The following is a 72,089-nucleotide window of genomic DNA, read 5'->3' as shown; positions in this document are numbered from 1 at the left end:
GCATAGCTGATTGAATGTGTATACATAGGAATGTTTTTGCTTTTTTGTAATCGATTACGTGAAGTGGAAGCAATTACCTGATGATGTAAAAAGAGTCAATTAAGCAAGAGGTTGCAGCCATTCCTGGAATGCGGGAACTAATTGAATGACCTGTGTTACTCGAACTCGAGAGTTTGATAAGAGAGATTGAGAATGGGGACCGAGTACCCAACTATTTTCCAATAGTTAGTTTTTCTATAAAAAATAGCATTTTTATGGGTCTACCAATGATTTTTTGAGTATGTATCCAAGAGACTTGGAAGCTAAAGATCTGAAATGAGAGCTAATGATTGGACATTAGCTCTTGAGCATCAATATCAATCACCAATCATCAGCTGTTGTTTAGTTTCAGCAGCACAATGCAGTGGTCATTTGCTTGTAATAATTCTTGATTGATAAACGAACTATCACACATCAGCAGATGGATGCAGGACACAAATGCAGGACTAGAGTGGCTAAATTTTCACCTACAAAAACAGGATTTATCTACTATACGCACCAAGTTGATTAAAAAGATAAAGAAGTTAGCATACCTTTATAATATGCAAGTTGATATTACAAGAGAAACATACGCAAAATTACAGGGCCTCCATTGGTTGCTCAACCTCACAACTATCTATGACATAACATTGGATTTACCTTCCAATTCACCTACACCAGTCGAAACCACTTTGCTAGTCTACTACAGTCTACATGCCTTTCAAGCATGGATTTAATGACACCTTTGTGCAGATTGCATTTCCATATCTCTCATAATAGGATGCATATATATGGAGATACTTGCACTTTTACAGTTTTGTAATGAAAAGGCTATCTGAGAGACCTGTAAGTGCAGATGTTTTAGATACACTTTTATGTTTTTGCCGGCTCAATTCTGCATGTACATTGTATCCATGAAAGAAACAAGTTTGCAATTTGCACAACTTAATATGGACCTCTTTCTAGAATAGTACCTCATTTCAAAATACATTGATAGATAAGTGAGCCTAGGTGATTCTATATTCCTTTTTCTTTTATTTTGGCTAAGCAACCTTATGGACATGTAATAGACTAGTTTAGGAAGAGGGGCTCTTTTGGTATTCATAATTAGTTAGTTTTAATAGTAGCTTGAAAAATAAGTTAGGGAGTTAGTGAGGAAATATTTCTATAAATATAGGAGTAGGACATTAAAGAGAGGGAAGTCATGTTGAATATTGCGTAGTATTTTGGAATATCCGTATTACATTTACATTTTCCATCTTCTTTTATGAATTTGGTCCACCAATCTATACTAGTCATGTTTCAAACAGGATAATATTCTATTTGTGTTTAATTAGGATTCCGACTATAATATTGTAATCTGTATGATAATCTGAAATACAACTCATCCCAATTTAGGGCTTCAATCATACACTAGCAATTAGTACAATACAAAGACGACTTACGAAAAACCCAAAAGTACAGATTTACCTGCCTGAGATTGCTTTAATTAGCTCAGATGTTAACTTCGGATACAAGGGATGCCAATTGCCAAGTTTTCGTAAATCCAAAATGTGGTGGGGCGGGAAATCTCAATGCCTGAGGAAGAGAGAGAAAATAGGCAAGTGGCAGAATTAGCTTTCTGTTGGCCATTTTGTCGAACACTTGATGTACACTGTACACTCTCTTTGGCAATTTCGCAATCCCACCGAACAATCGAATATCACGATTCACGTGTGTTATTTAATCCCAAAGATTGGATACAAGGCTATGCAGCCCATGAGACTTAGGCCCAATCATAACATGAGAGTATTTCTCAACGTAACGTAATGTTGGGATGAGGATTGGAAATTGGACAAGGCCTTCAAATTCAAGACGGTGTTTTATTGAGCTATTCTTTTTTGGTTTTTTTGCTTTCGTCATGATTTTAATAGTTATTTACTTCCTCTGGTTAAAAATACTTGCTACATAAAGAAAGTGGAGAGATTTTTAAATAGGTTGAGTGAGAAATTGAGAGACCATCAATTTTTGATAAAAACATTTTTTTCAAGAAAAATATTGTATTGTAAAGGAGAATGAGGGACAACCAACTTTTAATAGTATTTTAAAAATATAAGTGGTAAAAAGTAATCCATTTATAATTTGTAAGACGTATTGTAATATATTCATTTTTAAAAACTGTATCTCAAAATTAATAAATGAAATCAGTTCCTGGAGTTTAGGACATTGAATATTGGCGAGCTTCGGCTATCTTTGGTTTAGTTATTGAACCTCCCATACGAGTTACGACCGTGCACTGAATGTTGTTCAATCGTAGGACATTTGGAATTGAAAGTGATATCAATACCACTAGGTTATCACCTGCTGCTTATTTTAAATATGTCCTTGTTCTATAATAATTTCTTTCTCATTTGTCAATCATGAAACTAAAAAACAAAAAAAATATACTTGTTTCTTGCTAGTTGCTACCTAGAATCGCATCATGCTGTCCTTTGAATCTGCTCTAGGAGCCTCAGATGGCTCTGCGTTGTGTTGAACATTTTGGGTCGTCTTCGCGAGTTCGCGATCATATGGGTTGATCATCGATCCATTGTTGTTCAAATTTTGTGTATTGTCAGAGAAAACTGTAGCATTCTTCATCATCCCATGCACCAAACTTGGGTACTTTAGACTGCAGATATTACAAAGTGCAAGAGGTGTTTCTTAAAGAATTTAGTTGAGCTTTTCTATCATCAGCCAAAGTACAAGATATCACATATGGAATTGGACTGCAGAGATAACAAAGTGCAAGATATTACAAACTACTTTGGTTACTTTGGAGTTTTGACTGCACCAGACTCTGCCCATAATAGCAAAACATCACCATAAACGCCATGAATGTACTAAAACTAAAACATGTCAACATTTCACCATACTATTCCATGGTTTATCATTAACACACACCATAAACTCAGAGTTTCAGTTTTACTCACTTAAAATTGAATAATTTAACTGTTGAACTTAATTATCCAAGGCTTATTCATAGGTATTACAGAAAAAACTCTTATTAATGATTCATCATACACAAGTTTTTCCTAGTTATAATATTACTAAAATTTCAAACCAACTTAAGCTTCAATTTTGTAGAAGACAAACGGTCATCACAGTCAAGGAACATATCTCTTCTTTCCTTCAATCTTTATTCACTCGTGAGTCAAACAACTTTCTGTTTCCTCTTCCCAGAGACAACTGTTCAGCAACAGGTGAATCTCTTTCAATGACATTGCAGTAGGCTCTGAAATTTGTTCCGTCTTCCCAGGCACCAGACTTTGTTACTTTAGACTGCAAATATAAAAAAAAAAAACCTAAAAGCTTCTGGTACAGTGAAAAGATGTCTAAACACAAAATAAGTAGTACGAAATTCATGCGTGACATTTTTTCCTCGTTTTTGCTAGAAAAATGAATCTTAAAACTAATGAGTGGAGATAATGTGCAGATGAAGGATGTGTTCTCTTCACCTTTTAAAAAAAGTTTTCAAGGCTGATCAGGTCAAATAAGCTCTGCTCAGATGGTTGCAGGTGAAGAACGCTCAACTAATCTCATCATTCTTCCAATTGTAATCTCAAGAAGATAGAATTACTTACAATCGGATATCCTCGACAAGCAGCAGTTCTATTCTGAAGCTTTTCTTCTCTTGGATAAAGAGATAATTGGCTCCCAAAAGTTTGATTTCCTGTTCCCTCGACTCGAGCCTTTGTTACACCATTAGGAGGCTGAGCTCTGTTGGTCTTGTCATTCAGCTGAGGCTCAAAGGTATATGGTCTGGACCCCACAATCTTATTTTTCCGAGCATTATCAAAATATACTGTATATTCAACACTTTCTCCCCCCTCCCAAGCACCAAACTGAGGCACCTTGGAACAAGCCTCTTTAGGTGCATCAGAACGCTCTAGTCTAGCTTTGCTCGCATTTTTTATATTATTCTTCCTGACATTGTTAAAGTAAGAAGTGTAAGAAACTTCACCTCCACCCTGCCAAGCCCCAAATTTTATCTCTTTCATATGCTGTCCTGCTGCTTGTGGCTTGGGTTTGGCTATGGTCGGATGAGCCTGAGTTGGAGGGTGCATGTCTTGGTTGAGCTTCGGATCATTTGAGCTTCCTGATAGTCTGATAGTCCGAGCATTTTCGAAGCGAATAGTGTAGCCGACATTGTCTCCCTTTTCCCAGGCACCAAATTGAGGGACTTTTGACATGTGTCTTCGTGAATCAACTCGGTTTTGTGTGGGAGGATCCTCAGTTAGATGGCCTCCAGATTGTGAATATTTACCAGAGTTTTGTGGATAATCATTTAATTTTAACATTGACCTCTTCTTGGTCTTTCCAGCACTTTGAAAGAAAACACATGGGGATTTTTCTGCACCATCGGATGCACTAAATTTTGATACTTTGAGCTGCAGCCATTGCAAATTATAAGAGACCTTGTTATATCGGAACAAAGCTTATTCTGTCTGATCAAAGCAATAATTAATTTCCTTGGTAGAGGAAAGCAAATTTTTGTTATCATTCATAAGAAGAACAAAGATTATTCAAGTGCAAGACTTCCTAGATGACCAAAACAAATATTCAGTACAAACAGATTGCATCAACTTACATTTTGATCAAGAAGTTTCTCGGCTAAATATGTACTGGTTTTATTATTCTGAGCCTTGTCAAGATCTTCTGAATAACCCATGTTTCCAGCCTCCTGAACCCCGTATTCTCTAATTTCGAATTGCTGTCCTTGTGGCTCTGATCTTCCGACAGCAGGTTGATGAAGAAGAGACTGAGCGGAGGCTTCACCATCAGGAAATGTATCTGTGAACTCATTAACATTATTGCTTGGATCCATCGTTTTCCTCACTCTTCGGGCATTCTCAAAGGAAGTTGTATATGTAACGTTCTCTCCATTCTGCCATTTGCCAAATTCTGGGACTTTGTACTGTTATTTGTAGCAATCAAAGAACAGCCTTCGGTGAAATCGAGTACTATTAGGATGACCAAATATTTCAAAATTCAAACATATATGAGAAACTCACATTTCGATCAAGAAGTGCTGTAACTGAATGTGCGCTCTTCTTTTTCTTCTGATTCTTGTCAAGACATACTGCATACCCCCTGTTAATTTGGCTCTCCGAAACCCCATTTTGTTGCCCTTGCAACTCTAATGTTTCTACCTGTGGAGGACTAGGACACTGAGCTGAGGCTTCATTTTCCAGAAAGCAATCTGTTTGCTTATGAAGATTGTTCGGGTCCATCATTGTTCGAGAATTCCTCACTTTTCGAGCATTCTCAAAGGAGCTTGTATATGTAATATCATGCTTCCATTTTCCAAACTCCGGGACTTTGTACTGTTGGTTATCACAATTATAATAGTTCTCACTTCTTAGTATTAGTTACTACAGGCGGTCAATTTTTGACAGATTAATGTATAATAAGAACTAAAAAAGACCTATACAACAAATAAAAAAGACTATCAAAACTAATACATCTTGGCAGACAAGAACAAAAGAATAAAAACAAGCCACTTAGGAAACCTTTATATAGAGTATCATTAAGGGAAAAAAAAGCAAGAATATATATCCAAGCTTCAACATGGATAATTTCACGCCAGAAGCTCAAATGTAAACGCAAGCAGAAGATTTTTATATATAAAGAAGAAATGACTAGATACTTACAGCCATGAATACCGAGCTCTGAGATAAACACAGACAAAAAAACTACTCCTGTATCTTTATATCCAAGAGATTTGACCTCTTTGAAATGGAAATATGCTGGTACTGTCAGGTGATTGAATTATCTACTTGCTTCATATGATTAAATTAGGAGTCAAAGACATTGGCATTTTGCGGTGTCTATATGAAAGATAGATATCAATATGGAAAAATGACCGTGATTGCTCATTATATTTTGATCATATTTTGTGTTGAAAGATTCATAGCTTAAAAGCCTTAGTGGACATGCTAAATCAACGACAACTCATTTTCTAATGAATTAGTAAATAGACACTAGACACTAGACAAAATGACATTGGCATGATTTGGTATTAGAGCAAAGTTTGAGTTTTGTAATGATAACGATTGAGAGAATTATAAAATGTAGAAAGAACATCAACTATCAGGCAGGAATATTCAAATATGAAGTTGAAAATTTCCATCAAGGTTTCACTCAAGCTGCATAGTAAGCATCAAACATCTTACATAAAAGAATAGTTCTGAGCTAGATGAGCTGAAAATTCCATTACTATAGACATTGTGGCTATGGCCTGAGATTAAAGATACTCAATTAAATTCTGAATAGAAATGACCCAAATTGATGAATATTCTGTTTGATTTTCGAACTGATTATAGAGCTAAACACCCAAAATATGAATGAGTTGGAGTTTGACTAGGATGATGAATGAAACAAGGGCGGTTATGAGTACGTGCAAATGTGCAATAAGGCGACCGTAATTATGGCGTCCAGAAAATCTTTTAAACCAGTTTTCACAAGGTAAAGCAACTAAGCAAGAATGTTTTTCAGCCCAGTGGTAAAAAGCTAGTGTGTCGTCAAAGAATATCGAGATTCAATGGTCTAATCTTAATGTAAGCAGAATAATGTTGAAGGTCACACCCTTTCAAATAATATAGATAGTTTGATATAAATGCAACTTCTCATTGTTTCCCCTTCGGTGAGTGTTTACTATATATAAGGTAAACCTGAGTCTCCTTGTGATATTTCAAAGCAATCCCAGCCATTTCATAGTGATACTCTGGAGCAACTTTCTGCATTTCAAGAACATCCTCATCAAGAAAACAAAAAGGGTGCCTAGTTAAAATAAAATACATTATGAAGAGGTTAGCAACATAATAAGATGCACTTCATGGAAGCTTAAAAAAATTTGAATCCACTTATATCAGCTAGAGCCATAGTAACAGAACTAAATCCACTTATATCATGAAGAGCGATAGTTAATAAATTTTCTAACAGTTAATGAAGAGACTTGTGATCAAGCGAAAACTCATTCACAATGTGGAACAGTAACACACTTCAGAAGCAAACCAAAATCTACTGAATACAGTAAACATACGAATTACCAGGAGTATATTTCAAGGAAATAGGGAGGACTTGTCCATGTGGCTCTGATCTTCCTACAGAAGAAGGAAGAAAAGAAGACTTAGCCGAGGCTACGTCAGGAGATTTATCTGTTAACTTATAAACATTGCTTGGACTTTTCATTGCCCAAGAATTCTGCATTCTCAAAGGAAGTCATGTTATTAACATTTTCTTCATCCTCCCATTTGCGATATTCTGGGACTTCGTACGGTTGTTTGCAGCAAATCAATGTACAACCATCAGTTAAATTTAAACTGTCACAATGACAAATGTTTCAAACATATATGAAAAATTCACAGTTCGATCAAGAAGCAGTAACTGAGTGTGTGCTATTCTTTTCCTTCTGAGCCTTGTCAAGATGTACTGCATACCCCACATTGTTTTGGCTATCCGGAATGTCATGTTGCTGCCATTGCAACTCTAATGTTTCTACCAGAGGAGGGGAAGGATGATGAGCTGAGACTCCAGTCATTTGCTTGCGAAGATTGTTTGGGTCCATTATTGCTTGAGAGTTCCTCCCTTTTCGAATATTCTCAAACGAACCTGTCTACGTAATGGTCTCTCCATTTTTACATTAGCCAAACTCAGGGATTTTGTACTGTTGATTGTGACACTCAAAAGAACTCTTGGTAACTTGGTATTAGTTACTAGTGGTTAGCCAATCTTTTGACAGATACACTTATGACGAGAGACCTATGTTCATTCATCTGCTTCATGTATTTGCAATTGCATATATATATATATGCTCGCAATTCTAATATTAGCATCATATGCCTGGAATCCTTCTTTGGGAAAAAAAACAAAAAAAAGTCAGAACAGGCTTCTTAGACAACCTAAAAAATATCAAAAGATTACAATTCGGTTTCACAAAGTGAAGCAAGAAATAATATCTAAGCTTTAACAAGGATAATTTCACCCCAAAAGATTAGATACAAAGTAAGTAAATGATTTACAAATAAAAAAAAGATAAGGGTAGAAATTAATAATTCTGTAAAACATACTTTTACAGTGTGTTTGGTTCATTTTTAGTAAAGGAAAGAAAGGGAAGAGAAAGGACGGGAAGAGAAAAGAAAAGAATGGAAGTGAAAGAAAAAAAAACTTTAATTTCCCATGTTTGGTATAAATTTTCTCTTTCCTTCCGAATTCCCCCGCTTTTGGGAGGAAAGGAAAGTGAAATTTTATTAAAGAGTCTTTCCTTCCAATTCCTCCCATTTCCTTCCACTTAATTGTTTTTAATGAACCAAACATTGAAAAGTAATAAATTTCCTTCCACTTCCTTTCTTTTCCTTCCAAATTCTTTCTACCAAACAAACTGTTAGGTGCCAAAAAGCTGTTAGTAACAGAACAACAGAATTTGTTATTCGGTTAACTCTCTTTGTTTGTTAATTACTGTATAAATAGTTTTAATCTCTTGTATGAGAATTCATTCATGAATATAAACACAATCTTCTTCTCTCCTGTTATTTTCTCTCTCTCTCTTCCTTTCTCTTTCATTCTGAATTCTGGATTCTTAATCTCTCTTCTCTCTCAAAGTCTATTCTACCTCTTCTATTTCTATTCTATCTTAGCAGGATCTGTTATCCTGCATCATTGGTATCAGAGCCAAAATCGATTCAACAATGCCATTGTTGTTTCTTAATTGCACATCACTGTTTGATGAAATGTGCAAGTGGAAATTAACAACTTCTAGCTGAAATTGGCTAATGGTTTATAATCAGTTGTGGGTCTTTTGAAGTATTGTTGGTGAAAACTTTTCATTCTGGCGCCTGCAACTAGAAAGTCTTCTATAGCCATGGAAGAACAAGTTTAAGTCTTTAGAAAAGAAGTTGGAAGATCAAGCCAAAACTATGCAAAATCTGTTGCAAATGATGCGAGAATTGAAGGATTCTGCTTCAAATTCTGTTTCTAATGAGGGATCAGATTTCAGTCCAAGATCCAGACATCATATACAAGGTATTAATCCCAAACTTGGGTTTCCTAAGTTGGATGGGGTTAACCCTAGAATCTGGATTAAGAAATGTATGAGGTATTGTAATTTGTGTAAAACACCTGATGAACAAAGGGTAGATTTGGCTTCTCTTTACATGGTAGATAAGGCTGAAACTTGGGTTTCTAGTCATTTGTCTGCAAGAAAACATGTTGATTGGGATGATTTCATTATAGATTTGTCTGCTAGATTTCAAGATACTAGAAGTTTGAATGTTGTGGAGCAGTTTAATAAGCTGCAACAGTTGGATGATTTGGAAACATATCTTGATGATTTTGAAAGTTTGAGGTCTATCATGATACAAACTAGTCATGTTATACCTGAATCTTACATTTTAGATAGCTTTGTAGGTCTAAAATTCTAAAACCATCACAATTAAACCTTTTGTGAGAGATTTCAGGCCTGAGACTATTGCTAAAGCTGTAGAATATGCTAGGTTGGCAGGAGAGCAAAATCTTTCTTACATTTCCCACAGAACCTATAAGTCTGCAAACCCACAAACAACTTATAATCCTAAACCTTTGCAAGCCATTTCTTATAATCCTAATGCCAACAACCTCCCTTGCTGCCTACCCCTCAAAATAAACCATCCCAAACACTGACCAGAACCCATGTTCCCCATGATGTTAGAGCTGAAAAAATAGCAAAAGGATTATGTTTTTATTGTGATCAAAAATTTGCGAGAGGTCATAAATGCCAGTTTAAGGAGCCACAGTTGTTTATAGTTGAGTTCTTGGGAGATTCTGAAGAAGGGGATAAGGATTATGAGGAGCTTAATGATAGTGAAATGCAAAGTACAGAACCTGTGATATCTGTAAATGCTTTAGCTGGGAACCAAGATTTTCAGACCATGAGAGTTGTAGGAGTGGTGAACAGCAAACCTTTGCATATCCTGATTGATTCAGGAAGTACCCACAACTTTGTTGACTTATCTTTGGCTCAGAAGATAGGTTGTACTATAGAATCTATTCCTGATCAAGCCATTACAGTATCTGATGGGAATCAGATTGTGTGTAATCACAGGTGTGTGGAGTTTGTTTGGACAATGAATAATAAGTCATTTGTAGCTGAGGTGATGTTGATACCTTTAGGAGGGTGTGATATGGTGTTAGGTGTGCAATGGTTGAGTACTTTGGGGAAGTTACTGGGATTTTCAGAAGTTAGTGATGAGTTTTGATATGAATGTGGAATCCTTTGTGTTAAAAGGTACTCCACCCGGTGGAGTGAAGATCTTGGAAGGTAAACCATTTGGCAAAGCCATTAATACAGCAGCCCAGCTTTGTTTTCTTCAGCTTATGGACTGTTCTGCTCAATCTTCTTTTGATAAATTTAATCACATACAGTGTGAAGATATTGAGTTAGAGCAACTCAAAAAGAAATATAGCACAGTATTTGAGGACCGTACAGACCTTCCACCTCATAGAGGGGTATTTGATCACAAAATTCCTCTACTCCCTAATGTCTCTCTTGTTAACATTAGCCTTATAGATATCCATTGAACAATTGGTGCAAGAAATGTATGACACAGGTATCATTCAAGCCAGCAACAGTCCTTTTGCTTCTCCTGTTGTTCTTGTTGGGAAGAAAGATGGAACATGGAGGCTTTGTGTGGATTATAGAGAACTGAACAACATGACAGTAAAAGACAAATTTCCTATTCCTGTTGTGGAGGAACTTATAGATGAATTAGCAGGAGCTACTATGTTCAGTAAGCAAGATTTGGGGGTAGGCTTCATCAACTTAGAGTTCATTCAGATGCTGTATACAAAACTGCCTTCAAAATTCATACAGGCCACTATGAGTTTTTAGTATTATATGCCTTTTGGCTTAACTAATGCAACAGCTTCACCACATGTGGATGATTACACCAGGATCACTTGGACACATTTAATGAAGCATAAAACTGATTCAGTGAGTTTGATTACTCAATTCTCTCATGTGGAAACTCAGTTCAAATGTAAAGTTCTTGCTATTCGAAGTGATAATGCTCCTGATCTTTGGTGAGGGAAATATGAAACAACTTTTCCTTCAAAAGGGCATCAATCATCAGAAAACTTGTAGTGACACTCCACAACAAAATGGAGTTCTAGAGCGCAAGCATAGGTATCTACTTGAAACAGCTAGAGCCTTATTGTTCCAATGTAGAGTTTCTATCCAATATTGGGGTGATTGCCTTCTTACAGCTACCTATCTTATTACTAGAACTCCTCTCTCTAGCATAAACAACATTTCTCCTTATGAAAAGCTCTTTCAATTTCCACCATCATTAAATCACCTTAGAATCTTTGGATGTTTATGCTATGTTTTCACATCCAAAGTCCCTAGGAGCGTGTTTGATCCTAGAGCAAGTCCTAGTATCTTTCTAGGATATCCAACAAATCACAAAGGCTACAAAATCCTAAACTTAGCTACTAAAAAAATCTCTATTTTTAGAGATGTAGTGATCTTTGAGGAACACTTTCCCTTTCACTATTCTTCTTCTTTTCTCTTGATTCCATTCATCTTACACAAATCTTTCTTCCTCGCACTACTGATTTCAGTAATCTGCCTACTGAAAGTTCTCTTTTCTCTTCACCTCTCAATACAACAGAAGCACACGACTCTTCTCTTAATACTTCTACCACATTTATACCTAATTCTATACCTATTTTAACATCTGTCCCTTCTGCTGCTACATCTCAACCACCTATTTCAGATACTTCTCCTCTTAGAAAGTCTACAAGACATTCTACACCTCCTTATTTACAAAATTATGTCTGTAATCTTCTGGATTTTGCTCCTAGCACTCACTGGTGCAATCTACTTTCTTATTCTTACCTTCCATCTACATCTCAGTGTCTTATTGCAACTCAAATGAGTCACACTAAACATACTACTTATGCAGAAGCTGCTACAAATCCTCTTTGGATTGCTGCAATGGACAAAGAACTTCAAGCTTTGAATGATAACAAGACTTGGGAGGTTGTTCCTTTATCTTTTGGCAAGAACCTATAGGTTGCAAATGGGTGTTTAAAGTCAAGATAAATGCTGATGGCTCTGTAGAAAGATACAAAGCAAGACTTGTTGCAAAAGGCTTTACTCAAAAGTATGGCATAGGCTTTGAAGAAACCTTTTCCCCAGTTGTTATAATGTCAACTGTGAGATGTATCCTGTCCATAGCAGCTAGCAAGAGTTGGAAAGTCTTTCAATTGGACATTAATAATGCTTTTCTTCATGGTGAACTTCATGAAGAAGTTTACATGAAAAAGACAAAGGGTATTCCTAACTCTTCTAATCATGTTTGTAGACTTATGGCCTGAAACAGGCATCAAGGCAATGGTTTGCCAAATTACATGAAGAACTACAGTCTCAAGGGTTCAAACAGTCAAAAAATGACTACTCTTTGTTTTTGAAGAAAGAAGGGGCTGACATAACCATTGCTGCTCTATATGTGGATGATATCATCCTAACTGGTACTAATGTTGACACCATCACAACTCTTAAAAGGCATCTTCACCAGACTTTTAGCATCAAAGATCTAGGTGAATTACACTATTTTTTGGGCATTGAATTTGAGCTTTTTTCCCATGGGCATGGTTCTTTCTCAAAAGAAGTTCACTCATGAATTACTTACAGCCTGTCCTTATAATCTTTCTAGAGTCACATCTACTCCTCTTCCTACTGGTGTCAAACTTCTCTCTGATTCAGAAGACCTCTATGATGATCCTGCCTTATATAGATGCCTAGTAGGGAAGCTTAATTTCCTTACACACACTAGGCTTGACTTGGCTTTTGCTGTTCAAACCCTTAGCCAGTTCATGCATGCTCCTAGGGTCCCTCATGTCCATGCCCTTGCTCACACTCTCAAGTATGTTAAATGTACTATTGCCAAGGCATCCTTCTCAAGGCTACTGCTCAACTTACTTTGCAAGCATATAGTGACTCAGATAGGGATTCATGTCCCAGAAAGTCTGCTTCTGGTTATGTTCTGCTCCTTGGTCAGCCTCCTATCAGCTGGAAATCTAGAAAGCAATCTACTCTTTCAAAATCATTCTCTGAAGCTGAATACAGAGCCCTGGCTCATGCTGCTTCAGAGGTGACTTGGTTGGTAAGACTCTTGGAAGAGTTAGGCATTAACAACTTGAAGCCAGTCACATTACATTGTGACAATCCGTCAGCTTTACATATAGCCAAAAACCTTGTGTTTCATGAAAGAACTAAACCTATAGAGCTAGATTGTCACTTTACAAGGGATAAGGTCCTAGAAGGTTTCAGCATCAATTAGCTAATGTATTCACCAAAATTCTCCCTACTGCACAACATAATCTTCTTTTAACCAAACTAGGAATGGTTCCTTCCTCACCATCTCCTAGTTTGAGGGGGGGTGTTGGTGATAAATATCCTACAGCTACAACTCAGCAGCCACATCATCACAAGTCTACAGCAAGCATTTATTCTTCCTCTCCTCAACTGCCAGCTAGACAACTCTAACAAACTTCTGTTATGTATAGCTAAAGGTAGTTAGTTAAATTAGTTAATAGACCCTTTTATCTTGTAACTAACTCATTAGCTTATAAGCTACACTTCTGTTTTCCTAGCTTGTACATATAGATACAATGATGTATTCTTTCATTCTCAATGAAAACAATAAACTGATATAAGATCAGTTTTCTCTCTGTAAGAAAATCTCAGTTTAATAAGAACAAGCTCAATATTATGAGCTGATTTCTTTCTTCTGATTCAATACTTTTCTGTCAATAGAATTTCATTAGCTTATGAAATTCAACAAAATTAGAAGCATTTTTACCTTTAATATACCTTGGCTGACTGATGCAACTTGAGGTTTTCCTTCTACTTCCAGATGTAGAGGTGACTGGCCACTGGAATTTTCGGGACGAGCCGTAGAGATAACAGACTCCCAGCTTCAACCTACTTGAGCCGACTGTTGCAAGATTGTCTTTTTTTTTTTTTTTTTGCAGGGCTTTAATATACTAACTTCTAAGTGTTGCTCTTGCTTTCATTTGTGAGGTTGATTTTATAGAATATTTTTACTTTTCAGAAGCGACAATGACAGTAGCCCATTGCGCATTATCCAGCACAAACGTATCATTGTAAAGAAAATCACAATTTATCTCATTTGTGAAGTTGATTTCATAGAAGTCTATGTTTATATATTATTTGATATTGTGAATTGAAATTAGTTGAATTGAAATTTGAAATTAGAAATAGTGAAACATAAATTAAATGTTGTCCCTCGATGTGAGTTGAATTGAAATTAGATGCTGTTGAAACCGAGAAGCATACTACCTATAAACTAGTCTACTTGCTTTATTTCTAATATTGACTTTATGTGGCAACCACAAGTGTGAAATGAGTATTTTTCTCAATGATTATTATTAAAAACAAATTGCAAACTTGTATGGACAATCAACTTTTGAATGATTGTTTAGTCACTTTTGTTGAGAGAGAATTTTTGCAATGTAGTGATGATGATGTAATAGACCGGTTCCAATCTATGAAAAGTTGTAGGATGCACTTATTTAATTGAAACTTGTGTATTCATGTCCCTTTGAAGTATTTGTATTTGAGTTGTTGATTGAATATTAGCATTTTGAGTCATAAACTGAAGCTAGCATCGTACTTTGTTTTATTCGATTTTATCTTATTTGTAGTTTCATACCCCCATTCTATAATTCTTGGATCCGCCACTACAGAGCTATACACAAAATACTCTCAAATTTCTATGTAATATCTAGCATACACCCTCCCATGTTATTATCAAGACTTCATAAAGGTGAGATATATCTCATACCTATATCTGTATATAGGAAGAGGTTCACTTGAGCATACCAGGTCTTACACCAATCTACATGGTTTTCTTCTCCCTAGTCTTAGAGTAGAACCTTTATATCTGTGTGGGCCTGCGACACACTGAAATCAACAAAGTTGTGCTTATTTAACAAAGAAGTTTTAGATGATAACACAAAAAGGCAAAAATGAATTTATTCATTCAAATATGTCCACAAACTCAATAATTCAAGCCATAAAATAATAGAATCAATAATGCAAAGAGCAACTTGCACACACATACAGAAATATGAAAAGAAAGTTCAGACAGCTAATGTAATTCATGTCTCCAAGGGTGAGATAAAATTTACCATATCTGATTCTGTAATATTTTCCCATACACCCTTCACTAACACTTGACAGGAAGCAACCACCCCAACAGCAGAAAGATGGATGCAGTACCACAAATTGGTCCAAGACCAAATAAATAATCAGATCAATTACCTCAAGAACCATCAGAGTGGGTGATATCCATAAGAGAAAAACTCAAGGAAGCCCAACAATATGCTGCAAGAATTCCATGGGAGAACTGGTGCATATATCGAGTGCCTCGACGCCTGAGAGATGTCCAAGAGAACAGAAACGCCTATGTGCCGCAGAGGCGCAGACTGTATCTATAGGGCTGTACCATCTCGGTAGTGAACAAGTTCAGGATATAGACCGTCACAAGTGGGTAGCCCTGAACCAGATCCTAGAACGTACAGGTCAGGACCTCAACCTTTATCTTGATTCCATCAAAGAAGTTGAAGAAGAAGCGAACGCTTGTTATAAGCAAGAAGTTGTGCATCTCAGCAGCAATAAGTTTGTAGAGATGATGGTCCTTGATGCTTGCTTCATTCTTGAGCTTTTCAGAAGTTATCCAAGGGCAGGGTAACGGGTAGCCCCATTTTCTCTAACCAGAAAATCATTGATGACATTCTGTTAGAGATGGTGATGCTGGAAAATCAAATTCCATTTTTCATAATTGACAGACTCCTTAGGTTAATGTGCATGACTGATAGTCCTGATGAGCCCAAAATCGGCAGGCTATGGCTTTAGCTCTCAACTTCTTCAATCCTGAATGGCTGGCAGGTAACTCCTGGAATTCCGCATTGATCAGAACATTGAAAATGTAGTGTTTATACAGAAAACCAAAAGAATGTTTATACATGAAATAGACAAGCTAAATGCATCTTTACAAGATAGATATACTCCATATATTAGACGTGTATTATCAATGAACTGGTGTCCTAAACATTCACAAAATACGTTTGATTTATTTTACAGAACGATTTTCGTAGAAACTTTGGAAATGTCCTAGCGAAAAATCTCAGTACATTCTATTATAATCATAGTGATTATGCATCTCAGCCTACAGTCCCTGACATCTTTTACTTCATATCCACCTTGATGCAAGTTTTGAACAGGTAAACCAGTGTCCAGAGCAGAGTTCAATGGATTGATATTTTCACTCCAGCAAGGAGAGTGCCTTCATCCCCTTGATGTTTTCAGGCAAAGTCTACTCCATGCAGGGCCCCAACTGGATACCAATTACAGACATGGGTTTCCAAGGAGGGTATGTAATAAGCTAATCCCTGGGTTTTTGAAAGGGTGGTTGCGTGATACGCTTTTCCCTGGGTATCTGAAGCGACGTTTACATGTCAATTATTGAAGTTTTGATGATTCATTCAGAGAGAAATGTAGAGAGAAATAGGAAGGAAAGAAGATTTTATTTCAGAATGAATGAATGAGCTGCTTAGTACAAGATAACACTTTATATAGTGTCTTAACCAATACAAGAGGGTTTAATAACCGCTTTCTAACTAACTAATAGCTAACATTCTTTAAACAAACTTTGTTGACTCCTGGGGCTGCTGGACATATCAGCATGGTGATGATTGATAGAATGGTGATCATGATGATCATGATCACCAACACCGATAGAGCTCCAAACAGAATTTCAAGCCATGGACAAATCATAAACAGGGTCACGCAGCTCAGAGAGGGAGGAGTAAAATTCATAAAGCGAAACACCAACTGTTTCTGGGACATCAGGTTCAAAAATGGCATACTTGAAATTCCTACAATTTGGATTCAAGATAGTACAATGACCATCCTCCTGAACTGTATCTGCCTATGAGCACTGCCATCTAAAGATAAATGATGCTAGAATTGCATCATATGAAGTCTTTATGGAATGCTTGATAAAATCCCCAGAAGATGTGGACCACCTTCATCAATGTGGAATCATTCAGCATCTCCTTGGACATGATGGCGAAGTTGTTGACATGTTCAAGAGCATATCTAAAGAGATAGTAGTGGATGCACAAAGTGGTTACTATTCAAACCTATCTGAGCAAGTGAATGCATACTGCAACCAGAGAAGAAATAGATGGCGTGCAAGCCTGCTTCACAACTATTTTAATAATCCTAGGGCTATCATCTCACTGATAGCTGCTTTCATACTATTAATACTTTCCCATACAGAGTTTTTATACAGTTCTTCTTACTACAGGCCAAATTCTTAATCTAATAAACCAAAATCCTGATTTTTATGTGATCATAGTATGCTTGTAACATCACTTCCACATAAGCTGATTAATAGTGTATATACAGGAATGCTTTTTCATAATCGATTACAAGAAGTGGAAGGATGAGGGTAAAAAGAGTCCATTAAGCAAGAGGTTGGAGACGTTCCTGGAAGGTTGGAAATCTGAATGACCTATGTTACTCTAACTCAAAAATTCGACACAAGAGATTGAGAATGGGGACTGAGTGCCCAAGTATTTTCAGATGGTTCAATTTACAAAAGAAAGCATTTTTGATGGGTCTACGAATGTTGTTTAGAGTAGGTATTCGAGAGACTTGGAACCTAAAGATCAAAAATGAGGGCTAATTATTGGACTTGATGCTCTTGAGCATTATGACCAATCGCCAATCATCAGCTATTGTTTAGTTTCAGCAGTACAGCGGTAGGCATTTGCTAGTAAACATGTAGGAGTGACCCGAATTCTTGATTGACAAATGAACTATCGTACGTCAATAGATGGATGCAGGGTGCAAAATACAGGACTTCAGTGGCTAAATTTCACCTTCAAAATCAGGATTTACCTACTATGCACCAAGTTGATTAATAAGATAAAAAAGCTACCGCACCTTTATACTATGCAAGTTGATCATACAAGAGAAACAGAGGCAAAAGTCCAGGGCCTCCATTGCTTGCTCAACCTCACACTATTTTTGACATAACATTGGATTTACCTTCCACATCACCTGCACCAGTCGAAACCACTCTGCTAGTTTGCTAAATGCCTTTCGAGCATATACTGGATTTTTGGACACCTTCGTGCAGATTGCATTTCATATCTCTCACGATACTTGCAATTCTACAGTTTTGTAGTGATAAGGCTGTCTCAGAGACCTGTAAGTGCAGATGTTTAAGATACATTTCTATGTTTTTGCCGGTTCCATTCTGCATGTACGTTGTATCCATGAAAGAAACAAATTTGCAATTTGCACATCTTAATACGGACCCCTTTCTAGAATAGCACCTCATTTCAAAATGCATTGATAGATAAGTAAGCTTAGGTGATTTTACATTCCTTTTTCTTTTATTTTGGCTAAGCAACCTAAAGAACGCTTAGCTACTACTTCGTATTGAGAAATAAAATAGGGTTTTGCTTCAATATTTCCTTTAAGTTATTCATCTATCAGCCGCATGTATATCCTACTGAGTTGTCAGTTTTCACAATGAAAACAAATGTTTAACATTCTCAAGGTGTAGAGCTCAGCAATCTTGCCTTTCATTCATGCATCCAAATCAGTCTTTACAAGACCTACATTCACCTATTTAAACCACTGAAGCACCTAATAAAAGGCTACATGGACAGGTGGACACAACCAACTTTTTACATAAAAAGACAAACAATATTACACCTAATCATTTGCACAAAAACATAGGTTGATCTACCTAGTATACCCTTGCTGCTGAGCACACCAGCATTCTACCTGGACCACATGGACCTTGGTCCTTAACACACAATGATAACTAAATCTACTATGCCTACCATAAGTGTCAGTTGCCATATTTGAACAAAAATGACATACGATCACAATGTAGAATGATACTTTCTTCATGAAAGTAAACATTGAATACTTCTTATAAATTATACTAGTAGATAACTTTGGTCACTATCCAACACCTTAGACCGCAAAAAAGTAAAATGTGGTTATTCAGGCCTCATGGACAGAAATAGTACTAATACAGTAATACTGATACAATAATACTACAGATATTGATAAGGGAAAGAATTAAGGTCATAGCCTCATAGGTGATATGTATTACATATATGATAATATTTCATTTATGCATTACTCCCTTAGTTGTGTTCAATTACAATTCATCTCAATTCAAGGACATCCACCTTTATACACAGTCCGCCCTCGAAAGCCTTTCCCATTTTACCATCTTTGCTTGTCCCTATTACATTGTCCTCCTCCTTTGTATAAATTGGGTCCACCAATATATGCTAGTACTCCCTTCATCCCATAATATAGTGATTATTTCTCTCTTTAAGTCAAACTTTATAATCTTTAACCAAATATTTTCATTAATATATATAAAAAAATACTCATGTGGGATCTTGTTAGATTCGCCTTAATATGTAGTTTTACAATCAACTTTTTATATTTTTTATTAATAAAGAATTGAAAATAACAAAGGTCAAAGGTCTATCTTGGAGACTGTGTAAAAAAAGAAATTATGGGACCGGTGGCCCCTCATCCCTTCTTTAGAATTCAATTTCCAAATTTTTCAACATTTTATCTCCAAGATTTGATCCCCATACATACTTCACAAAAGATTAATAATTTAATTAAGGATTTTTTGTTTCAAACTATCTTTAACTTTCATGTTTTTGCGAGAAACTAGCTTATAAAAAAATTGTTGTCCCAAACTACGTTACTTTTACCATTTTGTTGTTGGCAGTTACCTTATGCTGGTTTCCAACGTTGACTTTTGTTTTTTTCGGTTTTTTAGTATCACGTTATATCACTTGACCTCTCCAAACCTTTTTTTTTAATTTTCCCTACCCTAATTTCCCCATCTCCTTATGCAGACACTCTCTTGCTCATATCTATGTTTCACTTTGTACCACCAATCTACCATTAAATTCCTCTTCTATATTAACTAAAATTGAAACAATCACCCTCTTCAATTTCCATAAGGGTAATTTTGTTTTTCCCACAATTTTTAATTGAAAAAACAAAAGTCAACGTCGAAAACCGGCATGTCAACAACAAAATAGTAAAAGTAACGTAGCTTGGGACAATAATTTTTTTATAACGCAAAAACATAAAAGTTAAAGGTAATTTGGGACAAAAATCCTTTAATCAATAAAACAACTTTTCTTAATATATGTGCCTTGAGGAAAATGGGAAATGCTTTATCCAAAACATTGTACTTCGCGTAATAATTTAATTGTGAATAGTTCCCTTAGTTGTGTTTAAGTAAGATTCCGTCTATAAATGTTGTAATCTGTACAGTAATCTGAGTACAACTCAACCCAATTTAGGGCTTCAATCAAACTCTAACAATATATGCAATATACTTACAGTACAAAGAAGACTTACGAGAAACCCAAAGTAAAGAATAATTATCGATTTACCTGCCAGAGAATTGAGATTGCTTAAATTAAGCTGAGATGTTAGCTTCGGATAAAAGGGTTGCCAAACTTTCGTAAATCATGTGGTGGGGCGGGAAATCTCAATGCCTGAGAAGAGAGAGAAAGCGGGTAATAAGTTACTGTTATAGAATTAGCTTTTCAATGGGCCATTTTGTCCAACACTTTGGTGGTAATCGAAATAATATATATAAATCGGCTTTTAATAATCAAATAAGTCGATATGTCCGAGTGGTTAAGGAGACAGACTTGAAATCTGTTGGGCTTCGCCCGCGCAGGTTCGAACCCTGCTGTCGACGTCAGTCTTTTTGTCAGTTTTTTTTTTTTGAGATGTGCAGTTTTTTTGAAGTGGATATATTTTTAGATTTTGAGCTAATATATTTTTTAAAAAATGCATATTCCATTTCAAAAAATGAACGTACTTATTAAAATAGTTATTAGGGATTATTTAATTACTTATAGGAAATCAAAATTTTCATAAGTTTGTACTTCTTAGGATTGTAAAAAATATGAAAAATGGTTATTTTTATTTAGTTGAACAAGGAAGTATAAGTTCTCATGGATATTCTCAATTACCTAAGGTCTTAGGCCTTAGGGAAGCAACTTACTCCCTTTTTTGTAACAAATACTTAGAAATTGCTTGGAAGTTCTACTTTTTTTTTTAAAGAAAAAGATAGCCTTATACCATTGAAGAAGTGGTATGTAAGTCAAGCCGGAGATCACCAAGTCAAACCTCATCACTAAAGCTAGTCACAGGCACTATGACAACTAAACAACTTGACAATTTCAAACTTTCAACTTTCGCTTCTTAGGAATTTAAGAGGGTACTAAACATTATCTTAAAATATGCACATCATTTCAAAAATCATGCTCGTTCTAAGAAACTTCTCATTAAAGATGAGGTTCGAACCCTACCGTCGACGATATTATTTTTGTCAGTTTTGTTTTTATTGACCTCAGGACTAGAGGGGTTTAGGATCGTCTCGGCTGTGTTTCAGGGAGGGACCATCTAGTAGGTAATTAATCTCGTCAAAGAATTTATTAGAATTTTGAAAAATAGATTATTGAAATTTATATTTGAATTTGAAAAGATAGTTTATTATTAATGGATTAATAAGTATATGAAATCAGTTTTGCAAATTTGAACAGATATTGAAAACAATAATATTGAAACGCATATATGAATAATCACTGACTTTGATTGAACTTGAATGAACTTTTACAATGATTGAGTAATAACTATTTTTGAGCGTGAGGCTTTTGTATAGGATTCTAAATTTTTTGTTCTCTGATATTTTCTTCTGAATAAAACTTGCTTTGGTACGGTGTTATATGTTTCTATTCATTATACATGAGTTTTAGAGTTATTTGAGACAATTCTGGTATGCATTGCTGCTTGGAATAGGAAAGTGCATTCTTTTGAGCTTGCATCATCACTTGAACTTTGTAATTTTCTTTGAATTAAAGCTTTGTTTTCATGTGGAAGGATGTGTGCTTTGTTGATCATTCTATGAAGATGAAGTTGATGGTACTTTGGTCTTTTCTTCTTTTGTCTTTATGGTAATTGATATTTTTGTTGTTTTGTACCTTTGGGTGATGTACTTAGGATTCATCATATATTCAGGTGGTACACCTGGTATCTGATGAGTCATCATTTGAATACCTGCATTGAAAATGTTAGTAAAATATGTCCCTTAATTTTGCCTATAGTGATAATCATTTAGCGGGATCTTTTAATTTTAAATGCCCTAACTTTTGCCTGGAAGATCCTGCGGGCAATTTTCTAATAGCTTGAATAAGAGTATTTTTCCTTCTTGAGATAGGAATTTTTTCAGCTCTGAGTTGAGATACATATGGATCCAGTGGTTGACACTTAACACCAGTAATAAAATACTCTTGCAGCCATGTAGGGAAAACAACTGTTGTATTTCCACAATGAATAAAAGTAACTGGATCTTTGTTAGTTTTTCTGATTAATTCTTCAATTTTTCGGATGATGTAGAAAAAATTATATGCTCTTGCTTTAGTAGGATGTAAGACAATTTGATCCTTGCTACAACACATTTTATTATATTAATGAGTATAAGTAGTGAGCTGGTTTGATCTTGTTGTTCACCATTCCTATGTTGGCGCAAATGGTTTCTTCATATATTCATTCTTTCCTTTGAAGAATATATTGTTGGAAATATATGTTGCTGGAATTTTGTGAACTCTTTAAAAAATCATGAGTCTGGTTCCGATACTTCGTAAAATTTCCTTGTCATATTTCCATGTTTGAAAATATGGATCAGTATTCTGAAGATATCTCGTGGATAGGAAGAACCCTCCAGTTTGGTAATATGCAAATCTCTATTATATAAGGGAAGGGGGGAGCAATGGTGTCCTCTTTTGAAACGCCTATTTTGCCCCCCTTCACTTGCTAAATTACAAAAGGATTGTTAAAATCAAAATCGACACTCAAAGAAACTACCTAAAATAAATTTACAACACTCACTCACAAATCACTTAAAAGAAGAAACTTTACAATTCACCCATACAATTGAGAAAATCATCACTTATAAAAATCACGCAAATCACTCAAATAATCAGAAACTTTATTAAAACTTAAAATTAACATACAAACTAAAACTAGCTAATAATAACCTAGAACGTCAATACATACAAAAATATTACAAAAATTTACTTACAAATCACTATTCTCAAGAACCATTCACAATTAATGGTGGTCATGATAAAAATAAAATAGAGGTGTATTTGTATGAAATCAGAATTTAGAAGTTAGACAAGGAAAAAAATTATTTACTTTTTTATAGTGTTTCCTATATATAATGAAACTTTTACATATATTTGGACCTATTTTTTTCTATTACATAATAGCGATTAATTATCAAAAAAAAAAAGGTTTATGTAAAATATCATTCAAGAATTAAAGTACAACATATCTCTATTATATAAGGGGAGGGGGGGAGCTATGGTGTCCCCGAATGAAGAGACTATGTTACCTCCTTCCCATTCTAAATTACAAATTCACTTACAAATCAAAGGGCGCTTCAAACAAAAATATCAAAAAATATAATTATAACTCACTCACAAGTCAATTAAAATCATAAAATTGCATAATTTACGTTATGCAAATCACTAAAATGGAAACTTTACAAAAACTTAAAAATTCACTTACAAACTACAAACTATGAAAAAATTGACTTGAAATCAAAGTGTCTACTTTCTTTACACTTTATAAGTATTGTACTTAATTCAAAAATCAACTAAAAAATTATAATATTAGAAATCATAAATAAATTCAATAAAATTTCTATTTTGTTCATAGAATTTAACTTTGAAAAGTAAAAAAAAAAAAAAAAAATGGTGAGAGATTTAAGTGACAGAAACTAAACCAATCAAATTTTGCAACTAAAAACAATTATACTTCGCATTTTAATGTTCAAATTTTGACTCTTATGCCGAAGAAAATCGAGTTTCTGTTTTGAAAAAAAATTTAAGCACGCATCGCATGCAAAAAATTCTAGTAGTAATATAGACCATCCCCATGTTCGCCAAATGTTGTATAGGGGGATATTTTTTCTGATGTTAGAAAATACCATGTGTTGAAATTTTCTTGCTTTACTTTGTTGATGATGATTTCTTGTATATCAGTTGGAAGCTAATATATTTGAATGATTATTTCAAGTATGAAGAGCTTGGAAATTGTTTTATGTATTGTAGGTAGGGCCTGTTCTCCCCAGCTTATATTCAGTTCAGTTCAGCTCAGTTCAGTTCAGTTCAATTCAGTTCAGTTCAATTCAATTCAGCTCCGTTCTTTTATAATTATTTTGTGAACTATTATTATTATGTTGGTCTAATTTATTTTACTAATTATTCTTATTATTATTATTATTATTATTATTATTATTATTATTATTACTATTATTATTATCATTATTATTGTTATTGTTATTATTATTTCTATATATTATTTTGTTTATTATAGCTTTGATCATTATTATTACTATTATTATTAGAAGGAACATGGTTTAGGTCAAAAGCACAAATAAACCCACGTTTTTTAGCCCATAAACCAATCAAATCGCGTCAAAATGATTTATGATGGAATTTTACGCGGTCATACCCAATCATTAATTTTATTGCTAAATATTATTATATTATTAAATCTAATTATTAAAATAGTAATATTAATTTACTTCTTATATATTATTGTTATTATATAATCATCATCAAGTATTAATATATTAATACAAATAATATAAAATAATAATTATTAATTATCATTATTATCATTAATTATTATTATTATTATTATTATTGTTATTGTTATTATTATTATTATTATTATTAATTTATATGATTATTAATATTATTTATTCATAACTATCATTTAAAAATATCCAAAATACTATTATTATTCATTATTATTACTATCATTATAATTATTTTAATATTCATATCATTATTGTTTAAATATTATTTATATATTTATTACTCCCTCCGTTTCCTAAAGATCTTCCCTCTTTCCGTTTAAGGGTGTTTCCAAAAAATCTTCCCTCTTTTGCTTTATTCCTTATTTGGCAAAACAAATTTCCCTATTTACCCTCTCATGTCACTATCATATGGTCCACCATTACATTATTAATTCAATTTTACTTCCTTTCTCTCTCCTACTTTAACCCATTTTTATTTGTTTATTTATCTTAACCCCTTTCTCTCTCCTACTTTACTCACACCATGCCCCACACAACTTGATTTTCCTTGGTATCTGTAGGAACAGTAAGTGGGAAGATCTTTAAGAAACGGAGGGAGTACATTCAATTTAATTCAGTTCAGTTTAGTTCAGATCAGCTCAGTTCAGTTCAGCTGTTTTATGCCGAAGAGAACAGACATGTAAAGTATGGGGTTTGGCTGTTTGAGTGAGGTTGTTTGAAAAGTCTTTTGTGGTGGAGGAAAGTTTTTTGAGTAAATCTTGAATTTCTTGGATATGAATTTTTCTTTTTTGCGTGAAGTATAAGTTTTTGGTTTTTTCTTTGGAACTAGAAAATGGTAGAGTTTTCTGCATCTGAAATGATTAAATGAGTAAATAATCTTAGAAAATAATAGTAAAAGTAATTTTTAGGAAAATAAATCTTTTGAAATTGAACAAATAAATATTATTACAGCATCCTTTTTGATAAAATGGGGCTGACTCTTTTGAACAATAAGAAGTTGACTCATTATCTGATTTTATTTGAATTATATTGTTTTACGGTTAGTAAGGTTATAATCTGGCGAATTTTCTAGTGAACATAAGGCTAATTTTTTTTTTAAGGTCTGAATCATGACCGCATAATTCATTGACGTTTTGTTTTATGTCACATTCGTTAGCCTTATGACCTACTCGTCCGCACTTACAACAATAAATTGATTTTTTAGGATCTATAATTTTCTTTGGTGGTCTAGTGGGGTTTTTAAAAGTCTTTATATAGTATATATGGATCGTCGTTAATTATTTTCTCTATATATATCTCTTTTTATTGATGGTAGAGGGAGGTTTTATTTTAGGTAATCCAAATGCAGCACAAAAGCTTCCTTCATTAATGTTAAGAGAGGGAATACTTGGCGTATTAATATGTGAGGTAGCTATATCAAAGGAAAATTTTGTTTCCTTTTTATTTATAGATAATGTTCCTAATTTGATGTAATGTCTTCAATATCAGAAGAGCATTTGGACTCTAGTTGTGTAGATAACATTTTTTTCTGTTTTGAAATAGTAGTAAGAAGCTGATTTGAATAATTATTTTGGTGATATATTTTTTAATATCACCTAAATTAGCAAAGGAAGTATTATCATCTTCTCTACCTTTTTTTAAAGGAGCCATAACAAAAGATCCTTCATTATTATTAGCTTGAATTTCAGTTAAGGAGGATGAATAGATTTAACTATACTTTCATCCTTCAACGTCCAATTTTGAATTAAACTACTTGTCATGTTTATTTGATTTTTGTTGAAAGGATAGAATATATTATTTTTAATAGTATATGTGGAGAACGGAGAACCATGTTAAAAAAAGAATGTTAATTTCTAATTTTTTCATATCAAAAATCCATTCTAGTCTGACATGATTTCTAGCAATTTGATCAAAACATCCAAAGAACCAATCCTTTTTTATCATTATTTTCTTTTGAATAAAAATCATCATGAATATATTCTAAATCCGTTTGAAATTCTTTTTCAATAACATTAATAGAGGAAAATGTAGATGGTTTCATGGCTGAAGAATTAGGTGAATTTGAATTAGTAGAGAATTCTCCTACTGGTTCAGGTATTGGATTTTTATAGCAGAATTTTGAAGATTCCTTAAAATGAAATTTTTTAGAAGTAGATGTTCGAGGATTATCAGAAGAGTTTTCTTCATATGAAGGTCGAGCATTTTCATACGAAGTTGATGGTCTAGGTCTTTCAAAATTAGTACCTAACTTTATTATTACTTGACCATCAGGTTCTTCTATAATTTGATCAATTTTCTTTTGGGCAATATTTCTAGGAGGAGGATTATAATGAACTAAAAATTATTTAGGAATAGTGATTTCATTCCATTTCAAATTTTTAGGAGTAAAAGTAGCTACACTTTCAGTTTTAACTTTTAATAATATAGTTTCATCTATAGTAGTAGGATGAAGTAAACATTTTGGATATAGTTGAGAAGATAATAGTCTAAAATATACATGGTAAATTAATGCGAAATTTTTGACATATTCCCTAAATTGTACTGTTGAATTATTTGAAAGGTGGACATCTAGAACTAAAGTGTCTAGTATCCATGGATCAGTTAAGTCTACTGTTGTTTGGACAATGATTAAAGCAAATTGGACCATTACATAGTTTGAATCATAGCTAAAAGAGAATCTTTATAGCCAACTAAGCGATTATCTCTTAAAGTTATTGGACAATCAAGACATTCTCTAGACGTAGGCTTTAGAGCTATTTGAATCATACCAAAATGAATATATCTATACGTTTTTAAATATTGATCTATAAATGTCTTATTAAGTAATTTAATACTCTGAAATTCCTTATTTAAACTTGTAATTTCCTCGTAGTGCTTAATAGAAAAAGCGGTTTTAAAGTCAATTTTTCCTATTTGATAAATTGTATTTATATGTTTTTTAGGTATAGTCCAGTTTTGAAAATTAATTGGAAATATATTTCCTTACTGTGTACTACGTTTGAGTTATCACTATCATGTGAAAATAACTTTCTACAAAAAGTAGCCATGATCATATAATAATAAAAGTTAGTGCATAGAGCAGTTAAGTAGATGCATATAAATGAGACCGAGGGGACCACCCTTACCGGGAGCACCTTTTCTCCTCTTAACGGTTGACCAATGGATTTAATAAGGACCGACCAACGTCTGACCAACACTTAGTGCAACTTCTTAATTACTAAACCCACGAAATTATATACTATATGGTGTAGGTAACTTTTAGTGAAAAGTAGTAGTACTAGATAGTTAAACTGAACTAAATACATGTACAAATAATAGATTTCCTTTTGAATAAACAAAACATAAACTATCCTGATAAAGTATAGTAGCATGAACCATGAATTGCAATTACTAATAAGTTATACGTATCAAATGAGTGCATAAGTACATCAAATTAGCTAAAAAACGTAAACACTAGAAGACGAAATAAGAACCCATTTGTATTTTTAACACTATTAGTAGTACTATATGAGTATTTAGACTTAGTACGGGCAGATTCTACCCCCGACGTTTTTTGGCTCGGATGAAAAAAGTAGGCTTATACTATTAATAAAGTACTCCTTGTATTTTTTTCAATCTTTCTCACTTGTAACATAGACATTATCCATATTTAGAAAGAATCTTCTCAATTTTTTCCAATTTATAAGAAAATATAAGTCATGAGGGGTATTGTTTGATTCGTCTCAATTAGTACTTTATTAATAGTTAGTCGCTATAATTTAGACTAATACATGATATAAGATATTTAAGTTTAAAGATGTGCTTTAGGAGACGCGCACAAGAAAGTGAGAAGGATAAAAAACAGAGGGAGTATTATTTAAGAATGGGTTTTTTGTCCAAAACCCCCTTAACTTTTGGGTACTTTGCGAGAAACTACCTTAAATACACAGAATTGTCCAAAACTACCTGAATTGTACAAAACCGTGGTTTTTAGCCCCGAAAAACCATGTGACGAGCACGTGCGGCGGTTTCCCACCAAAAAAAAAAGCCCATCTCAGCTCTGACCGCCACAACCACTCTACCCCCACCCCTTTTCCAGCCTAACCAACCACCCCCACCCCTGTTCGACCCTCCCCCAGCCACCCCGACCCCATTTCGACCACCCCCGCCCCCTTTCAACCATCACCACCGCCGCCCAACGAACCTAGCCCCTCCTCACCACCACCGCTTGACGAACTCAGCCCGTCCTCACCAAAATTAAGCCACGACATCTAACCCAACCTAACTTTAACCCCTAAACCACCCTATAGGGTTTGAATTGGGTGGGGTATGGTCGAAATAGGGTTAGAATTAGGGCGAGAAGGGGTGGGGGGTGGCTGAATTGGGGCGAAAAGAGGCGGGGGTGGCTGAATTAGGGGTGAAAAGGGACGGGGGTGGTCGAAATGGCGTCGGGGTGGCTGGGGGAGGGTCGAACAGTGGTGGGGTGGTTGGTTAGGCTGGAAAAGTCGTGGGGGTAGGGTGGTTGTGGCGGCCAGGGCTGGGATGAACTTTTTTTGGGTGGAAAACTGCCGCACGTGCTCGGCACGTGGTTTTTCGGGGCTGAAAACCACGGTCAACGGGGGTAAAGTAGTGGTCAACAACAATTTTGTACAATTCAGGTAGTTTTGGACAATTCTGTGTATTTAAGGTAGTTTCTCGCAAAGTGCCCAAAAGTTAAGGGGGTTTTGGACAAAAAACCCTTTAAGTTCTATGTAAGTCTGATAGAACCAAGCCAGAGATCATCAAGTCAAACCTCATCACTAAAGCTAGTCACGACCCATTTAACAACTAAACAACTTGACAATTTCATACTTCCTAGGAACTTTCGCTCTTAGGAATTAAAGTGGAAACTAAATAATATTAAAATATGCACATTCATTTTAAACATTATGCTCATTCTAAGAAACTTTTCATTTGACCCTAAATTATTTATATACATACCCACATTTAAAGTCGACTCGAAAATTCTTTTATATGAAGGATGAGTCTTAAGTTGAGTTGAAGTGATTTCTATACTCTAATGTCTAGTCTAGTCGAGCTCAGATGAATTCGGTCGAATATGACCCCTACGGCCCGTTTGGTAGTCGTTAATAAATTGCGGTAATGGGAATGAATTTTAAGTGTAATTTTATTAGGTAAGTACCCATAAAATTTCCACGGGGAGGCTTTTTCTCTCCATGGGCAAGCAATCTCACCCCTAAACTTGTGTTTTTGTCTCTAAGGGAAGCAATTTTCATTACCACTCATTACCACCTACAAGGTGCTATTGGATGGGAATGAAAATTTAAGAAGGAAAGTGGACACTTTAGTATAAATTAGCATTACCATGAGAATGGACAATGATATTCTTCAAAAATTTACACACAAATTCATTCCTATTACCACCATTTATAACCAACTACCAGACGGGCCGCTAGTGTCTAGTCAAACAGCAAATGGAGGAGTGCGCACATCATGTGCTACAGAAGTTCTCTTAAAAGCTGGTGATCTTGATCAGATAATGCGAGCAATCCTAGTCATGAAACTGAAATATCATATGGTGATCATGTTACAAATAGAAATAGGGTGACAAAGATGATTACAAGATGAACAATGAATCTTCTAGGCGTGTTGGGACACTTTCCCAAAAGCAATATTCCTACCCTACACTGAGCACGGGTTACAAGGAATTCACTTCCGAGATACAAAGAAGAACAACGAAGATCATGCTCGTTATGAAATTCATCAAATGAGAATAAGAAAGAAATAATTTGTAGCAATGAATGAGACTTTGTGCTATGGAACTTTGAGAGAGTTTAGTCTGGTTTCTTTTCATTCAAATATGAAGTATATAAACAATTAGAGCCTTTGCATTGTTTAAAAGAACGCAAACCACAACAATAACCGTCACTCGAAAAGACGCAAAACTGAAACCGGACCACATGGAGCTAGCACTCCTCAAAGGAGCGAGCGCTCCTCCAAGGAGCAAGCGCTCCTTCGCCCATTTCATCTCTTTGCGCGTTTCCTCGTTTCACTGCCGTTTTCATGCGAGCACTCGAGCCCGAGAACGCTCTTTCACTAATGTATTACATACATTAGTAACTCTAATCCACATGTTACTTCAAGTCACAACACCTTGTCCTATGTGACTTAACGTAACGAAACATGAAAATCAATACTCCGATACTCTAAATATCCAACAATCCTCCCCCATTTAGAGTATCTAATTGTATAATTAGCACATACATCATTACATATAAATACATCTCATGCATAAATGAAAGTGTATAAAACTTGAACTTCCATATAGTACAGTACACATTCCAAGTATCCGTATCCAATTAGTGTCAATAACGATTGAACCAATTTCAATACATAATGGAAACCCGAAGATACTATACACACAAGATAAATTACTTAAACTCATTATAAACCGACACATAAAGCCTTGTGTCCATATCTATTCACAAGTGTATCAAAGCTATGCCCCAATAGCTCCTTGAAGCGGCTAAACTTCACACTTACATAGGTTGATCTCTAAAATACATGCTACTGTGAAAAGCATAAACAAGAGACCTATTAAGCTATACAACCTTCTTATACAACACAGTGATAGAACTACAATTTAGGATGAATAAAAGTTCTACAATCATCTAAATGAAGAAATTAATCTTATTGAACTTAAGACCTAACGTCATATTGGGCGTTAAGTTAAGATTCCCTCATTCGTGATTCTCGAGGGGCTCCAATCCTAAAACGATTGCCATCCTCTTTACATTATCTCTAGCCAAGGCCTTTGTAAAACAATCCGCTAGATTATACGTTGTACGTACATAGTCCATAGTGATAACATTATCCTTGATAAGTCCTTGGATGTAACTATGCCGCACACCAATGTGTCTCGACTTACCATTATATACTTGACTATATGCTCTTGCCAAGGCAGCATCGTTATCACAATGAATCGCTATCGGCGATATCGGTTTTGGCAATAAAGGAATCTCAATCATGAGATTCTTCAACCACTCCGCCTCTTTGCTTGCGGAATACAAAGCGATAAACTCCGAAGTCATGGAGGAATCCGCTATGCAAGTTTGTTTCTTCGAAGCCCAAGATATAGCACCTCCCCCAAGTAAAAATACCCATCCACTTGTAGAAGAGTGATCCTCTTTATTAGAGATCCAACTTGCATCCGAATACCCTTCTAAAACCGAAGGATATCCACTGTAGGATAAACCATAGTCCTTAGTTTTCCCCAAATATCTTAAGACACGGCGAATAGCTTGCCAAGGTTGCATACTAATAATTTCCAGTATACCTACTAAGTATACCTACCGCAAATGCGATATCCGGCCTAATACTCGTCGTGGCATACATTAAACATCCAATCACCCTTGAGTACTCAAGTTGAGATACAACACTACCTTCATTAGGTAATAATTTCTCACTAGGATCCATTGGTGTTGATACAAAAGAGAAACCACTAACATCAAATTTCTTAAGAACTTTTTCGATGTAGTGAGATTGAGACAAACTCAATTTACCTTTGCTTCTTTTAATTCTAATTCCTAGAATGACATCCGCCTCCCCCAAATCTTTCATTGAGAACTTAGACGATAGAAAAGATTTAGTCCACTCAACTTGGGATAAATCAGTTCCAAAAATTAACATGTCATCTACATATAAGCAAATCATAACACCATGACCATTGTCATCAAATTTGCTATATACACACTTGTCTGAATTGTTCAATTTCAAACCGTTAGACAACACTACCTCATCAAACTTTTGATGCCATTGCTTAGGTGCTTGTTTTAGCCCATACAAAGATCTAATTAGCTTGCAAACCTTTTGTTCTTGACCTTTGACAACAAAACCAACCGGTTGTCTCATGTAAACCTCCTGATCTAACTCTCCATTCAAGAAGGCCGTCTTGACATCCATCTGATGGATCACAAGATTATGGATTGCCGCAAGTGCAATCAATAATCTTATAGTGGAGATTCGAGCTAAGGGTGCATATGTATCGAAATAATCGATACCCGACTTTTGAGAAAAGCCTCGAGCCACTAACCGGGCTTTGAACTTGTCAATAGTTCCATCAATTTTCATTTTCTTCTTGAAAATCCATTTGCACCCTATTGGTTTACATTTAGGAGGTAGGTCTGCTAGAACCCATGTGTTATTCCCCATGATTGAGTTCATTTCATCATCAATAGCTTCCTTCCAAAATGGAGCATCTTGAGATTTCATGGCCTCATCATATGTTAAAGGATCCCCTTCCACATTATAGACATATGGAAATTTAGTCAAAACACTATCTCTTGATCCTTCAACCAAATATACATGAAAATCTGGGCCAAATGATTTTTCTTTCCTAGCCCGTTTACTTCTCCTAGGTTGCGATGATGTAGATGCAACATTTTCATCTAGAATTTGTTCATCTAACTCTTGATCATTAGTTTGATCAATTTCTCAAATTTCGGTACTTGGAGTTATGTCCTTTGGTCTTGGAACCGATGAATATCTATTTTCATCAAAAATAGCATCTCTTTTTGACTCCACAATAGTGTGAACCGACCAAAAGTCATTTTGTTCTATAACATAGAACCTATAGGATTTGCTATGAACAACATATCCTATAAAGATGCATTCAACTCCTCTTTCACCTAACTTTTTACGTTTAGGTTCTGGCACTTTCACTATTGCCCTACATCCCTAAACTCTAATGTAACTTAAATTTGGTTTTCTTTTGTACCACAATTCATAAGGGGTTACTTTGTTCTTTTTCATTGGAACACGATTCAAAATGTAACAAGCGGTTAAAACCGCTTCACCCCAAAAACCATCACTCAAACCCGAATAAGATAACATAGAATTTACCATTTCTTGTAAAGTTCTGGTATTTCACTAGGAACACTACAAGAGGGGGGGTGAATTGTAGTGTGGAACTTATTGCCCAAATAATGCGGAATTTAAAACATAAGCAATAAGGAACTGAAAGTGCAAGAGAGATTTTTACGTGGAAACTTCTTGTCTCAATACAAGAAGAAAAACCACGACCTACTCAGGATTTAAACTCTTCACTATAATAGGAAATCTCCTATGATTCAACCTATTACATACTCACGTTCCACTCGGAACTCCAACTCTCTCACAATCTCCACTCTATACTCTAGACTTAACTCTAAGTCTTTCAAGAGTTCCCACAACTCTTTACAAAGGTTTACTCAAACCCTTCACCCCTAGATAGACTTCACCCTAAGTCTACGCATACACAATAAGAACTTACTCAAGTTCCTAATCCAACTCTAACTTATACAAGAATTCACTCAAACCCTTTACCAAGTTCCCATTACAAGAGTTCACTCAAACCCTTTAACCCCAAACTCAAATACAGACGCTTGATAATTTGGTTTAACTCTAGTATATAGAAACTGAATAACTGTAAAGGAACATGGCACTCGTAGGAACTTGAAACTCAAAGGAACTGACTCAAACAAGGAATAGAAAATATATTTCTTTTGTAACGCTATTCCTTAAGCCAAACTTATGGAATGACATAAGTCTAACACTATGGAAAGACACTAGTCAGACAATTTGAAAACAATTGAACTTGTATATTTATAGCAGTCTTTTAGAATGAACGTGGGATGTCATGTGTTAGTGGTTAAACCATTATCCCATGATGTTCCTTCCTTAAGGAACACGTTCCTTAACACATCCCATGATCTCCATGATCACTATTAAACGTGGGAGTGTTTTTAGTTACTGCTCCTTAATTTTAGCAACCACTTTAAGCATTACTTGAAAATCTGATTTAATTAAAAACATATTAATTATTAAATCTGAAATTAAATTATTTTAATAAAAAATTATCTTTAAATTTCTTCCGTAAAAACCGAATAATATTTTTATTATCTTTTGAAAAATAAAATATTTTCCTTAAAAGATTTTCCATAAAATCAGATTTTTCCTTAAATAAAACGGTTACCTAAATCTAGGCAGTAATTTACTCAACTGACATAAATGACCGTTGTAATGTTCATCCTAAGTCTAGTTCCTTTAATAGTTAGTTCCTTTAACTTAGATTAAAGACTACCACGTCTGTTCCTTTAGAGAGGAACAGACAGACAATTCTTTAACAATACTCATTATACGTATTATAAATCTAGGCTTTTTATTTTCCAAAAACTAAAAAGATAAAATTAAATTAATTAAAATTAGATTCCTAAAGAAACCGATTTTATTAAAAACTTATCTTTTATTTTAAAACTAAAACTTATCTTTTATTTTAAAACTAAAACTTATCTTTTATTTTAAAACTAAAACTTATCCTAAAATAACTAATGCATATTATTTATAAATAATTAACCACGTAGAGATTTATTAAGAAATAAACTCTAATAAATTCTTATAGATTAAGATAATAATATGCATCAGATTTATTGACTCTTAAATACTTTTGACTCTAAGTTCCACGAGTTCCTTTGACCTTACGAGTTCCTTTAGACCTTGTTCCATTACCTTTCATGTTTCCATATACTTACATGAATCCTAGAAAATAAACTCATATTTTCTGCCTTCATGCTCCATGCTGCTCCAACTCAAGAACCGCATGTTGATAGCTCCACCTTTGGAACTTCAGTGTGCTAGTTCTCTTTAAGAAACTTCGCACTCATAGTTCCTGCTCAGGAACTTCTTGTTTCAACTCTGAAACGTTATATTCTGCTCCCACTCAGGAACTGCTCCAGAACTTCATATTCAATGTTCCTCATAGGATGTACCTAGAACCGCTCTAGTTGTGTTCCTTATAGAACTCTTTTAGGAACTTCACTTGTTGGAAAACCTTCATGATGTGATATATTCAACCTTTGATGACTTGTTTCATGTTAATGTAATATGCACATCTCAAACACATATGTTAGTTAGATAATCATCATTTGTTTACAATCATCAAAATACTACATGACTCAACAAGTTCTATTTTTTCTTTCCGCTATACCATTTTGTTGTGGTGTATAAGCCGCGATTGTTTCATGTATTATTCCTAAAGCTTGGAAATCACTAGGATTATGAAATTCACCACCTCTATCGGTTCTAAACTGTTTAACCTTGTCACTTAGTTGCAATTCTACTTCATTTTTATAGATCTCAAATTTATCTAGGGCTTCATCTTTAGTAGACAACAAATATACATAACAAAATCTAGAATGCTCATCAATGAAAGTTATAATATATTTCTTGTTTCCTAAAGAAGGTGTACTATGAAAATCACAAAGATCACTATGTACTAAATCAAGCAACTTAGTATTTCTTTCCACATTATTAGGGAAAGAACACCTGATTATTTTGGTTAGCATGCATGTTCTACACTTCTCAATACTTGGATCAAATGAAGGAATTAAATCATCCTTAGCCATAGAATATAATTTTCTATAATTAACATGACCAAGTCTTAAATGCCAAAGAGAAGAATTATCATTAATAACACACACATTGTTCACTAAAGCATTTGAAATGCTAAGTTTAAACATACCATTACATAAATAACCAAGTCCAACAATTAAACCACCCTTAGATAATACTTCCTCCGTTTTTTTTATAGATGCTACATTTCCCTTAAATGAAAATGTCATAATAGATGCTACATACCATAAATGGATTCCTTTTCACCATAAAAATCTTAAAATACTATTAAAAAGTTGGTGGTCCCCCACCTTCTCTTTTAAAATACTCATACTTTTTCCTTAACAAATGTTTTTTTATTCAAAAAGTGGTGGTCCCCTACTTTCTCTCTCTACCTTTCTTAAAAAACCCCCACTTTCTCTATGTAGCAAGAATAAAAACACGGAGGAAGTATAAACTTGTCTGACTCAAAAACCATTTTAAAACCTATACGATTCAAGATAGCTCCAGACACTAGATTACGCCTAAGTTCCGGAGCAAATACAACATCTCTTAACACTAGAGATTTTCCGGAACTAAAGACAACTCTACTTGTTCTACACCAAGAACTTGAGCTGTAGAGTCATTCCCATGTATAGAACTTCTCCATTGTCCACCTCCTTGAAGGTTTTGAATGAAGACGCTCCTTGCACACATGCCTTGAAGCTCCGAATCATATACCATGAACAATCATCCTGTACACAAAAGATTTCAGAAATCATACACATATAATTCAAACGAATTACATGAAAGTTGTGCACAAGTACCTTGTTTGGCTTGGGATTGGCTAGACTCGCCTTTCCCTCCACCTTGCTCATTCTTTTTGTTCATCTTCTTCTTCCAAAGGAAGCAATCCTTCTTGAAGTGTCCGGGCTTGCCACATTCCCAACAACCACGTTGTTGACAACTCCACCATTCTTAGGCTTCTTAAATTGTTGCCTTTGGTGTAGTTGTTAGCCCTCTTCTTAGGATTTGAGTCTTGAACTTTCCATCCTCCACCATTTAATGGTAGAAGAATTAGGATTTACCTCCTTTTGTCCATCTTGAACCCGAATTCCCTCTTCAATCCGAAGATGAGCACCCAATTGTTCCACATTTATATCATCTTTTCTATATATGTTTAAGAGTATTCTAACATCCTTCCAACTTGGTGGTAATTTGTCATTATTGAAGATACAAAAATGTTCATCCATACTAATATTGTGTTGTTTAAAACTTCCTAAAATCCTTTGGATTTCATGGAATTGTTCCATCACAGGCCTAGTTTCAATCATCTTAAAGTTATTAAAGTTACTAAGAACTTCTTACTAGATGCATCTTCGGCCATGTATTTTGACTCAAGGTCATCCCAAAGTATTTTAGCGGATTCATAGAATTGATAAACATCAAACAAAGTGTCAGACATACCATTGAGAATATGACCACGACATATATAGTCATCGTTCTCCCACTTGTTCCTTCTCCTTGAGGCCTCCAAAGTTTCATCTTCCACAAACTCGGGTTTTGGAGTACTTAAAACATATGCAACCGAAAGAGAAATGAGAAGAAAGTGCATCTTCTTCTGCCATCTACGGAAACCCACACCTTCAAACTTGTCAAGTTTCTGAAAATTCGAAGTCATCTCACGAACCGTAGCCATCCTCAAGTAATATTGCTTTTGGATTGTTACAAATAGAAATAGGGTGACAAAGATGATTACAAGATGAACAATGAATCTTCTAGGCGTGTTGGGCCACTTTCCCAAAAGCAATATTCCTACCCTACATTGAGCACGGGTTACAAGGAATTCACTTCCGAGATACAAAGAAGAACAACGAAGATCAAGCTCGTTATGAAATTCGTCAAATGAGAATAAGAAAGAAATAATTTGTAGCAATGAATGAGACTTTGTGCTATGGAACTTTGAGAGAGTTTACTCTCGTTTCTTTTCATTCACATATGAAGTATATAAACAATTAGAGCCTTTGTAACGTTTAAAAGATCGCAAACCACAACAATAACCGTCACTCGAAAAGACGCAAAACTGAAACCGAGCCACATGGAGCTAGCGCTCCTCCAAGGAGCGAGCGCTCCTTCGCCCATTTCATCTCTTTGCGCGTTTCCTCGTTTTCCTGCCGTTTTCGTGTGAGCGCTCCGAGCCCGAGCGAACGCTCTTTCACTAATGTATTACATACATTAGTCACTCTAATCCACATGTTACTTCAAGTCACAACACCTTATCCTATGTGACTTAACGTAACGAAACATGAAAATCAATACTCCGATACTCTAAATATCCAACAGATCACATAGTCACTATCTACAAAAGTTAATCATTAAATTTGTTGGTTTCCTTTTTTTCAGTTTGACCTCCATAGCTCAAGTTGGCCATGAGGGCCAAGATGTCGAAGATCAACAACTTTCAACTTAGAGGTTTGCAGGAAGACGTAAGGGTAAGTTGGAAAGTCAGAGACCACGAAAAATATGCTTTTTCTTAAGCCTGAATAAGTTTGCTCCAAATTTATGTGAAAATAAGCTAGTTACAAAGAGAAGTCTGAAACATTATTTGTCAACAATTTTAAGTAATGACTTAACGTACTCCAAAAGATTAATTCATGAACAAGAAGAATATAATTTAGTTACAATTACACTATATACTTCCCCCCCTCCCCCCTACCCTATCCAAAAATAAATAAAAGAAATACACACATAGATTATAGAAACACCCATTATGAGAAAATAATTCCTGCTCTTCGAACTCCTTTTCTGCTCTTTGACAAGAAGAGAGCCTATTTGTAGCTCATAAGTCATAAAGCAACCCAAAACTATCCACACCTCCGTCTTTCGTCGTATAATTTGATCAGGAAACAAGAGTGCGCGTTCATTATCAAAACCAACCAAAGCAACACCCCTTCTGAAAAACCAAAAACAATAATAAAGTAAGTACAGATTATAAATTTTTGGACTGTAGGTCTATATATAGATAGATATATACTGTAAAATCCAATACTTACCTTTCCAGCCTCTTCAGATTGCTGCTGATAGCGTGGTGGAACATTCGGGTTGAGGGGTGTGTTCCTCTCCTCTTTAGCCCTCGTGAAAGCACCCGTAAAACCCTCAGCTTGCTGAGGATCAGTGTTCCAGACCCCCCATGCTGGTATTGCTGCTCCTCTCTCAGGCTGTAAATGTTGAAACATATAATAAGTAGAAGAAATTTTCACCCTCAATCACAAAAATTTAATACTTTCTCCACTTAGATTTCAACAGTTATATAACATAGAAGTAAGTTGTGAACATACTTAAGATTACTCATACTAATATTAATACTAATCATGCTTACTTTAAGCTGACAACAAAAAAATTGGAAACCACTTTTTGTGGTTTCCACATTTTAGATTATAGTTTTAAAAGAAATGAAAACTGTAAATGATAAATAGTAACGAACGGGCCCCTATGTTTTGCCTACGAGGAAGAAGTCAAAGCTTATTTGTTGGAAGAAACTTTTTGTGAAAAATATTTCTTGAAGAAACTAAGGAGCACTTACAGTTTGACTTCCTCGATTAGCTGGAGGTCTTTGCTGAAGCTTCCCTGCTTTCTGATGAATAGGTGAGTGACCCCCAGGATTTTGTTTTCCATATCTTGAAGAACTGTCGGATACTGCCACAGAAGAAGCCGATCCTCTACTGGCATTTCTCAACTGATGATCATCTACCTTATTTTTGGTTCCAGCAGCAGAAGGAGGCTGAGCTCTATTGTTAACATCTCGGTTGAGCTGGGGATCAACTGGGTCTAGAACAGGCCCCGCGTTCTTATTTTTACGAGCATTTTCAAAATAAGCTGTGTATACACCACCATTTTCTCCTTCTTCCCAAGCCCCAAACTGAGGCACCTTTGGACGGCCCTCTTTAGTTGTAGGATCGTTAACATCCCGGTTCAATTGAGGTGCATCAGAAGGTTCTGGTGTGACAGTGCGCCCATTCTTATTTTTCCTGACATTCTCAAAACTTTGTGTGTAACCAGCTTCACCTGCACCCTCCCAAGCCCCAAACTGTGGGACCTTTGACCGTGCTTCTTGTTGTGGTTCTGGTTTAGCTGGTGCAGGACGAGCCTGAGCTGGAGGATCCTTACGAGGCTGCATATCTCGGTTCATCTTGGGCTCGTTCTGTGATGCTGTGGGCTCACCATTTTTGCCTTTTCGTTTATTCTCAAAATAAGCAGTGTACCCAACATTCTCTCCATTTTCCCAGGCACCAAATTGGGGGACTTTTGCTTGCTGTCCCTTTGGATCTGCTCTAAGAGCCTGAGCTGGGCCTCCATTTTGTTGAAACATTTCTGGGTTTTCTTCAGGATCATTCGGGTTGATCATCTGTCCATTAGTCTTCTTCTTCCGTGCATTGTCAAAGTAAACTGTGTAGTTTTCTCCACCCTCCCAGGCACCAAACTTCGGTACTTTGGACTGCAAAGATTGGCAAGCACAAAAAGTACTAATTATAATACAGCACAAAAGGTTCATCAGTATCGGTTAATTAGACCAAATGTTAAGATACACTAACCAAATTTGTTATACAGACTACAGAGTACAGGGAGAGAATGCAATTCACAATGAGTGATTTAATTAATGGTATTGGGTGACATTAGATTCAATAACATGGTTGCTTCCTACTAGCTATGCTGCAAAAGGACGCTTTGAGGATCTATTTCTAGTGATGTAATGCTCAGTTATGTTACTAAGGACGAATGTCAGGGCACTTGTTCATATCCAAGTGTCATACACATGCCATGGCTCATATTTTGGACACAAGCACCATGTCTTGAGTTGGGCTCTGATGCGATGACACGATCCTTAATGCATATTGTTAATTATGGAGACTATAGCATGACTTCTACAAATACATGTTAACACATTGAGATTGATGTATTTGCTAGTTTTGGCTATGATTCTTATCACTTGTTTAGCATATTATTGCATTATTTTGTCTTTCCCTTCCCCCTATTGTTATAGCTGTTCACTAAAAATATGTGGATAAAGATAATTGAGGTGTCTTGACAGAGAGTCGAGTGTCTGCCGCCTGACATGCCTAGTTAAGATTAATGAAAGAGTCGAAGTAACATGGATGATTAAATAACAAAGAGTCAAACAAAACACATGAGAGATTGCCAAGATCGAATGATGGTGGCGAGGTAAATCTGGGAACTCAACCCTTGTCCCGTGTATTGCTATGCCAATCATATATATATGATACAACCCTAAGGTTATGTAAAGGCCCAAGGCCGTGTGGACTAAAGTTACATACTATACAATATGTGGCCCAAACTAAATACAATACACAATGTGATATGGTCCAACACCCCCCCTCAAGTGGGAGCATGGGGATTACCAATGCCCAACTTGCCTATAAGAAAACGAAACTGACGAACACCAAGAGCTTTAGTGAAACAATCAGCGAGTTGCTCCGTAGTGGGCACATATGCAGTAGTAATAAGACCATCCTGAATCGCATCCCGTATAAATGACAATCAACCTCAATGTGCTTAGTGCGTTCATGAAAGACGGGATTGTGAGCAATATAAAGAGCAGACTTGCTGTCACAGAAGAGAGCAATGGGTGTGAATGAGAAACACCAAGGTTACTAAGAAGAGCGCGCAACCATTTAAGTTCAGCAGTAACATCCGCCATCGAACGATATTCCGCTTCGGCAGAGGAACGAGAAACGGTGTGTTGTTTCCGAGTTTTCCAGGAGATAGGAGAGGAGCCAAGAAAGACCACCCAACCTGTGACCGAGCGACGAGTCAAAGGGCAACTGGCCCAATCCGAGTCACACCAAGCGGTCAACTGTAAGTCACAAGGGGAAAAAGAATGATACCCTGCCCTGGACTCCCCTTCAGGTAACGCACGACACGGAGAGCAGCTTCCCAATGCTGATGCCGAGGCTGATGCATAAACTGAGCCAATACATGTACGACATAAGCCAAATCCGGTCGAGTGAAGGCCAAATAGATCAAGCGGCCGACAAGCCTACGATACTGAGCAGGATCCGGGTGGAGAGGACCATCAGCCATGGCCAACTGGTGATTCTGCTCGAGAGGAGTATCAGCGGGTTTAGCACCCAACAGTCCGGTCTCAGAAATAATGTCAAGAGTGTACTTCCGCTGAGATAAAAAAAACCATCTGCACTCCGGGCAACCTCAATCCCGAGAAAATACTTGAGAGGGCCAAGATCCTTCATCCGAAAACACTCTCCAAGATAACTTTTGAAGGAAGTGAGAGCATCAATGTCGTTCCCAGAAATAATAAGATCGTCCACATAAACCAGAACATTAAGTCGAACAGAGCCACGATGATAAGTAAATAGTGAGTAATCAGAATAGGAGCGGGAAAAACCATAGTGTCGCAGAGAAGTGGCGAGCTTAGCAAACCAACAACGAGGAGCTTGCTTCAGACCATAAAGAGATTTCTGGAGACGACAGACTTTGCCGGTAGCTGTAGGAGTGAAACCAGGGGGAAGTTTCATGTAAACCTCCTCATCTAAGTCACCATGGAGAAAAGCATTATGGACATCCATCTGATGAACAGCCCAGTTGCGAGAAGCAGCAACGGCAAGGAAAGCACGGACAGTGACCATTTTAGCAACTGGAGCAAAAGTCTCATTGTAATCGATGCCTTCAACCTGATGATTCCCCAAAATAACCAAGCGCGCTTTAAGGCGCTCAACACTACCATCAGAGTTATATTTGATTTTGTAGACCCATCTGCATCCAAGAGCTTTCTTCCCAGGAGGAAGATCAGTCATAACCCATGTGTGATTATCTTCTAGAGCACGAATCTCTTTGTGCATGGCGTCGCGCCACCCCGAATGACACATAGCCTCGGTGAAACTCGTAGGCTCAACCCCATCATCAACTGCAGCAAGAAAAGCACGGTGGCGAGCAGAAAAATTATCACAATTCACAAAATGAGCTAGAGGATACGGAGTACCTGAGGGACATGGAGTATCTGATGAACCTGGAGGGGGGCGAGCAAGCTGTACCGAATTCACAACATAGTCACGCAACAAAGAGTTGGGCTGCTTAGCCCGATGTCCGCGGCCCAGTAGAGTAGGCGGATCAGCAGGGGGCTGGGCTGGAGACGCGGTAGAGGAGTCGGCGTCAGATGAGGGTAATGAAAGCTGGGCTGGGGACGGTAGAGGGGACGCAGGAGGAGAGTCCGCGTCACCAGTGGGCTGGGGCAAATTAGAAGGAGGGGGTAGGATATTTTGTGGGCCAGAGGGTGGAATGTGGGCCGGTAGGGACACAGGAGTGGGTAGAATATTTTGTGGAGAGGATTCAATGGGCTCAATGAGAGGAATATCAACAAGGTCAGAAGGTTCAGTGGAGGAAGAAGTAGAGGGAGTAGAGTAAGGAAATGAGTTTTCAAAAAATAACACATCTCTAGATACAAAGATCACGCCAGTCTCCAAATCCTTCAACTTCCATCCCTTTTTCCCCGTGGCATACCCAATGAAAACACATTTACGACTACGCGGAGCAAACTTATTCCCTTTAGATTTTTGATTGTGAGCAAAACACAGACACCCAAACACCCGCAAAGCCTCAAAATCAGGTTCATGACCAAAGATCATTTCATAAGGAGTTTTGTTACCCAACACCCCAGAAGGAGTTCGATTAATAAGATGAACAGCAGTTAGAACACACTCACCCCAAAACTCAACAGGTAGATTGGCTTGAAACATTAAGGCTCGGCTCACATTGAGAATATGTTGGTGTTTACGCTCAACTCTCCCATTTTGTTGAGGCGTCCCAGTACAAGAATTTGAAACAAAATACCACTTTGATCAAAGAAAGGAAGCATACATTGAAATTCAGTCCCATTATCACTTCTAACAATTTGAACAGTGGTAGAAAACTGACGTTCAACCATAGCAAAGAAAGATAGGAAATATTTATAAACCTCAGTTTTATTATTCAATAGGTAAACCCAAACAGCACGGGAATAATCATCAACAAGAGTCAAAAAATAAACTGCACCACAAGAGGAAGGCACACTATATGGACCCCACAAATCACAATGAACCAGTTCAAACAATCGACTGGCTTTATGAGTACTACGAGGAAAACAGTCACGAGTTTGTTTGGCCATAGGACAAACCTCACAAACGTTATTCAATTTCTTCTTATCATGACTAGAACGGATAGCAGGAAGCAGCTTCACTACGCGTTCCGAGGGATGACCTAACCTTTGATGCCATAGGTCAAAGGTACATATGTCAACAACACTTGCAGCATTCACCACGGCCACCGTCCGGAAATAGTAAAGCCCCCCTCGCCGTTCACCTGCTCCAATCAGAGTCCCCGAGGACCGGTCCTGAATAGCACATAAAGTAGATGTGAATTGAATAGTACAATCATTATCAGCTAGCAAATGAGATACGGAAACCAAGTTACACTGAAAATCAGGGACAAATAAAACATGATGTAAAACAAGAACATCAGTAAGATAAACATCTCCCTCCATAGTAGCAGAAGCACAGCATCCATTAGGAAGACCAACTGGACAAGGTGGAATGGTTCGAACATTCGCTAGGACAGATAGATTGCCTGTTAGATGATGCGATGCACCGGTGTCAATAATCCATTCTATACCTGCCATACGGTCATTAGGCTGTGGGTCAGTGTTAATCAAAGTCATCAAAGCTTGAATCTGCTCCGGTGTGAGTGACGCAAGTGAAGGACCACCATCTGCTTGTGACCCAAAAGCACCATCTGCCACGGCGTGAGCTCGAGCCCCCCCTGGAGCCCGCAGTGCTCCAGCAGCACTCCCAACACCATGCCCACCTGTTGCTCCGACAGAACTTCCACCAGCAGCAGGTCCGTGGGTGGCAGTCCCATCGACGCGCCCCGAATTACGCGCACGTAAGCGTTCTTCATACCACTCAGGATTTCCATGGAGCTTAAAACAGGTAGTGATTTCATGTCCTTTTCTTTTACAATGGGTGCACACAAGTTTTGATTTGTCAAGCCGTGTTAACCGACCCTTATCTCGTTCGGTATTGACATGAAACGCATGAACATCACTTACCGTTTTCTCGCGAGAGAGTGCCCGTGACTGCTCTTCTTGCTTCAGCGTTTGATACGCTCGGTTGATATCACCCAAGGCTGTTGAGACAAGAGGTTGGTACGAACAGCCCCGTAATTCGCATTATCCAAACCAATGAGAAACTGATGAAAGATTTCATCTTCCCTATCACGTGCCAGCTTTGACACCAATCCACACTCACATTTATGGCATTCACACGAAGGCAGTGGCTTTAATCGCGCCAACTCATCATAATAACTCATTAGGTTCGAGTAGTACTCATCAATACTCATAGTCCCTACTTGTTTGCAGTCCGAGATAGCGGTTTTTATCTGCTGAATACGTGGTCCATTAGCCACGCAAAACCGCCGCTCCATATACACCCACAGTTCACGTGCATTCTCATGCATCGGTATTGTTCCGGCCACTTTTGCATCCATACTGCGCAAAATCCAGGATACAATCATTGAGTGTACAGTGTCCCAATCAAGGACACCCATAGGGTCAGTTGGCTTGGGAATCGTCCCTTCCACAAAGCCGTATTTGCGGCGTGCTCTCAACGAGAGTGTCATGGCCCGAGCCCACGCCACGTAATTGTCACCAGTGAAAGTGACATGTGTAATCATATTTCCCGGTTGATCACCGGAACTCAGGTAATAAGGAGAGTTCAAGCTTACGTTCCATTCTCCTGTTTTCACTATCGTCTTTTGTTTCTCGTCGCCCATCGTTTTCCCTTGATCGTTCACACTTCACGCGGGTGAGGTTCCGATCTTCGATTCGAGCAACGATGTTTTACAGGTCCGCCGGTGAGTTTTCCGGCTCTGATACCATGCCAAGATCGAATGATGGTGGCGAGGTAAATCTGGGAACTCAACCCTTGTCCCGTGTATTGCTATGCCAATCATATATATATGATACAACCCTAAGGTTATGTAAAGGCCCAAGGCCGTGTGGACTAAAGTTACATACTATACAATATGTGGCCCAAACTAAATACAATACACAATGTGATATGGTCCAACAGAGATTAACCAATGATATTGGCTAGATTTTAGCCAACAAAATATATGTATCGTGAGTTTAGTGGGGGACATTTTGTAACTTCATTTGAGGGCCACAACTCCTCTAATCTGTTGTTTAGTTAACTAAAATTTAGCCAAATTGAGTTTTTCTTGCCAATTCAGGAGGCTTTAGATGGTTCATTATTAAACTTGTACAAATACCAATTTAGATATGTTCTAATACTTATCGATGAGACAATGATCCATCAACTCTTCAAGTACAATCCTATTTAGATCGTCTTCCACAACTGACCGACCATGATGTTTTTTTTTTGTTTTTAGTTAAGCATAGGCATATTCCAAGATTTAGAACCTTTAGATTGAAATCTACACCACTTCAATCATTGAATCTCTTTAAGCAACTCCAGAAATGGCATGCATAAAGAGGTTGAAGTTAATTTAGACTAGCTAGTAGAGTATGGTCCATGGTATATACTACTTTGGATAACTAAAGAAAGTTTGCCAAATGATTTGTCCTAGCATCTTTGATGATCATGAAAATGAACACCATATTAAAATATCTTGATTGATAAGTTATATGCACAATTTGACATACAACCTCGTGCTAGCTCAAACTCAAATTGGTACCTCTCAAAAACCCTTTTTAACAATGAAATAGTCCTAATCATACATTGAAACTATGCTATATTTAATTTGAACCCATAATATTTATAAATATAATCACTTCATAGAATGACCCAAAATAACATAAGCTACAACTGCTAGTACAATGTTTTAGCCATAAATTAAAGTCTAAGATAGTAAATTTACTAGAAGATATAGTATTAGCAAAAGGTGTGAACAAATTCAAACCCAATTACAAAATCATTTAACAACTAACAAACTATGAACATCTTTCACTACCAATAAATAAAAATCACCTAAAATAATTTGCATCAATGAAAGATTACAACCCACAAAACAAAAACACCACAAATCCATAATTAAATCTAGAAAAAACAGTTTGAAAAGGTCAAAGAAATACTTACAGCAGCCATTAAAGCAGCAAACTTTGGAATGGAAACCTGAGGAAACAGAGGAGAATAACGCAAATTTATGAAAGTGTTTGGTAAGAAAATTGAGAGAAAACAAAGGTGTGTTTATGAAGGAAGAAGAAAAATGATTGTAGGGAGGTTAGAGAAGAGAAGAAGGGGAGGGTGTGCTATACATAATGCAAATGGGTGGGTTTTGTAGTTTTTTATAATCTAGTTGAGCATTGACTTAGCAAGACAACTGTGTAATATTTGACAATTCTTCGTTGTTTCTTCCCTCCTTGTAGTTGTCTCTACAACTAAACTCATTTTTGGTCTAGTCTGGCAAGACCGTTTCACCGGGGCTACAGGATACTAGGACAGTGCCCGTACTCATATGATCATGGATTCATGTAATAACTTCTTCTGTTTTCACGCCCTTCGTCTATATTTACTTGTTATATTTTTTGAAAAGTAAATTATCAACTCTGATCGGTTATTTTATTTGTTTAAGTGAATAAAATTAGAGTCATAAATGGTCTTGATAAATTCTTCTCGATGTGAATATCAAGTTTTTATAAATTTGACAAGAGATATTCAAGGTCAAAAGACGTCTCGAAAAACTATGCAAAATGGAATGTGTCAAATAAATGTATACAAACAGAGCAGTTAATAGCATGTATGTGGATCGCTTAGCCTACCTTCTCTAAGGATTTAAACTTCAATTAAGGGCCATCATGATAAGTACTACTTCCTCCGTTTCAAAATATAAGACATTCACGCTTAACGAAAATTTGCTTTGACCATAAATATTTGTCATAATATGAAAATAAAAATTATTAAAATCATATTGCTGGATTCGTCTTGAAAAATACTATAATAACATTATTTTTTAAAATTTTCTATCAACATAAATTGGGAGTAATTAACGGTTAGAGTTCAACCTCGAATATCGTGTGTGCCTTATATTTTAAAACGGGGGATAACTAATAGTGTAATATTAAGAGTCTTTTATTTGCTTAGCAGGCTTTAAACAAGCTTCATATTTGCTTAAAAAAGAAGGTTGATAATGGAAACCTAAAAATGCACATTCTTTGTTTCTAAAAGGCTGGTTCGTTTTTCATGTCGAATTTTTCATCGAAGAAATAAGGGAAATTAATCATATTGAAAACGCTCCTAACTAAAGCTTTCCTTCGTAGAGTTGTGTATGATGAGAACTTTCTCCGATGCCACCGTACAGTGGCGATGGCGTCGCCAGTAAAGAAAGCCTGGAAGAGCACAAGTTCTCTCTTAGAGAAAGGAAACTACGTACTTCCTCCATTTTTTAAGAAGCGATACAGAAATAAAGTGAGTGAATACCGAGGAGCCTAGAGTGAAAAAGTTGGGACTACTTATTTGACCAATTACATTTGAGTAATGGATAAAAAAGCATGTGAAACAATTAAATTTTAGCAAAGATGTAATAAATGAGAAGTATTCATTACTTTGAACTATGTGTCACTTATCGTGACATTTTATCTGAAAGGAAAAAACGTGATAATTATTAAATGACGGGGAAAGTATAAATAGTAAATAGTATTGTGTATTGCATAAGTCAAGGTGATTGATCGTTGACCTATAATAAAAATTTGGAAGGAGAAAAACAATGTGTTTTTAAAATAAATTATTTTTTTATCATTTACAATAATATTCCAAATCATGAAAAATATTAATGGTCAAATTGTACATTGAAAACTAGCATTTCGAGTGAATATGGTTGTACAGTTGAAGAAAAGCGAGAAAACAATTTTTTTTACGTTCCTCTTCAATAGCATTGGCTCATATCCTTTTTTACAATGTTTTCTTGTATGGTATCTACCAATCACAATAGGAAAACTTTTACTTAGAGTACTTATGTATACGTGACTTATTGAGCACAAAGAGTTGTTCCCAACTCATAAAAACTATTTAAAATTCTAATAAAAGATCAATAGACCGGAGTTTATGGTGAGATGGGGTTAACTATATTGTTACACTTTTAAAGTAAAAATATGAGTATATACTATTTTTTATCTATCGCCTCCTCTCTTCTTTTTTTCTCTCTTCTCTCTCCTCTCCCAAAAACCCTAATATTCAATCTAGGGGCTACCACCACCCGTTTGGGCGATGGTAAGCCCCTTTTCTCGTTTTATTACTAGCTTCTTATGTTTATGTTTCTAATAAATCTCAGTCTCTCTCTAATGGAGAGTTTTTCTACCCATATATTGGGTTATGTCTACCCATATATTGGGTTTTATCTCTCTCCATGTGAGAGTTTAGAGAATTTGTTTTGGGGTTTTTGTGTATTTCAAGATGTTGATTTGTTGATCGAAATTTGTGCGAAGTTGCAACAGATGTCAAGACTTCGTTTACCATCACTTGAATTGAATCAGGTTCTACTTCAAAACTACAAAAGATCGACAGATCCCCTTGCAGAAGGCTGCATCAGATAGCGATGTGAAAGACAAGGGATTTCAGAAGTGTTAGATACTTAGATCTACTCAACGATCGTGGTTTTATCATATTAGAATTGTATTTATTTCATTTGATATGTTTTTTTTGATCCAATATTTCATTTGATATGTATTTGTTTAGTTTTGACTTTTATTGTAGATATCATATGACTTTGAATCAATGAATTAATGTTAATTTCAAAAAAAAAAAATATGAATATATGACCATTTACAAAAAAAGTTACTCCTTTAACTTAACAAGTGACTTCTTTAACAATGATTCTTTTATAGTTTTATGAATAATAATAAATTGGACTTACACTAACCATATTGTAAGGTGATCTTATACAAAATCTACTAATAATAATTTATATGCACCCATCTCACCTAAAATTGTGATAAAAAAAATTAATATTGAACTCGTTCATATAACATTAATCGCCGTTCGCCATACAAGATCAAATTTTGATGGTTAGATTAAATGGCCGTGTTTGTTTGACCAATTCAATGAGAAAGGCTTCAACTAATACCAATTTCTACATGGCGGCTATGCATATATAGATTACAAATAATTAAGTAATTAACCTTCATTCTCTTCCTGCCCTCCAACCCATGTTTGGCTTTGGTCATACGTGTTTTTTCCTGGTTTGTTGAAAAGCAAAATTAGTGTTTGATTTTTAAAATATAGTGTAGCTACGAGGAGAAATTGCCAATAGTTGCCAGTAGTTTATCTTTTTATTTCGGATTCTTGTATGAATTTTAATAAAAGTTAAACCACCCATAAGATAAAGGTCAATATCTCCTTAAAAAAAAAAAGAAAAAAGGTCAATATCACACGTACTAACTCCTATGCAAAAGTTGGTATATATGATATTTTATCATTGGAATTGTATTTTTTTTTTTTTGGCGACAAGAACATACAGGCAAAACTTAAACTAATTTACCTAATCTAGCCGCTATCGCTAAATTATGTGCTGCAACAATATCTTCTCTACGAACCCTTTTTATCACCCATTGAGGAACTCTCCGGCATAGAGCTCTAAAATCATGCATTATTGTGGCAATCTCTACTGCTTGATGCTGGCTTTTTGCTGCACGGACAACTTTTGTCGAGTCTGAAAGGACTTGTATATTACAGGATCCTTTTGAATAAGCTTCGCAGAGGCCTCTATACACTGCGAGAGCTTCAGCTTGAAGGGATGAAGAAGCTGAAACTATTGCATTGCCCTCGAATATCTTTTCTCCATTCATATACGCCGTCCACCCTATTCCCGCTTTTGGATAGTTAAGTTTATGTCTTTTCCAAGCTCCATCTACCAACACGCTGCATGCTTCTTGCTGATCAGTATCTAGGGGGGCGAGGTCCTCTGGTGGGAATCAGACTCTGATAAAACTCGCTTGAGTTGAATCCCTTTTATTCTATTACTTTCATCAAATTCTTCAAGAAGGGTGTTTTTCCTTTGTAAGATAACGGACGGGTTTTCGAATAAATTCCTAAACACCACGTTATTTCTGTGAAGCCAGATTGACCAGAGAGTAACTACAAACTCTCTAACCCTCTCAGACTTTATCCCGTCTTCTCTCCAGAAAAGTTGGAAAAAGTTCCTGATCCATTCATCTATCGGAATGTATTCACTTGATTGAGTCTTGATTCCAAGTGCAGAGGAAGACCATATTCGCGAAGAAATCTCACAATCTCTGAACAGGTGCCTTTCGTCCTCAGGAAATTGATGACAGATATTGCAGTTAACGCTTACGGGTATGTTGCGCTTTGCTAAGTTGCAGTTAGTGGCTAGGGCTTTTTGTAGGAGTCTCCATATAAAAATCTTCCATTTGGGTCTAAGATCAGAGGCCCAGAGTTTGCTCCAAAACTTCCTTTTTGTATGAGAGGTTTCAAGATTTCCTCTTTGACCAAGAAGAAAGGCATAAGCATCCTTTACTCGAAAAGCTCCATGTTTAGACTCACTCCATGCAAAGTAATCCTGAAGATTTTCCTGGGGAATATAGGTTGTATGGATCCTAATAGACGATTCTGGCATGAACATTTTCCAGATAAGGTCAGGGTTCCACGTTTTTTGATTTGCTACCATTAAGTCTAACATTACGTAACCCTCTTTCCTGCAAATTTACTCCAGGCTTGAGCTCGATGGGTTCTCCCCTTAACCACTTATCATCCAGTATTTTTGTGTCAGATCCATCTCTTATTATCTTGGTAAACCCTCCCGCACATTCTTGAATAGATCTGCAAAGGCCCCTAAAACCCCAAGAGGCTCTACCCAACTTTGACTTGTTGAGAATCAAGCTGACTGGGGAAACCTTATATTTTGTAAGGTACACTTGAGATATCAGAGTTTGACTTGAGTTATGGATTCTGACTACTTGCTTTGCGAGTAACGCTTTGTTAAAGAGATGTACGTTTCTTATGCCTAATCCTCCGCTTCCTTTAGGTAATTCCAGTGTTGACTTTCCTTTCCAATAGATCGGTTTTCTCTCTCTGGACCCAGCCATAAAAATCTTGCAAAAATTGAGTTTAACTTATCCGCTGTTATCTTGGGAATGAGGAAAGTGCTGAGAATATTCAGACTGAGCATAGAGAGGACGCTGTTAATTAGGATGACTCTCCCAGCTAGTGAGAGGGATAGATTGTGCCAACTTGGAGCTTTTTTTCAACCTTCTCAACTAAAGGTTGGAACATTCTGGAACTCCTGCCATTCACCTCTATGTTTGCTCCTAGATATTTCCCAAGAGAGTTTGCAGTTGGAGTGTTCACTAATTCTCTCATCTGATGACGACAGCTTGGAGGCGTGTTCGGACTAAACATGATAAGGGACTTATGATAGTTGATGACTTCGCCTGATAATCTGCTGAATTTCGACAAGATGTTCTTTACTTCGTCACATGATTTAGGATTGGCTTTGAAAAAAATCAGAGAGTCATCTGCAAAAAAAAGTGAGACACTGAAGGACCTATTCTGGCTATCTTAATTCCTTCGAAGGATTTGTCAGTCATTCCTTTAGTAAGCATTCTAGACAGAATATCCATAACGAGAATAAAAAGATATGAGCATAGAGGATCTCCCTGTCTTAGGCCACAAGTAGGGGCGAATCTAGAAGTAGGCTCCCCGTTAACAAGGATTGAGTATGACACTGTAGTTACGCACTGCATAATCCAGTGACGACACTTGGCTGGGATTCTCATTTGTGACAGTAACCAATCCAAGAAGTTCCAATCCACCTTGTCATAGGCCTTAAACATGTCGATCTTTAGCGCCGCCAGGTGCTGCTTGCCTTTTGTGTGCTGTTTGATACTACTGACCAATTCATGAGCAATTAAACAGTTATCCGCCATGAGTCTCCCGGGAACGAAAGCATTTTGGAATGGAGAAACCAAAGCCTTCAATATTGGTTTAAGTCTATTGGAAATGACCTTTGATATGATTTTATAAATCACATTACATAGGCTTATGGGACGAAATTGACTTGCTTCTTCCGGTCTTTTGGTCTTGGGGATGAGGCAGATGTTTGTGTAATTCCATTCCCTGAGCATGTACCCTGTAGAGAAGAAATAAGAGACCGCTTTCCAAATGTCATTACCCACCGTTGACCAGTATTGCTGGTAGAACAGAGCTGGGATACCGTCTGGCCCCGGTGCCTTCAGGCTTCCCATTTGAAACACGACTAGCTTCACTTCTTCAAGTGTGACTGACTTTGTCAGAGAATTTTGCTGCTCATCAGATAGTTGTGGTATCAAGCTCCGTATCGTGGAAAGCTCCTCCCAATATTCACTGCCGTGATGGCGGCCTTGATAAATCTGAGAAAAGTATTCTAGCATCTCCTTTTGAATATCCTTTTTATCTGATATCCAGATTCCCGCGGCTGACTTAAGCATAAGAATTTCATTACGCTTCCTTCGACTCTTTGCTTTCCTGAAGAACCATTTAGTGTTTGAATCTTCCCAAGCTCTATTTTTACTCTTAACCCTTTGTTGCCAATATTTCACCTGTAGTGCCAATTTCTCCCTTGCTGATCTCACTACCTCTTCTTCCTGAACTTCTCCATTGAAACATGGAAGATTAGCTTGGGCTTCGCCGCATTGATCTAGACACTCTTCCCAGCTAATTTTATTTTTTCTCTTGAATTCTTGACACCATTTGAACAGGCGATATCTTATGTGACGACACTTTTGGGCGACGCGAAACATTGGAGATCCGTTAAATTGGGAATGCCATTGCTCGGTAATGATATTCGAGATTTCCTTAAACTCCAGACACCAAGCTTCCATTTTAATTGGGGATCTTCTACGCTCTTGTGGTGGGGAAGTGTGAAGGAGAATAGGACTATGATCTGATATTAATATGGGCAGATTTAGGTTTATTGCTTCTGGATTTTTTTGGACCCAATTTTCTGAGGCATACGCTCTATCTAGCCTCTCATATATCCTATCCTCAGCTGATCTATTATTGCACCAAGTATAAGATTGACCATGAAAGCTTAGCTCCGACAGCCCCAAGTTGCTTCTCCAGATAGAGAATTGCTCTCTCCCTGGAATTACATCTGAACCCCCCAATTTTTGATTTAGAAATTCTACTTGGTTTAAGTCTCCTATAACTACGCTATCTAGCTTATTTTGGATTATACATTGTGAAATGCGGTCCCACACCACATCCCTTGACTCTACATAAGGCGATCCATACAGCAAAATAAGGTTCCATTTATATATTCCATTAGCTACTACATCATTTATAATACAGTCAAAGTGATTAGCAGAGCTACCAGCAACATGTATATCTACATCGTTACACCAAAAGACCGCCAGGCCACCTACGTTATTTATAGCGTCAACAGTGGCTACTCCTGAAAACCCAAAATACGCAGCTAGCTTATATATATCAGGAGCGGTAGACTTAGTTTCTGACAGGAACAATATGTTAGGAGAGAATTTGCGGACAAGCCAGCTCAGAAATGGAATTGTAGGGGAGTCCGCTGATTTTAGACCCCTACAATTCCATGCCAATATCTTCATGGGGCGCCCGGAGACTGTTTAGGCCCAGTCTCGAGGCCATGTTCACCAAAAAACACCATGTGCTTAAATTTCTTAAATTTGCGCAATATTTCTTGCCGTTTGTCAGCGATCCATTTATGCAAATCCAAAGTTACCTCACTGATGAAGCTTTCAAGTATTGGTTCAAATTCTTCGAATTTCCTTTTTTTGTCACACACCAAAGCTTGAACAACCACTCGTTTGGGCCTAGGAGGGCGACCGGAGCCACGCCGAGGAGGTTCCATCACATGATTTTCAGAATCATTTAAATTTTTTTCAGGGATGGGCTTAATTTTATTTTCATTATCAGAAGGTGAAATATTCTCCAATTTTGGCTTAGTTGGGCTTACCTTCTCCTTACCTTTTGAAACCCCATCTGTAACCGACTTCTTCTTATTCTTCAGCACTACCAACTCACGTTTCTCCTTGTTCTCAGACTTGGTTTCCTCACTTTTCGGTACTGTGACTGCAGCAGAAATTTCATCATTTTGTTGGACCGGGACTTCCACCAAGGTTTCAGTGTTTTTCTTCGCGGCTTCCAGAACCTCCGAGAGTTCATCAAACTTCCTCTTCCGCGATAAAAAGGCTTCATCACCTGCTGTCTCCATTAATGGTGCTTGCGAATTCGGCCAGCACGGAAATATGCGAAGATCAGCAAACTCCGCAGCTGGAAGACCTGCTACTGCAGAGTGAAAGGAGCTTGAAGATCCGGTTTGCAATGAAGAGTGAGAGCCTGGTATAAGAAGAGGAGTTTGAGGGGAAAGGGTTGAGTTTGATTCTTGCAGAAGGTTTTGTAGTTCTCCCCAATTTATGGGTTCACTTAAAGAGTAAGGATCAGCATAAAAGTTTCCAGCATATATAGCATCATCCGAATTGAAGTAGGATGACAAGCTGTTATGAGCGAGCGAGTTTCCCCACGAACTTCCTACGTCATTGTTATTGACGTGTTCCATGTTGCTTTCATGAGGGAATAAGTCAGATAAGTTTTCGAATAGTACAGGAGCATTAAAGTGAGAGTTGTTAACTTCTGTAGGTTGAGAGTGATGCGTATTTAGTTGTGAGTGAGAGGGTTGGGTAATAGAGTTTGAAGAGTGAGGTGATGAATGAGTAGAATCCATATTGACTTGGGGGTTATCATGTGAGGAAAGGGAGAAAAAAAATTTCGGTGAAGAGAAAGAGTGTGGAGAAGTATTTATGGTATTGATATTAAGTGGAAGAAAGGACCCGATTTGGAATGATTTTGCTAAAGGAAATGGGTTTGTTTCATTATTCCTTACATAAGAAGCATTAAAATGAGGAGAGAGAGTGAGATTATTGGCTGGAACTCTCACTTCAGCCGCCTGATTTGCTGCAACGTCAGAGGATTTCAGTGCATTAAACCCGCAATTTTCTTTCGTTTCTTTTTGAAAGATGGAGCTTTAATTGGAATGACATTTTTACCCTTGGCTTGCCTCTCCATTTTTTTAGATAATGAGCTGGGCCCGATGACTTGACTCGCACAAAAATGGCCTTCTTGCCTAAAACGCTGCTGCCTTGACCCATACGCATTGGGCCTCGTTGATGGGCCTGAATGCCCGCTTGCATTACTTTCTTCTTGAATTCTAGGAGATCCATGACCCGAGGACGCATTTTGCATTTCTTCGTCGTTAGGGTGGTTATCGTCGTCACCTCCACTATCATTATCCGAACTACTACTTGATGAGTAGACCATTAGTGTCCTCCTTGGTTCATCTAATTTGACTGTCGTTGTCATGAATTCTGGGGAGGGAGGGAGCCCTATTATTTTATTCGAGTACAAAGATGCGTCAGGACTCCCAAACATCACTGGGGAGTCGGGAATACTTGCCTTTGAGATAGCCTTTTCTATGGACTTCTTTGCTTTCTCCCATGGAACTGAACATATCGAGCTTTTATGACCTATCCTTCCACATCTCTTGCAGAAGATATAAACTCCTTCATATCTGAGATCAATCCAAATTGATCTTCCCTCTTGCATTTCAAGATACATCCCTGGTATTAAAGGAGATTTTACTTTTATCCATACCAGCGCTCGAAAGTGTTTTTTGAGACCGGGTTGGCCAGATGCTTCATCATAATAAAGAACTTTCCCTATTCGAGAGTAAATGAGATTCGCTAGAGATTTGGAGCATATAACTAGAGGGAGACCTTCTATTTTAATCCATAAAGCCGATTCCGAGAAGTTGAAGGACTTGAAAGAATCAAGAGGTTTCCATGCTTTTATGATAAGCATAGCTCCTTTGAAATTCATTGTATCATAGAGCCCTAAAATATCTGATCTATCTTGTAACTCACGGCAGTGGAAGAAGAAAAGATTATTTTCTTTCTTAACTGAAATTCGATCTCTTGTAAACCATGAATCCACCCAATCTTGCACTTGCCTGATTGAGAAGTCTCGATGATCGAGAAATTTACCAACTAAGACCATTGAAACATCCTGAGGTCGAGAACTGAAATGTTCTAAAGGAGTTTTTAGCATAGGGCCTTGCTTTCTATGCCATACAACGAAATTTGAGGTAGATTGAGATTGCTCCATTTAGATTAATCACTCTAAAGGATTAAGACTTGAGTGAGAAAGCCTATGAAGGATTAAGATTGGAGTTGGAGAGCAATAGGATTGCTTATTTTTATGATTACAGTGATACGTTAATCGAATAAGGCTAGTCCAATAGTAGGATAAAATGGTAGAGAGAGAGAGTTATTATGAGAGAGAATAAATTTTAGAGAGAGAACCTCTCGTTTACATCACATGAGTTGATACTTAAATATTTATACATAAAGATCATTGGAATTGTATTGCTATATTGCTATTATTGTAATCTTATCATTACTTTGACAACAAGGTTGGCCTAGTGGTTGTAAGGCCCTCCTCAATTTTCACCTCTTGCAAGAAGGATCCCCAATAATTTGTTTGGATAGTGTTTGGGCCCATTTTTGGACCAGCCCATGTCAGGTAAAAATACTAAAATACCCTTATTTCTAGGACCATCAATCATCCACTAGTTGAAGTTGACCTAAGTACCCTTATTTATTGGAATTCACAACCCCATTATAAATAGTGGTTGTCCCATCAGTCAAATTTTATTCAATTCTCACCTAAAAAGTTAAAGCACCTCTCTCTACAATTATTGTTTTCCCTCTCTACCTCAGTTACTAACTTGAGCGTCGGAAGGGAGTTCCCGAAAAAAATCCCCGGGTAGTTTTTCATTGTGCTTTGTAGGTTTACCGGCGTCAAGACCCATCGGCTCTCTCGTACCCTCTCAGCATTCAGTTGACATCCCCTTCATCATTACTTAAAATTTCTTGACATAAACAGTTTGGCACCGTCTGTAGGGAAACAACCATCTCAAGCCACAACCGAGAGCGAAAATGGCACCGATCTGTCAAAACTGTAAAGCTCCTCAGCCATAAACTAATCCACTCTCTCATCGCACACCTACCGTGCGTTGAGACACTCGACCCTCATGAGGGTGAGAGCCTTATGCCTTCGCTAGAGCATGGGCCTCAGCCCCAACCAGTTGGACCCCCTCATCCACAACCTCCTCTGTCTGCTAAATTCCAAAGGATAACGGACCAACTGAACCAAAACATTGAATGAAACTTAAGTGCCATGTTAGCCACTCTTCAAAATGGGGGATAACCCCAACTCCACCCTCAGCTTGAGGTGGAGGTGAGGGAAGGAGCCTTTTGAATGCAAAGATTAAATGTCGCTGGACACCCTCAGCCCTCGACACGGAGGCACGAACAACCGAGAGAGCAAAGACCCTCTCAGACAGCTCAGTGACCCCCTCAACCATCCCATAGACCCCATCGGTCAGTATAGAGACCGCCTCAGACAGAACGTGGGGCAGAGGAACGCCCGTCAGACAATCGAAGAAAATCGACTCCATAAGGGCCAGAAGGATGCCCGAGAAATCGTATATAGGAAGGAAGCTTCAAGGGCGACCCCATCAAGTCGCGAGCGTGAGCCTGGCCAGCCCCACTCTCCTCGCCGAGAGCTCAACAGGTACCTCAAAAATCGCGATGACAAAGACAAGAGAAAAGAAGATTGGGCTAATAATTATAACACTAAAGGGGTACGTCGGTGTTATTCAGGTGGATTTGCTTCAGGAGGCCTAACTGGTTTTACCCCCAAATCCCACCTCTAAGAGCTGAATCACCAAGTGTTAAAGGTTGAAGGCACCTAGACAAGTTCCCCCGTAATGACCTTCAGAGAAGCGACTCGGCGCATTCAGACATCCCATGATGACCCCTTTGTGATTGAGACGAAGATCGCCAATTCAAAAGTTAAGAGAATCCCGATCGATAGCTTGTCCTCCGCAGACATTATCACCCTGGATTGCCTCAAAAAACTCAAGTATCAAGAATTCCCATCCATTAACCACTAATAGGCTTCGGGGGGCAACTCAGTGCATCCCGTCGGCACCATCAAGCTCCCAGAGCGACTTGGTGAAAAAGGCAAAGGAAGAAGTCTACCATTTGACATCTTTGTGGTGGACATCTCATTGCCATACAACGCAATCATGGGTCGTCCGACATTGAATAAAGTCAAAGTAGCTATCTCGGTATACCAACTCTTGATGCAATATGAGACGGATGAGGGGGAAGTCGGCAAAATCCACGGGGATTAACAATCAGCAAGAGAATGTTATGTCAATAGCTTGAAAAATGGCACCACTACTTCATCTAAAGAACTAACACCATCCAAGAAGAGAAAGAGGAGTGTAGAAGAGGCACCCATGGATTGCCTCAGCATCTACATTTAGGAGAACCCGAAATGCTAAGACCGCCCTCAACCAGTTGAAGAGGATGAGGAGGTTACCCTTGATGAAGAACTTGGCCACCGAGTGAGGGTAGGCCAAACAATAGATCAAACACTGAGGGAGGAAATTATCATGGTATTGAGAGAGTACAAGGACATTTTCGCCTATGAGAGAACAAACATGTCTGGGTTAGACCCTAATTTCATGTTGCCATGAATTGAACATCAAAGAGGGACACCGTCCAGTTAAGCAAAAGTTGAGGCAACAAGGCCTGGAGAGAAACGCGGCCGCAACACAGAAGTTAAGAAGCTCCTAGAAGTCAGATTCATTGAAGAATGTAAATACACAGAATGGTTGGCCAATGTGGTGCTCGTCAAAAAGTCTTGCGGAGCATGGCTGATGTGTGTGGCTTTTACGGACTTAAACCAAACATGTCCAAAAGACAACCATCCCCTCCCCAAGATAGACAGATTGGTGAACTCAACAGCGAAGCACACGTTTCTTAGTTATGCAAGGTACAGTCAAATACCCATGGCTGAGAAGGATAAGCCACACATTGCCTTCATTACAAGCCAAGGGGTCTACTGCTAGAAGATGATGCCCTTCGGGATAAAAAATGTGTGAGGCACCTATCAACGAATAAGATCTTCCAAGGCCAACTAGGCCGTAACATTGAAGCGTATGTTGACGATATGATCATCAAAAACAAGCAAGCAACATATCACGCATTTGGCTTAAGGGAAGCCTTGTCTACCCTCCGTCGATATCGGATGATGCTTAACCCCAAAAAGTGTGTTTTTGGAGTGAGGGGAGGAAAATGCCTTGGCTTCTTGGTCGACGAAAGAGGAATTGAAGCTAACTCCGACAAAGTGCAAGCGGTTTTGGACATGAGGTCTCCTAAGCACGTCCAGGAGGTCCAACGCATCACCAGTTGTCTGGCGTCCCTCGGGGTCTTCTTATTCCGGTCAACCGACAAGAGCCTTACCTTCTTTCGCGCACTCAAGCGAAAAGAATTTGATTGGGATGAAGAAGCAAAAAAAGCGTTTCAGCAACTCAAGCAACAGCTTTTCACCCTTCCCAAGCTCATCTCTCCCCTCTCAAGGGAACATTGTATGTCTATCTGGCGGTGTTTGAATACACACTAGGTGTCGTACTTGTGGCTGACCGAGAAGATGGCCAACATCTGGTGTACTTCGTTAGCCATGCTTTTCGAGGGGCATAAAGCAAGTATGACCAGATTGAAAAGATGGTTTATGCCTTAGTTATGGCAAGTCAGAAGCTGAAGCCCTACTTTCAAGCACATCCTATCAAGGTCCTAACAGGACAACCTCTTCGAAAAGTCATTGAAAATCGCAATCACTCTAGTCGCACGACGGATTGAGCTGACCACCTGGCCGAGTTCGGCCTCGATATGAATCTCGTAGGGCAATTAAGGCCCAAGCCCTTGCATACTTCATCGCATAGTGCACTTCCGGACCGACCGGGGAAGAGGGATCAACAACCTGGGGGCTTCAAGTTGACGACTCTTCAACCAAAACAGGGAGCGGAGCAAGGTTAGTCATAATACCCCCTGTTAGTGACAAGTTGGAGTATGCCATTAAGTTTGACTTTTTAGCTTCAAACAATAAAGTTGAGTATGAGGTACTGATTCTAGGGCTATAAATATGCATCGCCTTAGGAGCCAAGTCAGTCCGAGCCAAGTCCGATTCACAACTAATACTCGGTCAAGTATCGGGAGAATTTGAGACGAAGGAGGATAACATGAGGATGTATAGATCTAAAACCAAAGAGGTGGTAAATAACCTACAAGAATTTCAGATCTTACATGTACCTCGGTCAGAAAATCAGCAGACTGACGCCCTCGCTCGAATGGCGAGCTCAACTGACGGGCTTAGCCCAAGAACCATCATGTGGGAAGTTATCCACCGGCCTAGCATCAATGGCAAACAAACAAACTCTCGTCTTAGACAGAACTTCTATGTGGATGGAAAAGATGATTAAGTACTTGAGAGATGAGGACCCCCCCTCGGACAATAAGGAAGCTGAGAAGGTTCATGCAAGGGCTAAGTGGTTCGCCTAGCACGACGGAAACTTGTACAAGAAATCCTACACTCCTCCCTTGTTAAAGTGCGTCACCCTGAGGAAGGAGACTACATATTAAAGGAGATACATGATAGGACATGTGGGAGCCATCAAGGAAGCAGAACTATCGCTGCCAAGGCACTAAAAGAAGATGCAATGGAGTTGGTTCAGAAATGCCCTAAGAGCCAGTTGTTCTCATATCTCCCTTACACACCAGCAAATCCCCTTACCTCCATACAAGTTGTGTTACCCTTTGATAAGTGGGGTATGGACCTACTCGCCCCGTTCCCTCCCGCCTCAGGCTAAAGGAAATTTCTCATTGTTGCAATAGATTACTTCATAAAGTCGATAGAGGCTGAGCCCCTTGCCACAATCACGAATAAGAAAGTATAAATGTTCATCTGGAGGAACATCATCATGAGGTTCAGAGTCCCCAAGACTTTTCGTATTTGACAATGGTAGGCAATTCAATAGTGGACCGACCCGATACTATTATGATCGTTTTTGGCATAAGCACAAGATTTTCAGCCGTCTCAAGGCCCCAGACGAATGGCCAAGCTGAGGCAGTCAACAAGGTTATTCTCAAAGAAATTAAGAAGTCCTTGGACGAAGCCAAGGGAGCATGGGTCGACGAATTACCTGGGATACTCTAGACAGTGCGAACAACTGTTAAAAAAGCTACGAGCTATTCTCCTTTTTAGCTCGTCTATGGGAGCGAGGTTGTCCTCCCTGTGGAACTTGGCATACCTTCACCCTATATGATATTTTATGACTATGCTGAAAATAAGAAAGAGAAATCCATCAACCTTGACCTTCTACCAGAGATCACGGGTAACTCTCTCCTCCGATCCATCCAATACAAGCAGAGGGTCACTGGGTACTTCAACCAAAGAGTGAAGCATATGCCTATACAACTAGGAGATTGGGTTGTTTAAAAGATAGAAGCAAGGGGAAACTTGCACCTTTAAGGCAAGCTCAACCCTAACTAGGAAGACCCTACAAGGTCACTCACGTAATCAAACCAGGAACTTACCGGCTCAAATCACCTGAAGGAGTCCATCTTGCTCGACCATGAATTGCAGATAATCTAAAGAGGTATTTTGTTTAAGTATTGTTATTTAGAGGCATAAATGTACATGGGCTAGGCTTTTGGCATTAGTAATGAATGAAAAAAGACCAAGCATATGCTTCGGCGCACCTCCTAAGTCTGACAAAACACATGTTGCATTGCATCATCCAATATAGTGTGAGCCTGGTAATGCCTTGGCTAAACAAAGAACCATGAAACAAAAAGCAGAAATTGAAAAATCATAATACTGAACAAAACAAGATCAATGAAGGATAAATATTCTCATTACTAACACAGACACTATAGCATAAGGGAGGCAGCCTTGAACAAATAAAAGGCCACCTCTTTGAAGACTACAACATAAGGGAGGCAGCCTTGAACAAATAAACGGCCACCTCTTTGAAGACTACAACATAAGGGAGGCAGCCTTGAACAACTAAAAGGCCATCTCTTTGAATACTACAACGCAAGGGAGGCAATCTTGAACAAACAAAAGACTACCTCTTTCAAGAAAAATACAAGCTAAGTTAATACAAAGGCACTAATGAGAAGAGTTGTCCAAGTCCCTACCCACCTCATCATACCCAACATCCTCACAGCCCGCTGAGAACTGCTAGGTGTTGGGATCAACCTGATGGCCCAAGGTGGTGGTGCCCAACTAATCACCTAGTGAAGCCATCATGGCTTCACAAAGGGACTGCTAGGTCCGAGTCGAGGCCTCCTAATCGAAGGTTGGGCGGTCCTGGCTCACGACCTTCCTCATCTGAGCCAGTTCAGTTTCCTCGCCGGCTTGGAAAGAGTTCTCCCCAACCTCGGTGTTATACGCTAAGCACTTGTTCGACACCTGCCATGCCTTGAACTATTGCGCTTTCAGTTTCGACGTGAGACGACCTACCTTCCGTAAAGCATCATCATGATCCTTCATCAAACGGTTAATCTGGCCATTTAACTCATTCGACTTCTCATCGAAGTTAATCTGATCATTGTCAATGGCCCTCATCGCCCTTCTTAGCTCGGACTCAACCTTAGGAAGCCTTGTCTCCAAGTCCTTCATAATAGCCTAATGATGCTGAAACGCAACCTCGAGATCAGATACTCGAGCGGACAACTTCTCATTCTCCGTAGTTAAAGCAATACGGCGGCGCGCCAGGGTAGTCATTCGGATGGACATATACAAAGATAGGAAAAGAAGTTAGAAAGACATACAAGGCAATAAAACACGAAAATGATGACAACACTTGTGTCCTTCCAGGAGTGGTGAAGTTCGTCCACCTCTTCCACGCCAATGGATTCTAGATACGCCTCATCTTTGGGCCTTGGTAGAAGAGAGCTCCCTGCAGACCTTCTTCATCCGTCGACCCTTATCATCCGTCGACATTCTAGTGAAAGGGACGTCGGCCCCAACCATAGGTCGGCACACCCTCTTCAGTGGCAACGAAGGAGAAGAGGGAGTGTATGTGGGAGTTGGAGGAAGCTCATAGTCACCACCCCCGTCAAAGGTGGCATCAAGACCTGACTGTAAGGATGGCCCTCTACTCGATGAAGGCCTCCTCTTAGCGTTCAAACGCGGTTGCTTTAAGGCAAATACTATCTCAGGGGGCTCCAATTGAGTAGTGGAGCACTCCTTCTTGCGCCATGGTTTGGCAGGATCCTAAAGGCATCAAAAGTTAGCATAAAAACACAAGTGACAAAGAAACTAGAAGTAAGGTGGGACTTACCGAAGGCCGTGATGATCGTCCCATTCTAAATCTCCCTCTTGAGCGTCTGGGCCATGTTGGCGTTCACGTCAACTCTCCTGACCATCTTCTCGTCTACACGTGATCGGAAAACGACTACACTAAAAGCAAAAGCAACGCAATATCAACATACATCAATAAAAATTAAGTATGAAAATATAATCCCGACCCATTATCCTGAGGGTAAGCCGGGCTCACTCCAAAGGCTAACATGTTATGTTCATCCTCAGCATATTTTGGCTTGGGGAGCCAATTAATAGAGACAAAGACTTTTTTTCTGTCTACTTCCTCATGATGAGTCTAGAGGTAGCAGGCACCCACAACCTCTTCCCTTGACATCTTTTGCACTCAAAGTTCAAACAACTCAGTGGTCCCTCTCGAGACCACATGGTAGGCAAATCTCAATCACCACCGTAGTAAACGTAAACAAACATACGTCAGAATTTCTTTTGAGCTATAGGCATCTTCTGAACGATCTTGTACCCCTTTCGGCATTGAAAACCCCCATAACCACCACCGTTGTCTTCGGTATCGAGGATCTTTTCCAGCTCAACCATGTTTTGCCAAAAGCGAAGGGTGGGAGTTACCCCCAACGAGTGAATTATCATAACAAAACCTAGACCATGAGATGGGCACCAATTTTGCGTAAATATAAAGTTGTACGCTCTCATGAGTTCTCTAATAAAGGGATGGAGAGAAAATCTCAAGCCAAAATCTAGGCATGCTCTATACACCCGCACCCAAGGGGAGTCGTCGTTAACATCATATTCGTGTTCCTTGGCCTATACAAGGCTAAAGGGTCACGAATGAACCACTTCGCCCCTAAGAAAGACATATCCCTCATCATCACTTTCATCGACATAGGATGTGAGTACTTGTTGGCCGATCCCCCGCCGGGCACGAGCGGGGGGTAGTCCACTTGGTATGAATTCTATATTGCATCACCCTAGGCAGCCGTAACTACACCATTCTGAAGGAAATGTTCTAAGTAACTATGTTGTGCATATGGATAGGCCACAAATACCTCCCAAAGATAAGACATGTCTCCCTCGGCCTCTTCCACATAGGACCAGATAGGGCTGGGAAGGAGGACCGCCTTGGGAACAGTCAAAGTTGTCATCGTCACCAATGTTATTCCTCCTCCGAGTCTCCTCCGATAATATGTACGTATGGGAGATTCGGGAGGGGTACTCGACTCATACTCGGACCCCATTATTTACTAACAAAAGGGGTCGTTGCTGGCCTTTATTAAAAAGAAAAGAAAAAGAAAGGGAAGTCGGGTGTAGCTTAAAAGAAGAAACCGGTTGAAGGAAGAAGCTGAATCCAATTCTAGTGAGATAAACTAGAGAGATAGAGACAAGTAATGCTTGAGTGGAAGAAATGAGAATGAGAAAATGAAATCTTTTTCCCCCTTATATAGAGAAAAGGATGGAAAAGCCTTGGACCCCACTCTTTAGACGGACTTTCATGAACAAACCTCCAATTGGGCCACACTATTGAGAAAGATATGATAGATATAGGCTCATTGGACCTCGTCTACCCAAATGAAAGTAATAACGACTCGGCAGTTGACCTAGAAACACCGAGACCCTGAGACAGAACCTCCCTCGGACAATGAGGATTGTCCTATACTTAGAAAATAAGCTAAGTACCACAACTTCATGCCTTCTCGGACGTGGGGGCTCATTAGCCCCTCCGAAGGAGGAGCTTGGGCCTACTTTGGACAACAAGGAGCGTCCTATACATAGAAAAGTAAACTAAGTATCACTACTTCTCGCCTCCTCGGACGCAGGGGCACATTAACCCCTCCGAAGGGCGACCTTGGGCCTCCCACGGACAACGAGGAGCCTCATATACTTAGAGAATAAGCTAAGTATCACAATTTCATGCCTTCTCGGACGCAGGGGTTCATTAGCCCCTCTGAAGTATGACCTTGGGCCTTCCTCGGACAACGAGGAGTGTCCTATACTTATATAAATAAACTAAGTATCACTACTTCGCGCCTCCTCGGACGCAGGGGCTCATTAGCCCCTCCGTAGGGTGACCTACACTTGGAAAAATAAGCTAAGCAAGAAGTGCCTCGTCCAACGTCAGCTATCGTGCCTCGGCCTCAATCAACTCTCATGTTTTCATGCCTCGGCCCAGCTTACGAGCCCCCCGATCGATGTGAGGTTGGCCTTGGCTCGAGTGAGCCCCTCGGCCTAAGCTACCAGGGCCTTGGCTAGCCTTGGCTCAAAGGAGCCCCACGGCCTCGGCCAGCATGCCAAGGACTCTGCCCGAGGGATCCCCTCAACCTTGGCTCGAGGGATCCCCTCGGCCTTGGACCAAGGGATCCCCTTGGCCTCGGCCTTGAGCCAGTCCTCATGGCCCAGTCCTCGTGGCCCATGTCCTTCCCTTACAACCCTAGCCCACCTAACCCATTTCCTTCTCATAACCCATTTCCCTTCTCTCCTCACTCAATCCTAATCGCTCCTCACTCAATCCTAATCGCTCCTCACTCAACCCTAATCCCTCATCCCTCTCAAAACCACGACACCTCTGTCCTTTCCTCTTTCTCTCTCTCCTCTCTACTCCTCCCTCACACACGCGACTGAAACCCTAAACTCATATCTCCTTTATCCTTTCACAAACGCCACCACCTCAGTCCCCCTCTCTCTCCTGTCTACTCGTCCCTCACGAACGAAGAACGGAAACAAAGAAGTGAAGAACAAAAACGAAGAAACAAAATGAAGAAACCAGAAACGGGTGAAATGAACAACGGAAACGAAGAAACGAAATGAATAGCGAAAATGAAGAACGAACCGATTTCGTCTCCTCGCTCGTGATTCCAGATATGAGTTTTTTCATTTTTTAATTTAGTTATAATTTCATATCTCGTTGTAATTTTTTCAGTTTTTTCAATTTTTTAGATCTGAAGTCCTTTTTTAATTTTCGTTTTTAATTCAAAATTGGATTTTTTCGCTCGTGATTAATTTATTCGTTTTATTTTTTAGGAATTAATTTAGGGATCTGAAGTCCTCATTTTTTTTTAGATTTGTTTGTTTTATTAATTTTGTGTATTTTAGTTTAAGATTTAGGCTATTTATGTTGTGCCTTTTTACTTTAGATTGTGTATGTTTAATTTCAGATCTTGTAATTTTGTTTTAGTTTAGAATTAATATGAATGTATTTCACTGAATTTTTAGTTGTATTTTGTTTCGTATACAATTTGTTCTATTTTACTATTTTGGTTGAATTAATGTGAATGTATTTTATTTCTAGTTGTATACAATTTATATCTAATATCTTTTAGTAATGAAGGAAGAGGTTTATAAATACCTAAGGACTGTTTTGGTTGAAGGCAGAAAATAAGTGTTGGTTGAACGCAGAAAAGTAGTGCAGACCTGCAACCTGCAGGTCTGTAACTTTTTTTTGACATTATATTTCAACAAGCTTATGCGGTTCTTAAGGCAAACCGCATCAGTTAATCACATTAACTGATGCGGTTTTCCTTAAGAACCGCAACAGTAAATCATTTGCTGATCTGATTTTTGACCGGATCAGTAAATTGATGGGAACTGCTGCAAGCCCATCTGATGCGGATCGAAATCGCATTAGATGGCTTTTTTCCACTAGTGAATTTTAAATCCAATTTGTCGCCATTATATAAAGAAAAACATAGTCAAGTGGGATCTTGTTAGATCCGTCTCAATACGTACTATCAAAATATAACTTTTTATATTTTTACGTGTGCACAACTAAAGATATTAATGATTAAAGAAGCGTGTTGGATCGCGTGAAAAAGCAAACATTTCATTTAAAACAAAATGGAGGAAGTATATATACTCCATTCTAATGTTTACTTCTTAATTGACAACTAAACCTAAGTTGATACCAAGTATGCTTAGACTATTTTACTTGCTTGAATTGTTAAAGTATTTGTTGTAATTGGTCCTTGCCAAAATTTCATAGCGTTTTGCACTCTATTATCCTTGAGTTTTTATAGCAATGGGTAACTGATTCATATTATCTCAAAAAAAATTGGCCAATTATAGTTGTGGATCTAAATTAGTTATTTTCTTATGACCAAATATAATTCCATAGTGTTTTGTACTCGATTTTTCCATCTAGTTTTGCTTATTGATTAGTCTCTTAGGGTATACTATATTTGTATGCCTTGTATTGTAACTAGGCAAAATAAAATTATATGTCTTCTCTTTTACATTGCATTATTGATCCATTTACGATATAATAGATTAAGGGAAAAATGTTCATATTATTATTAATCCAAAAGGAGTATTTAATTTATAATGTATCATATAAACCCTAATTGAGGTAGAACTAGGAAAATATATCCTAAACTAAATATAATACTAACAAATAGTATCTCTAAATAAACACTTCTAGATAGATATGTCTAGGTAAACACTTCTAGATAGATAGATCCTAAATCTATCCTAACAATTTAGGGGTCATTCGTTATCGTTTTCTGTTTTCAGTTTTTTGGAAAATCAAAAACCATAATATGAAAGCCCGAAAAAGTAGTTTCCAGTTTTTAGTTGTCAGTTTTCAAAATTAGCATGATTGCTATCATTATGATCAAATTTAAGTTTATATACTACTTATATTATATGATTCTAAAATCATAAACCAAAAACTTGAAACTACCAGTGATACCGAACGGATCCTTATGAATCTGTTTCCGTGCTATAATTCATTTGTTCCAATTAAGACAACAAAAATAATAAATATAGTGTTTCTTTTATATTCATGTGATAGTATAACATGAATAATAAGCACAAAAATCTTTCTTACAATCTTCGAAAGGATGATAGTCCACCATATAGCACAATTAGGGGTGTAAGTTCGGTTTTTGGTTTGGTTTTAGGTCAAAACCAAACCAAACCGAAATACATTCGGTTTTGAAATTTCCAAACCAAATCCAAATCGAATATCTACTCAATCCAAACCAAACCAAACCAGAATTTGAAACCAAAAACCAAACCAAACCAAACCAAATCGAATTTTTTTATATTTCAAAATCCAATCCAAATCAAACCAAACCGAATTTTTTTCATATTCCAAAATCCAAACCAGACCAAAATTAAATTAAACCAAACCAAGATAAAACCAAACCGGATTTAAACCAAACTTTTTGATAAAAATAACCCTGCTTCCAATCCTTAAGTTTACCAACTACCAAGTGACATCATACAAAATAGTACCACTTGAAAATGGCAGCATGCCACCAACATAAAATTCCCACCATTTGATACATGTTTATGGTGATACTACCAAACAATTTTTTAAAATACAATCACCTCATTCTAAATGCTAAATTAAAGCTAGGAGTAAGAAACGTCTCATAGGCATAGCTTAGTCATCTTCAATATTAACGGTCTCGGGGGTCAAGCCATCCTCACCAACGTCCTCAAGCACCATCTTACTCAAATATTGAAATAAAAGGAAAAATACAAAAGGAAAACATAATTAATAGCAACAAAATCTACTAACACAAACATAATAAAGTGAATGCAAATATAATATATTACCTTCTTCAAGTTGTTCCACGTATTCCAAGTCTTCTTCCACACACATAGGAATTGAGGAGGAGCGTAGCCAATCTTGGGCACAAATCAAACTCTCAACAACTTTAGGAGTAAGGGAGCTCCTAAAAGGATCAAGGACTCTACCACCTGTGCTAAACGCACTCTCGGGGGCTACAATAGATATTGGGACAGCCAACACATCATTTACCATTTTCCCATTATAGGAAACCCAGCACTATTAAACTTCCACCAACCCAAAATAACAAAATTCTCGGAATCCTCTTCGGTATCTTCATCCAAGTACTTGTCCAACTCAAGTTTAGACTCTCCTTCTTTTTCATATTTTTGTTTCTTGTACTTACTCTTTAGAAGCTCAATCTTTTTTTGTGAACCAGAAACACCTTCATCTCTATTAGAGGATGAAACCTCCTCCCTAGGAACTTCATTTGATGGCAAACCACGATATTCCTCAAACAAAGAAATCAAAGCCTCCTTCAACTTTTTAGCTAGTGACACACCAATTGTTTCTTCATAATCTTCAGTTAACATCCACTCCACATAGTCATATTTACAACGAGGATCAAGCACCACAGCAATAAAAATCAACAAGTTTATTTTTTCAGGATTCCCCAAATACTTGTCATACTTTTTTTTCATTTCAGAAGCCATCAAACACATTTCTAAATCATCAGAAATAGCAGATTCTTTCAAAAGTGCAGCAACATTAACCAATTCATGAAACAAATTGGAAGTCACATACAAAGATCCAGAAACACGCAAAGTCAACTCATAAAAGCCTTCTAAAAATTCATAAAACCTCCTAACATTCTCCCAATCATCATGTATAGGGCTTCCTTTCCCTTCTCTATCATTCAACTCAGCTACATAATAAGGGTCCTCCTCAGCACATAACATCAAAACTGTAGAGTTCCACCTAGTGGGCACATCAAGACACAATAGCTTTTGCTACTTATTTTCTCATCCTCAACACATTTCTTAAACCTTTGCAATCTTGCAGGAGATTGCTTAATGAATCTAACAACATGCCTAACACGAAGTATTAACTCATTAACAGATTTCATACCATCACCAACCACCAAATTAATTATATGAGCAACCACAACGCATGCGGAGGAAACGACATTTAAGAACCCTAGTTTTCCAACCATTAATCTTTTTTTTCAGATATGTAATTGTTGTGCCATTAGAACTTGCATTGTCTACCATTACACAAAAAATTTTGTCAGTCCCCCAATCAAGCAAACACTTCTCAACCCCTTTACCAAATTCCTCACCTTTATGACTACTAATTGGACAAAAATTCAAAATTCTTTTCTGCAATTTTCATTTATTCTCAATGAAATGTGCAGTCAAACACATGTAATTAATCTGCTGAACAGAGGTCCATGAATCAGTAGTCAAACAAATCCTTGAATTATTCTTTTTCAAAAAACTCTTAAGCTTTCTCTTTTCACGTAAAAAAATCTCATAACAATCTTTTGCATTTGTCACTCTAGAAGGCACATGAAATCTTGGCTCCAACACACCACAAAAGTTTCTAAAACCTTGAGCCTCAACAAATTTATATGGCAATTCATCAATAATAATCATCAAAGACAGCTTTTCTACAACTTCCAGCATCAAATTTGGGTTAAGAAAGACTACTACTAGTCACACCAGTTTTCTTATTCACACATTGAAAAGAGAATAAACTTTGCTTAGAATCTCTTGGCGTGCTATAGGGATACTTACGACACTTGTTGAGATGAGCGCACAAAGTACTAGTTCCATTCTTTTTTGGGTCACAATTATACCTAAGCGCACAGTATTTGCATTATGCCCGAATTCCTTCATCTGTTTCTTGCTTCTCAAAGTGCTTCCAAATTGGTGATCGATCTTTCATACGCTTCCTAGTTCCCTTCTTGAAGGAGGCAAATGGTTGTGGTTGTTGTGGAGCTTCAACATTTTCGGCAGAAGACATTACTAGATGTCTAAATGATTCTACAAAATAACAGTGATATCAATATCCTAGTTTCGTTTTAAAAAAAATTGAACA

General features: G+C 37.6%; 3 protein-coding genes, 1 long non-coding RNA gene, 1 other non-coding gene and 1 pseudogene across 12 annotated transcripts; 3 read left to right on the top strand and 3 right to left on the bottom strand.

Moving 5' to 3' along the window:
• LOC109135522 (uncharacterized) overlaps positions 1-84 on the top strand; it is a 2,926-nt pseudogene extending 2,842 nt beyond the window's left edge.
• A 2,858-nt stretch (positions 85-2,942) lies between these two features.
• LOC104899543 (hypothetical protein) lies at positions 2,943-15,466 on the bottom strand. 7 transcript variants are annotated; one of them, XM_019250914.3, is made up of 5 exons: positions 15,365-15,466; positions 5,052-6,776; positions 4,628-4,954; positions 3,621-4,427; positions 2,943-3,318 (listed from the first exon to the last, which is right to left on the bottom strand). In XM_019250914.3, the coding sequence occupies exons 2-5, from the start codon at positions 5,271-5,273 to the stop codon at positions 3,169-3,171; spliced, it is 1,506 nt and encodes a 501-aa protein (XP_019106459.2). In that variant the 5' UTR covers positions 5,274-6,776; positions 15,365-15,466; the 3' UTR covers positions 2,943-3,168. The 7 variants fall into 7 exon arrangements, 6 of the variants coding, with proteins under 6 accessions (XP_019106459.2, XP_010685061.2, XP_019106457.2 ...); XM_010686759.4 differs by lacking the exon at positions 15,365-15,466 and adding an exon at positions 13,881-14,022; XM_019250912.3 differs by lacking the exon at positions 15,365-15,466 and adding an exon at positions 13,881-14,016 and having other exon boundaries at positions 5,052-7,892.
• A 392-nt stretch (positions 15,467-15,858) lies between these two features.
• Positions 15,859-17,454, top strand: LOC125499484 (uncharacterized). Its single transcript, XR_007276356.2, has 2 exons — positions 15,859-15,991; positions 16,327-17,454. It is a non-coding gene; the product is annotated as an uncharacterized LOC125499484 (long non-coding RNA).
• Positions 17,455-20,797: 3,343 nt separating this feature from the next.
• On the top strand, positions 20,798-20,879 carry TRNAS-UGA (transfer RNA serine (anticodon UGA)). Its single transcript has one exon. It is a non-coding gene; the product is annotated as a tRNA-Ser (tRNA).
• Positions 20,880-38,679: 17,800 nt separating this feature from the next.
• On the bottom strand, positions 38,680-47,549 carry LOC104899540 (RPM1-interacting protein 4). Of its 2 annotated transcripts, XM_048648382.2 has the most exons (5): positions 47,345-47,549; positions 44,368-44,583; positions 39,766-40,677; positions 39,236-39,400; positions 38,680-39,135 (listed from the first exon to the last, which is right to left on the bottom strand). In XM_048648382.2, the coding sequence occupies exons 1-5, from the start codon at positions 47,351-47,353 to the stop codon at positions 39,109-39,111; spliced, it is 1,329 nt and encodes a 442-aa protein (XP_048504339.1). In that variant the 5' UTR covers positions 47,354-47,549; the 3' UTR covers positions 38,680-39,108. The 2 variants fall into 2 exon arrangements, with proteins under 2 accessions (XP_048504339.1, XP_010685052.2); XM_010686750.4 differs by lacking the exon at positions 44,368-44,583 and having other exon boundaries at positions 47,345-47,542.
• Positions 47,550-51,146: 3,597 nt separating this feature from the next.
• On the bottom strand, positions 51,147-51,887 carry LOC125491986 (uncharacterized). The gene has a single exon (XM_048634067.1). It carries the CDS (start codon positions 51,885-51,887, stop codon positions 51,147-51,149), a length of 741 nt encoding a protein of 246 aa, XP_048490024.1.
• Positions 51,888-72,089: the final 20,202 nt, after the last annotated feature.

Source organism: Beta vulgaris, chromosome 7 (assembly GCF_026745355.1).
Source record: "Beta vulgaris subsp. vulgaris cultivar EL10 chromosome 7, EL10.2, whole genome shotgun sequence".
In the NCBI taxonomy this organism is placed as follows: Eukaryota; Viridiplantae; Streptophyta; class Magnoliopsida; order Caryophyllales; family Amaranthaceae; genus Beta; species Beta vulgaris.
This window is presented reverse-complemented; position numbering and strand designations above follow the sequence as displayed.

Bases quoted from the DNA above. Each gene is read 5' to 3' on its own strand.
- LOC104899543 (XM_019250914.3), bottom strand. From the start codon at position 5,273: ATGATGGACCCGAACAATCTTCATAAGCAAACAGATTGCTTTCTGGAA. The intron at 4,955-5,051 runs GTGAGTTTCTCA...TACAAATAACAG, and splicing joins CAGCACTTCTTGATCGAAAT to TACAAAGTCCCAGAATTTGG. The intron at 3,319-3,620 runs GTAAGTAATTCT...TTATATTTGCAG, and splicing joins CTTGTCGAGGATATCCGATT to TCTAAAGTAACAAAGTCTGG.
- LOC104899540 (XM_048648382.2), bottom strand. The intron at 39,401-39,765 runs GTAAGTGCTCCT...CAACATTTACAG, and splicing joins CTAATCGAGGAAGTCAAACT to CCTGAGAGAGGAGCAGCAAT. The intron at 39,136-39,235 runs GTAAGTATTGGA...TTGGTTTTTCAG, and splicing joins AATCTGAAGAGGCTGGAAAG to AAGGGGTGTTGCTTTGGTTG.
- LOC125491986 (XM_048634067.1), bottom strand. From the start codon at position 51,887: ATGGTAGCAAATCAAAAAACGTGGAACCCTGACCTTATCTGGAAAATG.